Genomic DNA, 72,089 nt, shown 5'->3' with positions numbered 1-72,089 from the left:
CTAAAAACCCGTTTGGACCAATTCATGGTGGAGGGAGCCTCTAACCAGCCCAGTTTGGGCAAATTCATGGTGGAGGGAGCCTCTAAACAGCCCAGTTTGGGCAAATTCATGGTGGAGGGAGCCTCTAACCAGCCCAGTTTGGACCAATTAATGGTGGAGGGAGCCTCTAACCAGCCCAGTTTGGACCAATTAATGGTGGAGGGAGCCTCTAACCACCCCAGTTTGGACCAATTCATGGTGGAGGGAGCCTCTAAACAGCCAAGTTTGGACCAATTCATGGTGGAGGGAGCCTCTAAAAACCCCAGTTTGGACCAATTCATGGTGGAGGGAGCCTCTAACCAGCCCAGTTTGGACCAATTAATGGTGGAGGGAGCCTCTAAACAGCCAAGTTTTGGGAAATTCATGGTGGAGGGAGCCTCTAACCAGCCCAGTTTGGACCAATTCATGGTGGAGGGAGCCTCTAAACAGCCCAGTTTGGGCAAATTCATGGTGGAGGGAGCCTCTAAAAAACCCAGTTTGGACCAATTCATGGTGGAGGGAGCCTCTAACCAGCCCAGTTTGGACCAATTAATGGTGGAGGGAGCCTCTAACCAGCCCAGTTTGGACCAATTAATGGTGGAGGGAGCCTCTAACCACCCCAGTTTGGACCAATTCATGGTGGAGGGAGCCTCTAAACAGCCAAGTTTGGACCAATTCATGGTGGAGGGAGCCTCTAAAAACCCCAGTTTGGACCAATTCATGGTGGAGGGAGCCTCTAACCAGCCCAGTTTGGGCAAATTCATGGTGGAGGGAGCCTCTAAACAGCCCAGTTTGGGCAAATTCATGGTGGAGGGAGCCTCTAAAAAACCCAGTTTGGACCAATTCATGGTGGAGGGAGCCTCTAACCAGCCCAGTTTGGACCAATTAATGGTGGAGGGAGCCTCTAAACAGCCAAGTTTGGACCAATTCATGGTGGAGGGAGCCTCTAAAAACCCCAGTTTGGACCAATTCATGGTGGAGGGAGCCTCTAACCAGCCCAGTTTGGACCAATTAATGGTGGAGGGAGCCTCTAACCAGCCCAGTTTGGACCAATTAATGGTGGAGGGAGCCTCTAACCACCCCAGTTTGGACCAATTCATGGTGGAGGGAGCCTCTAAACAGCCAAGTTTGGACCAATTCATGGTGAAGGGAGCCTCTAAAAACCCGTTTGGACCAATTCATGGTGGAGGGAGCCTCTAACCAGCCCAGTTTGGGCAAATTCATGGTGGAGGGAGCCTCTAAACAGCCCAGTTTGGGCAAATTCATGGTGGAGGGAGCCTCTAACCAGCCCAGTTTGGACCAATTAATGGTGGAGGGAGCCTCTAACCAGCCCAGTTTGGACCAATTAATGGTGGAGGGAGCCTCTAACCACCCCAGTTTGGACCAATTCATGGTGGAGGGAGCCTCTAAACAGCCAAGTTTGGACCAATTCATGGTGGAGGGAGCCTCTAAAAACCCCAGTTTGGACCAATTCATGGTGGAGGGAGCCTCTAACCAGCCCAGTTTGGACCAATTAATGGTGGAGGGAGCCTCTAAACAGCCAAGTTTTGGGAAATTCATGGTGGAGGGAGCCTCTAACCAGCCCAGTTTGGACCAATTCATGGTGGAGGGAGCCTCTAAACAGCCCAGTTTGGGCAAATTCATGGTGGAGGGAGCCTCTAAAAAACCCAGTTTGGACCAATTCATGGTGGAGGGAGCCTCTAACCAGCCCAGTTTGGACCAATTAATGGTGGAGGGAGCCTCTAACCAGCCCAGTTTGGACCAATTAATGGTGGAGGGAGCCTCTAACCACCCCAGTTTGGACCAATTCATGGTGGAGGGAGCCTCTAAACAGCCAAGTTTGGACCAATTCATGGTGGAGGGAGCCTCTAAAAACCCCAGTTTGGACCAATTCATGGTGGAGGGAGCCTCTAACCAGCCCAGTTTGGGCAAATTCATGGTGGAGGGAGCCTCTAAACAGCCCAGTTTGGGCAAATTCATGGTGGAGGGAGCCTCTAACCAGCAGAGTTGGTGGAAATCAGGGTGGAGGGAGCCTCTAACCAGCAGAGTTGGGGGAAATCAGGGTGGAGGGAGCCTAGTATTAGCAGAATTGTGCAACGCTTATGGTGGATGAGTATGAGGATGCGGAGGAATTGGAGAGGTTGAGTACAGACATGGAGTTTCATGTTGGGGTGCTTTACACAGGTGGGCACAAAAATGACGGCTCTACCCAGTGGTGGTTCATTTTTATCAAAGTGAGCCGGTCGGCACTCTCAGCTGACAGACGGGTGCGCTTGTCAGTGATGATGCCACCGGCTGCACTGAACACCCTCTCAGATAGGACGCTGGCGGCAGGACAGGACAGCACCTCCAAGGCATATAGGGCAAGTTCAAGCCACAGGTCCAACTTCGACACCCAATACGTGTAGGGCGCAGAGGGGTCGGAGAGGACAGGGCTGTGGTCGGAAAGGTATTCCCGCAACATGCGCCTATACTTCTCACGCCTGGTGACACTAGGACCCTCCGTGGCGGCACTTTGGCGAGGGGGTGCCATCAAGGTGTCCCAGACCTTAGACAGTGTGCCCCTCGTTTGTGTGGACCGGTGAGAACTTGGTTGCCTACTGGAGGAACTGCCCTCCCTGCCGCCAACGTCACATGCTGGAAACATCTCCATCATATTCTGCACCAATTGCCTGTGGCAAGCATTGATGCGATTGGCCCTCCCCTCTACCGGAATAAAAGACGAGATGTTGTTTTTATACCGGGGGTCAAGGATAGCAAAGATCCAGTACTGGTTGTCCTCCATGATTTTGACAATACGCTTGTCGGTTGTAAAGCACCCCAACATGAACTCAGCCATGTCTGCCACAGTATTAGTTGGCATGACTCCTCTGGCCCCACCGGAAAGTTCAATCTCCATTTCCTCCTCATCCTCCATGTCTACCCATCTGCGCTGCAACAATGGGACGATTCGAAGTTGCCCGGAAGCCTCCTGTATCACCATCACATCATCGGACAACTCTTCTTCCTCCTCCTCCTCCTCCTCCATTAAACGCAGTGAAGCGGACAGATGTGTGGACCTACTCTCCAGCTGTGACGGATCGGATGCTATCCCTAACTCCTCTGTGTGATCTGAGTTATCCCTGATGTCAATCAGGGATTCTCTCAGAACACACAAGAGCGGGATTGTAAGGCTCACCATCGCATCCTCAGAGCTCACCCTCCTTGTGGACTCCTCAAAGACCCGTAGGATGTCACAAAGGTCTCTCATCCATGGCCACTCATGGATGTGAAACTGAGGCAGCTGACTTTGTGGCACCCTAGGGTTTTGTAGCTGGTATTCCATCAAAGGTCTCTGCTGCTCAACCACTCTATTCAACATCTGAAACGTTGAGTTCCAGCGTGTGGGGACGTCGCACAAAAGCCGGTGTTGTGGCACATGCAGGCGTTGCTGGAGAGATTTTAAGCTAGCAGCGGCTACTGTCGACTTGCGAAAGTGGGCGCACATGCGCCGCACTTTCACCAGTAGCTCTGGAACATTGGGGTAGCTCTTTAGGAAACGTTGCACCACTAGGTTGAAGACGTGGGCCAGGCATGGAACATGTTGGAGTCCGGCAAGCTCCAGAGCTGCTACCAGGTTCCGGCCGTTATCACAAACGACCATGCCTGGGCCCAGGTGCAGCGGCTCAAACCATATTGCCGTCTCATCGAGGAGGGCATCCCTCACCTCGGAGGCAGTGTGCTGTCTGTCCCCCAAGCTGATCAGCTTCAGCACAGCCTGCTGACGTCTACCAACGCCAGTGCTGCAACGTTTCCAACTCGTAGCTGGGGTCAATCTAACAGCGGAGGAGGAGGCGGTGGCGGAGGAGGAGGCGGTGGCGGAGGAGGAGGCGGTAGAGGAGGAGGAGGAGGGGGGTGTTCTTCTCGTGTCCCTGCCAGGAATGTTAGGCGGGGAGACGAGGTACACCGGGCCAGTTTGGGAAGCAGTCCCAGCCTCAACTACATTCACCCAGTGTGCCGTCAGTGAAATGTAGCGTCCCTGTCCGCATGCACTTGTCCACGCGTCGGTGGTCAAGTGGACCTTTGTGCAAAGCGCGGAACTAAGGGCCCGCCTGATGTTGAGTGACACGTGCTGGTGCAAGGCGGGGACGGCACACCGGGAGAAGTAGTGACGGCTAGGGACGGCATAGCGAGGTGCCGCAGTTGCCATCAGGTCCAGGAAGGCGGGAGTTTCAACAAGCCGGAACGCCAACATCTCCTGGGCCAGCAGTTTAGCGATGTTGGCGTTCAAGGCTTGCGCGTGTGGGTGGTTAGCAGTGTATTTCTGCCGCCGCTCCAATGTCTGAGAGATGGTGGGTTGTTGTAAAGAAACGCCTGATGGTGCCTTTGATGGTGCAGGAGAAGGAGATAAGACAGGACCAGGGGAGGATGAGGTAGAAGTCAACAAAGTGGCGGAGGCAGATGAAGTGGTGTCCTGGCTCGTCCTCTGGAGTGCATCGCCAGCACAGTCAGCAGTGGCAGTGGCAGAGGCAGAGGCAGTGGCAGAGGCAGTGGCAGTGGCGTGAACGGCAGGCGGCCTTTGTCCTGCCGTTGCTGCCTGCCACTGATTCCAGTGCTTGGATTCCAAATGACGGCGCATTGAAGTGGTGGACAGGTTGCTCTTCTCAGAGCCCCTAATCAATTTCGAGAGGCAAATTGTGCAGACAACACTATATCTGTCCTCGGCGCATTCCTTGAAAAAACTCCACACCTTCGAGAAACGTGCCCTCGAGGTGGGAGTTTTTCGGGGCTGGGTACGAACTGGAACATCTTGGGAGATTCCGGGTGTGGCCTGGCTTCGCCTAAGCTGCTGACCTCTGCCTCTGCCTCTAGCTACCCTTTTTGGTGCTGCACCTGCCTCAACATCCACACTACTTTCCCCGCTTGACATCCCCCCTGTCCAGGTCGGGTCAGTGTCCTCATCATCCACCACTTCCTCTTCCAACTCCTGTCTCATCTCCTCCTCCCGCACAATGCGCCGGTCAACTGGATGCCCTGACGGCAACTGCGTCACATCATCGTCGATGAGGGTGGGTTGCTGGTCATCCACCACCAAATCGAACGGAGATGGAGGAGACTCTAGTGTTTGAGCATCTGGACACAGATGCTCCTCTGTTAGGTTCGTGGAATCGTGACGTGGAGAGGCAGGTTGAGGGACAATGAAAGGAGAGGAGAACAGCTCTGGGGAGCAGGGACAGTTTGGGTTATTGTTCTGTAAAGCTTCGGAATTTTGGGAGGAAGGAAGACAAGACTGTTGGGTAATAGGAGGAGAGGAGGCAGAGTCTGACTGGCTGCTGGACAATGTGCTGTAAGCGTTCTCTGACAGCCATTGCAAGACCTGTTCCTGGTTCTCGGGCCTACTAAGGTTTGTACCCTGCAGTTTAGTTAATGTGGCAAGCAACCCTGGCACTGTGGAGTGGCGCAATGCTTGCTGCCCCACAGGAGTAGGCACGGGACGCCCTGTGGCTTCACTGCTACCTTGCTCCCCAGAACCATTCCCCCGACCTCGCCCACGGCCTCGTCCACGTCCCTTTCCGGGAGCCTTGCGCATTTTGAATTCCTAGTTAGAAATTGGCACTGTATACCAGTAGTAAAAATTGTGGGTGCACGTAACCCCAATATATTCTTTGAATTCCCAGTCAGACACTGGCACTATATGGCAGTAGCAAGAAATGAGGGTATTTGTATTCCCAATATACTCTTTGAATTCCCAGTCAGACAATGGCACTGTATACCAGTAGTAAAAATTGTGGGTGCACGTAACCCCAATATATTCTTTGAATTACCAGTCAGAAACTGGCACTATATGGCAGTAGCAAGAAATGAGGGTATTTGTATTCCCAATATACTCTTTGAATTCCCAGTCAGACAATGGCACTGTATACCAGTAGTAAAAATTGTGGGTGCACGTAACCCCAATATATTCTTTGAATTACCAGTCAGAAACTGGCACTATATGGCAGTAGCAAGAAATGAGGGTATTTATAACCCCAATATATTCTTTGAATTCCCAGTCAGACAATGGCACTGTATACCAGTAGTAAAAATTGTGGGTGCACGTAACCCCAATATATTCTTTGAATTCCCAGTCAGAAACTGGCACTATATGGCAGTAGCAAGAAATGAGGGTATTTGTATTCCCAATATACTCTTTGAATTCCCAGTCAGACAATGGCACTGTATACCAGTAGTAAAAATTGTGGGTGCACGTAACCCCAATATATTCTTTGAATTACCAGTCAGAAACTGGCACTATATGGCAGTAGCAAGAAATGAGGGTATTTATAACCCCAATATATTCTTTGAATTCCCAGTCAGACAATGGCACTGTATACCAGTAGTAAAAATTGTGGGTGCACGTAACCCCAATATATTCTTTGAATTCCCAGTCAGAAACTGGCACTATATGGCAGTAGCAAGAAATGAGGGTATTTGTATTCCCAATATACTCTTTGAATTCCCAGTCAGACAATGGCACTGTATACCAGTAGTAAAAATTGTGGGTGCACGTAACCCCAATATATTCTTTGAATTACCAGTCAGAAACTGGCACTATATGGCAGTAGCAAGAAATGAGGGTATTTATAACCCCAATATATTCTTTGAATTCCCAGTCAGACAATGGCACTGTATACCAGTAGTAAAAATTGTGGGTGCACGTAACCCCAATATATTCTTTGAATTCCCAGTCAGAAACTGGCACTATATGGCAGTAGCAAGAAATGAGGGTATTTGTATTCCCAATATACTCTTTGAATTCCCAGTCAGACAATGGCACTGTATACCAGTAGTAAAAATTGTGGGTGCACGTAACCCCAATATATTCTTTGAATTACCAGTCAGAAACTGGCACTATATGGCAGTAGCAAGAAATGAGGGTATTTATAACCCCAATATATTCTTTGAATTCCCAGTCAGACAATGGCACTGTATACGAGTAGTAAAAATTGTGGGTGCACGTAACCCCAATATATTCTTTGAATTCCCAGTCAGAAACTGGCACTATATGGCAGTAGCAAGAAATGAGGGTATTTGTATTCCCAATATACTCTTTGAATTCCCAGTCAGACAATGGCACTGTATACCAGTAGTAAAAATTGTGGGTGCACGTAACCCCAATATATTCTTTGAATTACCAGTCAGAAACTGGCACTATATGGCAGTAGCAAGAAATGAGGGTATTTATAACCCCAATATATTCTTTGAATTCCCAGTCAGACAATGGCACTGTATACCAGTAGTAAAAATTGTGGGTGCACGTAACCCCAATATATTCTTTGAATTCCCAGTCAGAAACTGGCACTATATGGCAGTAGCAAGAAATGAGGGTATTTGTATTCCCAATATACTCTTTGAATTCCCAGTCAGACAATGGCACTGTATACCAGTAGTAAAAATTGTGGGTGCACGTAACCCCAATATATTCTTTGAATTACCAGTCAGAAACTGGCACTATATGGCAGTAGCAAGAAATGAGGGTATTTATAACCCCAATATATTCTTTGAATTCCCAGTCAGACAATGGCACTGTATACCAGTAGTAAAAATTGTGGGTGCACGTAACCCCAATATATTCTTTGAATTCCCAGTCAGAAACTGGCACTATATGGCAGTAGCAAGAAATGAGGGTATTTGTATTCCCAATATACTCTTTGAATTCCCAGTCAGACAATGGCACTGTATACCAGTAGTAAAAATTGTGGGTGCACGTAACCCCAATATATTCTTTGAATTACCAGTCAGAAACTGGCACTATATGGCAGTAGCAAGAAATGAGGGTATTTATAACCCCAATATATTCTTTGAATTCCCAGTCAGACAATGGCACTGTATACCAGTAGTAAAAATTGTGGGTGCACGTAACCCCAATATATTCTTTGAATTCCCAGTCAGAAACTGGCACTATATGGCAGTAGCAAGAAATGAGGGTATTTGTATTCCCAATATACTCTTTGAATTCCCAGTCAGACAATGGCACTGTATACCAGTAGTAAAAATTGTGGGTGCACGTAACCCCAATATATTCTTTGAATTACCAGTCAGAAACTGGCACTATATGGCAGTAGCAAGAAATGAGGGTATTTATAACCCCAATATATTCTTTGAATTCCCAGTCAGACAATGGCACTGTATACCAGTAGTAAAAATTGTGGGTGCACGTAACCCCAATATATTCTTTGAATTCCCAGTCAGAAACTGGCACTATATGGCAGTAGCAAGAAATGAGGGTATTTGTATTCCCAATATACTCTTTGAATTCCCAGTCAGACAATGGCACTGTATACCAGTAGTAAAAATTGTGGGTGCACGTAACCCCAATATATTCTTTGAATTACCAGTCAGAAACTGGCACTATATGGCAGTAGCAAGAAATGAGGGTATTTATAACCCCAATATATTCTTTGAATTCCCAGTCAGACAATGGCACTGTATACCAGTAGTAAAAATTGTGGGTGCACGTAACCCCAATATATTCTTTGAATTACCAGTCAGAAACTGGCACTATATGGCAGTAGCAAGAAATGAGGGTATTTGTATTCCCAATATACTCTTTGAATTCCCAGTCAGACAATGGCACTGTATACCAGTAGTAAAAATTGTGGGTGCACGTAACCCCAATATATTCTTTGAATTACCAGTCAGAAACTGGCACTATATGGCAGTAGCAAGAAATGAGGGTATTTATAACCCCAATATATTCTTTGAATTCCCAGTCAGACAATGGCACTGTATACCAGTAGTAAAAATTGTGGGTGCACGTAACCCCAATATATTCTTTGAATTCCCAGTCAGAAACTGGCACTATATGGCAGTAGCAAGAAATGAGGGTATTTGTATTCCCAATATACTCTTTGAATTCCTAGTCAGACAATGGCACTGTATACCAGTAGTAAAAATTGTGGGTGCACGTAACCCCAATATATTCTTTGAATTACCAGTCAGAAACTGGCACTATATGGCAGTAGCAAGAAATGAGGGTATTTATAACCCCAATATATTCTTTGAATTCCCAGTCAGACAATGGCACTGTATACCAGTAGTAAAAATTGTGGGTGCACGTAACCCCAATATATTCTTTGAATTCCCAGTCAGAAACTGGCACTATATGGCAGTAGCAAGAAATGAGGGTATTTGTATTCCCAATATACTCTTTGAATTCCCAGTCAGACAATGGCACTGTATACCAGTAGTAAAAATTGTGGGTGCACGTAACCCCAATATATTCTTTGAATTACCAGTCAGAAACTGGCACTATATGGCAGTAGCAAGAAATGAGGGTATTTATAACCCCAATATATTCTTTGAATTCCCAGTCAGACAATGGCACTGTATACCAGTAGTAAAAATTGTGGGTGCACGTAACCCCAATATATTCTTTGAATTCCCAGTCAGAAACTGGCACTATATGGCAGTAGCAAGAAATGAGGGTATTTGTATTCCCAATATACTCTTTGAATTCCTAGTCAGACAATGGCACTGTATACCAGTAGTAAAAATTGTGGGTGCACGTAACCCCAATATATTCTTTGAATTACCAGTCAGAAACTGGCACTATATGGCAGTAGCAAGAAATGAGGGTATTTATAACCCCAATATATTCTTTGAATTCCCAGTCAGACAATGGCACTGTATACCAGTAGTAAAAATTGTGGGTGCACGTAACCCCAATATATTCTTTGAATTCCCAGTCAGAAACTGGCACTATATGGCAGTAGCAAGAAATGAGGGTATTTGTATTCCCAATATACTCTTTGAATTCCCAGTCAGACAATGGCACTGTATACCAGTAGTAAAAATTGTGGGTGCACGTAACCCCAATATATTCTTTGAATTACCAGTCAGAAACTGGCACTATATGGCAGTAGCAAGAAATGAGGGTATTTATAACCCCAATATATTCTTTGAATTCCCAGTCAGACAATGGCACTGTATACCAGTAGTAAAAATTGTGGGTGCACGTAACCCCAATATATTCTTTGAATTCCCAGTCAGAAACTGGCACTATATGGCAGTAGCAAGAAATGAGGGTATTTGTATTCCCAATATACTCTTTGAATTCCCAGTCAAACAATGGCACTGTATACCAGTAGTAAAAATTGTGGGTGCACGTAACCCCAATATATTCTTTGAATTACCAGTCAGAAACTGGCACTATATGGCAGTAGCAAGAAATGAGGGTATTTATAACCCCAATATATTCTTTGAATTCCCAGTCAGACAATGGCACTGTATACCAGTAGTAAAAATTGTGGGTGCACGTAACCCCAATATATTCTTTGAATTACCAGTCAGAAACTGGCACTATATGGCAGTAGCAAGAAATGAGGGTATTTGTATTCCCAATATACTCTTTGAATTCCCAGTCAGACAATGGCACTGTATACCAGTAGTAAAAATTGTGGGTGCACGTAACCCCAATATATTCTTTGAATTACCAGTCAGAAACTGGCACTATATGGCAGTAGCAAGAAATGAGGGTATTTATAACCCCAATATATTCTTTGAATTCCCAGTCAGACAATGGCACTGTATACCAGTAGTAAAAATTGTGGGTGCACGTAACCCCAATATATTCTTTGAATTCCCAGTCAGACACTGGCACTATATGGCAGTAGCAAGAAATGAGGGTATTTGTATTCCCAATATATTCTTTGAATTCCCAGTCAGACAATGGCACTGTATACCAGTAGTAAAAATTGTGGGTGCACGTAACCCCAATATATTCTTTGAATTCCCAGTCAGACACTGGCACTATATGGCAGTAGCAAGAAATGAGGGTATTTGTATTCCCAATATATTCTTTGAATTCCCAGTCAGACAATGGCACTGTATACCAGTAGTAAAAATTGTGGGTGCACGTAACCCCAATATATTCTTTGAATTACCAGTCAGAAACTGGCACTATATGGCAGTAGCAAGAAATGAGGGTATTTGTATTCCCAATATATTCTTTGAATTCCCAGTCAGACAATGGCACTGTATACCAGTAGTAAAAATTGTGGGTGCACGTAACCCCAATATATTCTTTGAATTCCCAGTCAGACACTGGCACTATATGGCAGTAGCAAGAAATGAGGGTATTTGTATTCCCAATATATTCTTTGAATTCCCAGTCAGACAATGGCACTGTATACCAGTAGTAAAAATTGTAGGTGTATATAGCCCCAATTCTATTGCTAGGGGACTTGCAGGGTATTTCTGGGGTGAAGGTGGGGGGGCACACCGTTGGAACGGGTATCGGGGTATATATCGGGTATACGGGAATACACTGACAGTGTATTCCATTCAGGATCCTGGGAAAGCTGGGTTGCGGCGATTGAGCCCGTCAGTGCCACGTTACACTGACAAGCTTCTCCCTGGAATTTAGCTCTTACAAGAGCTGTTGGTTGTCTTCTCCTTCCTATCCTAGCCTGTCCCTGCCTACCCAGAATCTAAGCCCTAGCTAGCTGGACGGAAACCTCCGTCCTCGGTGAATTGCAAGCTCAGAATGACGCGAACCTGGGCGTCGCTGTTCTTTTAAATTAGAGGTCACATGTTTTCGGCAGCCAATGGGTTTTGCCTACTTTTTTCAACGTCACCGGTGTCGTAGTTCCTGTCCCACCTACCCTGCGCTGTTATTGGAGCAAAAAAGGCGCCAGGGAAGGTGGGAGGGGAATCGAGTAATGGCGCACTTTACCACGCGGTGTTCGATTCGAACATGCCGAACAGCCTAATATCCGATCGAACATGAGTTCGATAGAACACTGTTCGCTCATCTCTAGTCTTTTGGACTGAACCCTTTTAGATTCTAGAAATCTCTCTACCCTAGTTATAAGGGGTGCAGAGGTGGCAATCTATAAGATAACAAGACACCGGTATTATACATAGTATATAGTAAGTGGGAGCCCAGGAGACATTTTTACATGTTACGCCTCTGCCTGCAGCCACCACCAGAGGGCGCTTGCTGCATATAAATTTATTCAGCTCTATGGCGTTCAAGGGGCCCATGACAGTAATTACCGGGGGCCCCTTCCTGAAATCATTGATCGGTAACATGTGAAGAACACGAGCAACCAATAACTTATACTGATGGTTAATGTCCAGAAGACGTTCAGATACTTGCCATTCCCAACCACAGTGATAACAACCTGTGTAATGCCACCCTGGCCATTATTAACATTGGCAGTGAGCGCCCATCCTGCTGAGTATCTGCCTGGTTCCAGCCAACAATGGTGTTGGGCGGGAGTGAGGTTACCTGGCACTAATCCGATAAGAGCCTCGTATTGCGCGTGCAAAGCTTGTTGTACAATTCTTATAGAAGTTGTGAAGTTCAGGGAATTACAGATAATTACACGTCTTACATCAGACCATTGCTGTATATACGGCACACACACATCATCTATTTATATCCCTAGTGCCCATGGGCAGAATAGATGATTTACTTAACCCTTCATACCCAGGTTAACCTTTTTGGCTGAGAGAGCCATGGACACCATATATATTATAATGTAATTCCGAGAGAGTCATAATAATCCCCCGCATTCCTGCACACAGTATCATGCCCCTTAGTGGCCCCTGCACACAGTATTATGCCCCATAGTGGCCCCTGCACACAGTATTATGTCCCATAGTGGCCCCTGCACACAGTATAATGTCCCATAGTGGCCCCAGTACACAGTATTATGTTCTATAGTGGCCCCTGCACACAGTATTATGCCCCATAGTGGCCCCTGTACACAGTATTATGTCCCACTAGCTGGTACCCGCGACTTCGTCTGCGGTGATTGTAGAAGTGGGTATATACAGGCGCGGGTAAGGTTTTCGTAGTGTGTATAAGGTATAGGATATGAAATGTAAGTTTGTATCTTGTTTTTGCTGTAATTCAGAGAATACGTGAGACTTTTGTGTTGAAGGTAATTTGTATTTGAGCTGCTATACGGTGTTGTGAGAAACTGTACATAGTGACTTTGGGACAGAAGTATTTGAAGTTAACCCTTTCCCGCCGATGGCATTTTTTGATTTTCGTTTTTGACTCCCCTCCCTCTAAACCCCATAACTTTTTTATTTCTCCGCTCCCAGAGCCATATGAGGTCTTAATTTTTCCTGGGGCAAATTTTTCTTCATGATGCCACCATTATTTATTCTATATAATGTACTGGGAAGCAGGGAAAAAATTCTGAATGGGGTGGATTTGAAGAAAAAATGCATTTCTGCGACTTTCTTACGGGCTTTGGTTTTACGGTGTTCACTGTGCAACCAAAATGACATGTCCCCTGTATTCTGTGTTTCCTTACGATTCTGGGGATACCAAATTTATATGGTTTTATTTACATTTTGACCCCTTAAAAAAAATCCAAAACTGTGTTTAAAATTTTTTTTTGAAAAGTCGCCATATTCCGACAGCCGTAACTTTTTTATACGTGCGTGTACGGGGATGTATAGGGCGTCTTTTTTTGCAGGACCGGGTGTACTTTGTAGTTCTACCATTTTCAGGAAATATTATTGCTTTGATCACTTTTTATTCAAATTTTTATCAGAATCAAAACAGTGAAAAAACAGCGGTTTGGCACTTTTGACCATTTTTCCCGCTACAGCGTTTACCAAACAGGAAAAATATTTGTATAGCTTTGTAGAGCGGGCAATTTTGGACGTGGGGATACCTAATATGTATGTGATTCACAGTTTTTAAGTACTTTTATATGTGTTCTAGGGAAAAGGGGGTGATTTGAATTTTTAATCCTTTTTATTTTTTTTTTATATTTTTTTTACAAAAAATTTTTTGCATTTTTTAGACTGCCTAGGGGTATTGACATGTGTGGGCGGTGTCGCGGATTGTCAGAGCGGTGGGGGTCGGCAAACATGGCTGCTCCGGAGCGTTAAAGAGAGCCTCCTGGAGTATCGTTAAGGTGAGGGGCAAAGTGGTAAAGTATATGTATATGAGATTGTGTGGGGTTAGGGGCGAGGCTGTAGAGGGCAATATGAATTTTGTGGCTTGCTATGGTCCAAAGTGTGTGAGATTGCAGAGATGGTGATGTGAGTTTGGGTTTTGTGGGGGTCCTGGCACAAACGTATGTGCGCTATTGTGACGAAAAGTAGCCTATTGTTTAATCGGGTGTAATGACTATGTTTGTGGAAAATTTCAGCCGAATCGGTCGAGCGGTTTTTCCATGATTGAGGAACAAACATCCAAACACACAAACTTTCACATTTATAATATTAATAGGATAGTGGCCCCTGCACACAGTATAATGTCCCATAGTGGCCCCAGTACACAGTATTATGTTCCTTAGTAACCCCTGCACACAGTAGTATGTCCCATAGTGGCCCCTGCACACAGTATTATGTCTCATAGTGGCCCCTGCACATACTATCATGTCCCATAGTGGCCCCTGCACACAGTATTATGTCCCGTAGTGGCCCCTGCACATACTATTATGTCCCATACTGGCCCCTGCACACACTATTATGTCCCATAGTGGCCCCTGCACACACTATTATGTCCCATAGTGGCCCCTGCGCACACTATTATGTCCCATAGTGGCCCCTGCGCACAGTATTATTCCCCATAGTGGCCCCTGCACACAATATTATGTCTCTTATATGCTCCATAGTGGCCCCTGCACACAGTATTATTCCCCATAGTGGCCCCTGCACACAGTATTATTCCCCATAGTGGCCCCTGCACACAGTATTATTCCCCATAGTGGCCCCTGCACACAGTATTATGCTCCATTGTGGACACCAATGAACAATTCTGGGGTCTTTTCAGACCTCAGAGAAAATCGGAGACCCAGGGGGTTGATAAAAATATTTAAAAAACACTGTTACTTACCTCTCCCTGGCTCCGCTGCACTCTCTGCCGCTGTCGGCCATCTTCAATGATGTCCGGGATGTCATGTGACCGGGAATCCTGCATCACAACACATATGGACGCAGTCCCCAGTCATGTGACATCTGGGACCTCACGCAAGTAGGCCCCAAGCCTGCCTGGAGAGGTAAGTAACGCTGTTTTTTATGTTCCCTTACCTCTCCTGGGCCTCCGATCATTATACTCGGGGGTCCGTAAAGACACCCCCTCCCCCCCCGAGTATAATAGTGCTTGTGGGGCCCGCAGCCCGGTAGTTAGGCCCCTGTCTGCAAGCCACATCTGCCTCACGAGCCATAGGTCCCCGACCCCTGTTATAAAGCATTGCACAGTCACTACTGACTCCATACATTGTGCAGATATCAGCTTCAGGTGTCAGACCCTAACCATACTGATGATGACTTATCCTAAGGACAATATCTATTATCTGGTATCTACGCTTTTCTGCTGCATTTCGGAAATTTGTGGCCTCAGCCTCATGTGGATCCATACTGAACCAGATCCATAGAAACCTGTCCCTGGATTTTATTCTGCACTCTGAGGTCACATGTGTAATATCACACAAGGTCGATCTAGCTGTGAACATCTGTGAACATCCCAGACTGCAGTCCATATACAATATATACAAGGAGGCCTTGACAAACCCTATTGAATCTCATGAGACTGTTGGGTAAAGTGGGTGGAATCTGTTCAGTTTCTTACAAATGCTAATGTCGCGCTGCACAACAAATGACAACTCGTTTCCTAAAAACAATGATCACCTTAAGTGGAGGAACAGGAATATTCCTCGTGAATAGTGACCCTCTAAATATCCAGGGACATGCAGAGTAACATATGCATTTCTAAGACTGCCATGAGGTTAAAAAACATCCCATATTGTAATGTAAATCTGAGCTGTTTGCAAATGTAAACTGCTTTTTACTTGCAAAATTGCACCAAGGTGTGTTAAATCCATGTGCGGGCTCCTAAAGTGAGGGCCGCAGGGGATGGGAACTTTTCTGTTTACATTTACACCAAAATTTATAGTGCATGGCATTTATGAAGCGCGCGCACCAGAACAGAACGACACGAATGGTAAAAAAACCGTCCTTGTCGTCTCGTTGGTGAGACGCACCAGAGGGGACTAACCATGGCCAAGTTTTTGCCACATTGGTGTACCAACCACGTCCATGAATGGGGCTCACTGTAGTTCCCTGTATGGCCAGGTGGTTGGGAGGGGCACTGTGCAGGAAAATCTTAGAGGGGGCAAAGTCGCCCCCCCAGTTACAAGGTCAAACTATCCAGCAGTGAGACAGTTAATCCGGCAGCCTTGCCTGCATCGCGCAGTCACAGCGATCATGTGATCAGTCTTGTGATCACAGAGATTAATACATGCAGCACAAGGTGTGTATAGAGTGGCAAAGAAGAGGTTAAAAAACATAAATTCGGTTCATATTGCTCTCCATGTCAGTCTTAATTTTAGATGGGTATAGACCCCGCTGCCTCATCCAAAACCCAATGGGTCCAACAAAATGTGAGATATTAATACAATGTGGAATCTGCGGGTGGCTATTTATCGGATCTGAACTCTCCCTGAACCTCTGGAATTTGGGTCATGGGAGGGGGCGACATCTGGGAGCCGCCAGGAAATTCTCCACATTCTGCAGCGCTTAATTAGAAATCTCTGCTCAGGCACAGACCTGAACGCGAAGAAGGACGTGAACACTCAGCTCTACCGGAAACAGTCCCCGAACACTGTCAAAAACACTGAAGCTTTATTGCAGCACCAAAGCAGACACACGGAAAAGCATGAAGTGCACATGTACCAAGAGCTTTGTAAGAAGAGACTAGAGATGAGTTTGTAGCAAGTCAAGTTAGCTATGAATATCCCAAAAATCTTGAGCCGAAGCTGAGATTTTTGGGGTTTGTTACTCACGAATCATTATACTCCAAGATCTCTCCAGACCCCATAGTATAATAAGTGAAGGTCCAGGGGAGGTGCAGTCAAATAAACACTGGTACTCACCTCTCCTGGGCCAATGATGGTGTAAACACTGGTACTCACCTCTCCTGGGCCCCCGGTGATGTAAACACTGGTACTCACCTCTCCTGGGACCCCGATGGTGTAAACACTGGTACTCACCTCTCCTGGGACCCCGATGGTGTAAACACTGGTACTCACCTCTCCTGGGCCCCCGATGGTGTAAATAATGGTAATCACCTCTCCTGGGCCCCTGGTGGTGTAAACACTGGTACTCACCTCTCCTGGGCCCCCGATGGTGTAAACACTGGTACTCACCTCTCCTGGGCCCCTGCTGGTGTCTGTTGCCAGATACAACTAAATCTCTCTCCTCTGTGTTTACAGCTGGTTGTCTAGGTTACAATTCAGTTCAATGGGTTCGGTCTTACGCGTGCTACCCATTGAACTCAATGGGAGGCTTTTTTTTCCTATTGCTTTCAATGTGATACGCACATATCACGCGCATCCCAGTACCGTAGCTCTTCACAGTCAGAAGGGTGTTTCTGACACTGTCAGGAACGTACATCTGCACAATAGCACCTATAGCGCTGTGCTGTGTGAGCGGGGAGGAACGCCCCCTCCCCTCCTGATAATACTCGTCTATGGACGAGCACTGAGAGCAGAGGGAGGAGGCGTTTTTCCCCGCTCACACAGTACAGAGCTATAGGCGCTGCTGTGCAGATGTACATTCCTGACTGTCAGAAACGCCCTTCTGACTGTAAAGCGCTACGATACCGGGAGCAATAGCTCTTCACCCGGGGCACAGATCGGGAAAGCCGATAGTGTGCTGAATTCAGCGCACTGTTGGCTTTCCAGCGGTATATAACACTGCCTGTGCCAAAATCCATGAAAGATCCTCCTTAACCAATTTAAAGGTAAGGTAGAGGTATCACACTACCATTATTAGTCTGTTGCAGTCATAGGATGAGAACAACGGACATTAAGGCCCCCTGCACATGGCCCAGTGTACAACTGACACGAGGCCGAGTTTACACATTCTGTGATTTACTGACCTCTATGGGGCTTACAATATGTTCTGTTCTGATGACCCGAATCAGGTAGGACCTGCTATATTTCCATTACAACGGAACGAACCATTGGACACCCACTCAGAGGAGTATTGGATGGCACACTTGGTCGTGTGTATGGGGCCTAGCAGTAGTGGAGTAACAGACGTCCATCTACATTTGGTACCATTGACTATAATGAATGTAAAAATCAAAAATAAAATAAGTAAAAATAAGAATGGTGGAGAAACCGCGGTACAACACTTCTGGCTCCGTACAGGTGTCAATGTAAGTACTAGGGTGCCAGGTTTAGGGATCCTTTTAAACATGTCCTAATTTCTATCCTTTTCTTCTTAGTCTGATATTCACTGTGATATCTCTGATGTGATAAGACCATAGAAGTCTATGGAGATGGGAACGGGAGGAAGGACAGAGCAAGAAAGGAGCAAAGACTGAGGCAAAGAAAAGGGTGAGAACAAGATGCCACACCTCCGTTGGGAGATGGCTGGCTCTCTGCAGAAGACAAACACTGAAGTCTTATATTTGGCGTTTCCATGCCGTCTTCTAGCGGCGTATACCTTGCAGTTATATTTCCTGCATAATCTATGTGTCTGATTTATACCAGCCTTCCTATGATGAGGTCATTTTTATCCTTCTTATTGACCCTGACCCTTGACCCCGCCACTGTCTTTTATTCTATTGTTTAGAGGAGTTGTCCAGGATAAACTGAGAATTAAACCCTAAACTAAATTCCCTCCCCCCACCTAACTTCTAATTAGGCTACGTGAGGCCTTATCTTAAAGGGTCCATTTACATGGAGGAAAATGGTGCTGAATTTGGTGTGGAATTTCAGCACTGAAAAAAAAAAAGTCTCCCATTGACTTCAATGAAAGGCTTTTTTTTTCAGCACTGAAATTCCACACCAAAATTCAGCACCATTTTCCTTGTGTGAATGCACTCTAAGGCTCCGTTCCCACAGAGTAATGCGCCGCTCATTTAGACACGTAAACACGTGTCAGAGCGAGGCGCTTCAAAACAGATCCCATTGACTTCAACGCGCGCGCTACACGTTGAAATCAATGGAAGGCTTTTTAACCCAATGATTTCAATGTGTAGCGCGCATAAGCCGACACCCATTGAAGTCAATGGGATCTGTTTTGAAGCGCCTCGCTCTGACACGTGTTTACGTGTCAGAATGAGCTGCGCGTTACTCCGTGGGAATGGAGCCTAAGAGTCAGACTCCATGTACAAGGGGTATATCTAGGACACTTGGAATTGTACAAAGCGCTTATATTAGTCCTGACACACCGTTCAACCATGACAATGTAACGATAAAGACACGTAGAATATATCACCGTTATTAAACTATTACTTGTGCCAATCTAAAAATCTGTTTATTTGTTTTAGGTGTGTGATATGTCAGACCTGACAAAAGAGACGGTTTGCCAATGCACGCCCGGTAGAGGTGTCTGTGACCTGAGCTGATGGCTGTATCAAGGTCTGCTGCTTCCATAATCACATATCAGTATGCAAAGACCATCAAGGTGTATGTAGACAGAACCAGCTGTGGTAAAAAGTCAAAGCTTGACAAAAAAAAAGCACTGTTTCCTTGTAACCACCAATCAGTATAATCTAGTCCCTCCAATTACTGCAGGGTTTTATTGCAAGTATAAGGACCTCAGTATCAGTGAAAACAATTAAACATGTGCTGCACAAAGCTGATATTTATAGTGGTGCTATAACAGTCCACCTAAAATCCAGCTTCAACTTTCGACCACAGCTGCTCCTGCCTGCAGATATTTTTCCAGTTTTTATATACTGAGAAAGGATCACAGGACCAACAGAGGGCCACAGACATCCCTACCAAGCAAACACAGATTCTGTTCCCTTAAGGTTGAGTTCACACGGGGTATTTTGGTCAGGATTTTGAGGCCGTATCTGCCTCAAAATCCTGACCAAAAAGTCGGCTTCCATTGATTCAATGGGAGCCAGTCCTTTCTTTGTCCGGGAGCCGTTTGTTCCGGCTCCCGGAAAAAAGAATGGACATGCTGATTCTTCAGGCGGACTGTGCATCACAAATCCGCCTGAAGACACTCTCTCCTCCCGACTAGGCCCATTCATTTGGGCCTAATCTGGATCGCAGTGCCACGACTGGATGCTGCTACACTGCACTGACATCCAGTCGCGGCTGCCCCATATTTTGACTGGAATCTGCGGCAGCCTCCGCGTCAAATTCTGATCCAAAATACTCCGTCTGAACTCAGCCTAAGCCTGTTAGGTCAGACATAGCAAACCCCTAAAACAAATAAGCAGATTTTTAGAACAGTGAACGTAATAAAGTTTATCAACAAAGATGTAAGCTACATGACAGAGATAAAACAGGTGGCTTGCCTGGTGTCAGGAAAAATAAATTTTGGCTATATAAAAGTAGAGATATTCTAGTTATTTTATCCAACCTCTACATGCAATTGCAAGTGCAGTAAAAGCACACGGACCCCATAGACTATAATGGGGTCTGTGTGCTTGCCACCAGATCTCCGCAGGGATCATGCGGACAGGAAAGTAGTTTCCTGTCCGCATGACTTTCCTGTCTGCATGTTCTGTGCGGAGATCTCGCGGCAAGCACACGGACCTCATTATAGTCTATGGGGTCCGTGTGCTTTTACTGCACAGCACTTGAAATTGCATTTGGTATTCCGTTCGGGGGGTCCCCATGCAGGTTCCCCCGGACGGAATACCAACGCAGATGTGAACGAGGGGTAACTGTGGTTCCTCAGACCTTAGATCACAACCAAGTGGAGACTTATGATGATGTGACTTCCCGAACTACGGTGACTCTCATGACCCCTATTCAAAGCATCTACAGATTGACGACGATAAAACTAGGTTACCAAGTATTATTATAACTAGATAGGCGGTTTCCATAACATATGAATAACGGATTGTCCGATCCTTCAAATCAATATTTTTTAGTTGTATTTTTGTTTTTTTTTAGCACCCGTACAATAAAACTGTACCATTTACAATAGAAAGAAAAAAAAAAATCTCAGTTCAAAAGAAGTTAAAGTGCCGCATGTTTCATGGCGCGACACGCGGCCTGCGCCCCACAACACGGGAGGAGCTTTTGTGATTTCATTCTCACTTTTTGTTGACTTTTTCCTTCCCAGGAAGCGAACAGTCACACACTTTTTTGAATTTTCTTTTTTTTTTTTTGCTTTTTTTAAATTTTTCACTCCAAATTGTTTGTTTTCTTTTTAAAATTAGCATTTACTATAAAAAGTAAGAAGCATTGGATGAAGCGGGAAGAGGAGCCCTGAGGACAATCACACACATTTCCTCCTTCCCCGGTCTCTAGCCATGCTGTCTATGGTATCGCCACATACTGAAGCATCTTAGTGGTGTAAGGTGTGACCCGAACATCACACCCCGCGGTTGTATCCGTCAGTACTCAGAGCTGTTCGACGTGTCCTGGGTAAATTCCCTACAGCCTCCCCGTGTTACGTGTTATCAGTAGGCGCGCACAATGCTTGGAGCCAGTAGAAGACCACGTTCCTGCAGGTTTAGTGGCTCTTGCCTGGTCACCCCTGCTCCCATGATCCTCCTTGTCATCCACAACGATTTTAAAGTATTTATTTATTTTTTTATAAATGGACTGGTCTGAAAGAAAGAAAAAAAAAAAAAAAAAATCTGGAAATTTTTCCTTGGCTGTGGCTGCAAGTCTCTTCTGACAGCGGAACCATGATTGTCTATCCCGAGTCGGGTCAGTTCATCCATAATGTCTATGGATAAACCAGTGCATTACTCAATTGAACACAAATTTAATTTCATAGATGTTCGAACGTAAAGAGTCTGAACGAGACAAACATGGTGGATGTATGAAGGATCCTTCAGTGGGGTGGTGACGGTCTAGAGGAGTTTCCCCATCACCCTCTGATGCTGTGCGTATAATCTCGTAGAAGCAGAGAACGGATGAGCAATGGCAGGTAGACTGGAAACAAAGGGTGCGACCAAGAGCTGCGTTCACCGCTTTGGGTGATGCCGGAGCTGTCTTCTCTCCCCCTGTTTTATTGCCTCTAACGCAGCTGAAGGGTCTGGCCTGGGAGCTGAGGTTGTTTGTCAGCTGTTCACGCACTGGAATTCCACAGCGGAGCCCAGGAGCCGGATCAGTTCGGGTTCGTATTTCACTAGCTCTACCATTTCTCCACTGTCCTGCGGCCACAGGTCCATTCCCTCGGCGGGCGTGAGGATCTGGCTGCTAAACACCTGTCTGGTGAACTCCTTCTTTTGCATGCTGGCAATTTCAAAGTTGGGATATCGAGCTTGGAATATCCGGGAGGAGAGCTTCAGCTTCTTCAGGACGTCAGACACAAGGAACCAGTTACTTGGCCTGTTGATAGAAAAAATAAAGAATATTCAATGAACGAATCGTGAATGTCACATAATGGCTTCAGTACGGGTATCACGTGTTTCCTGACCGACTCTCCTTTCAGCATAGGCCTGCCGTTTTAACCCCTTAATGCACCATGATGTAAATGAGCTGCCACTATGGCATACAGTTGATATCACAATGATCTTATGGGCAAAGATGATAAACCGGACAAACTGAAGGGGTTACGAAATACACGTTAGGCGAGTCATTTACATTTTATCAAGATCTGCGCAATCCTGAGGTTTAGCTCAACCTCACCTGCACAAATGCACAGCAACTGGGCTACATGCAATTGCTGTCTCTTCCCATTTGCAAAGGGAATGTTCTAATCCTTGCGATGATTTACAACTGTAAAGGCCGGACAATTTGTTTTCTACATAATATTGTGGGAGGTATGCAAAAAAAAAAAAAAAAAAAATGCAATTGCACCATTTTTTTTAAGCAACTGGTCACAAGTGCACGACCTCCTCCACTATGTGAACCTGTTGTGAAATCGCAGCCGCACGTCGTCTTCTCTTCATAGCAGCGGTGCAATGGGAAAAGGCTGGAAATACAATGCACAGGCCGCTAGGAAATAAAGTTTTGCAATGTAAACAGTAAAGGGGTCAACAGTGTGAGGGCAACTAACCTGCTGGAAATACTGCCCATGTGAGAATGGCCAGAACCAATAGTTAACACTTATCCACAGGATCGATTGCGAGTGAACAAAAGGGTTAATGCTAACAGAGTTTTTTGGTGCTGATTTTGACGCTGAATCCACCTCCATATCAGCTTCCTAATAGAACTCCAGTATGAATCCCCCTAAGGGATTCATACTGCACTCCGGCATCTGTCAGCTCCTCAGGTTGTAAATGGAGCTGCCCACAGGCTTGACCGACGACGCTCCATTCTACTTTATTTTTCTACGATCCTTAAACAAGTCAAAAAACCCCTTTAATGACTTGATTGGACTTATTTCCTTTGTACCTGGAGTTGCCATAAACAACCACAGTTACATCCTTGACAAGTGGCAATACTCACACTCAGGGCTGGGCCTAGTAGCCTGGACATTGCACAAACAGAAGGCACATAGTAAAAGCACAATACTTTGTTTCACTGCGTACTATTGTAGTCTATTGTACTGAAACATCCATTTTGGATTAGCAATGTTCTCCTGATGAGGCAAACGTGTTAGGTCTATGCCTGGCACTGAGCAAACACTCACCCGCTGGTTAGTGAGACGTGCAGGTTGTAGCAGGAAATGAGTGGTGTGTCCGAAAACTCAAACAAAAAGTTGTCTTCCTCTTGCTTCTCCCCTTCCTCCTCCTCCTCCTTAGAAGTCTCAGAAGTGTCCAGAAGGATGTCATGGCCAATCTCATCTTTAGGATCTAAAAGACAGATCAAGTCAAAGTGTGATCAGGACACGAGTGATCTGCAACCTGTGATTCTCCTCCAGGCCCAGCACAGGGCCGCAGGGTGTTGTCCATGCTGGAACTTGTAGCTGCAGAGGTGGCAGAAAGCCACAGGTTGTAGGCCAGGGATATGTCAAATACGTTATATTTTCTGCACAGTCAAGACTTGAAAGAAAATCTGATATGCTGACTATTTTCCGTAAGGATGTGATGTGTAAGTTGCCGCCGCGTTTTTTCCCGCAGTACTTTTTGGCTGGGGATGTCCCATGGGGCCTTAGCCTAATAATTGATGACCTATCCTTAGGAAATCCCACAGTTCAGCTTTTAGGTGCGCACTGCGGCCTCTTCACTATTTACCCAGCACAGCGCCACACACTGTATAGTGGCTGTGCTTTGTACTGCACCTCATCCCATTCTCCTGAATGACTGACCTACAAACAGGCCATGTGACCCCTAAACGTGACATGACGTTGCCTCACTTAGCACCGTGGTCATATCAAACAACTGATGAATTAGTCCTGAAAAACCCCTTCAATGACAAAAATCCAGGAAAAAATATCACACTCCGTCTCAGTAGGTCATTACTCTGTATCTGCTATACATACTAAAGGGGGTGCATGGGATATGTCATTGATAAGAAATAAGTGGGGGACCCTCGGGTGTTGGACATTTGACTGGGCTGTGACCTCTTCACTGTTCCCATAGCGCGCCGTCTGTTTCATAGAATCTAATGCGATTACCACCACCTTCCATTCACTTGTATAGGATTGTAATTACATCATACGGCTGCTATGAAACAGATGGACTGCGGTGTAAACAATGACATGTTCATCATTGCTTATGCAAGTGCTTCAACCCCTTCAAACAGCTGATCAGCGGGGGTCCCAGGTGTCAGACCCCCCCACTGATCTCTTAATGATAACCTGATATGGGCTGATTGCCAGGAAACAACGATTGTAGTTCACCTGATCATTAGCCAGTGCAAACATGGCCACCATCTTGCTGACAAACAAGTAAGTGGGAATAAAAATACTTGCACGTCAGTACTACACTTTCCTGTGTGAACAGGGCATATATTGCCAACATGTTGCAGAGTGCACGGGCTTGTGTAATGTCTTCCTGCTCTGCCTCATATAGATATAATGCAGAACGGAGGTGGAGATCAATCCAGACTGAGAATGCAAAATAATGTCTGAAAGTCAAGTTACAGCACAAGAAAGAAAAGGGGTCCTTAAAGGGATTTGTCCAACTGCAAACCTATGAAGGCGCTTACCTAATACAGAGCTGCTATAGAAGTCCCAGGATGCTCGAGGGTCTCCATCAGAACGTCCTCGCAGATCGGAGAGGTAATCTAAAAGAATGACGAGGATATATCCGTGTCAAATTCCATAAAATGTATTAGCCATTAGTGAGAGGTTATCCCATGAATCTTATTCACGCCAAAAGACCTGAAATGATGTTACTGGCTGCGATTCTAGCAATGTTCTGCTTCCATGTGCAGCCTCCTCCCCCCTTCTCCTTGTTACTACACTCTGGGATTTATCAGTCTCCTTCCCCCTCTGGCAGCTGACAATAAATCCTGTCTTATCCCTCCTGCATTAGGCGTCTTCTTAGCTGTACGCTAATCTGCACCTCATGTCAAACTACTAACGGATGGCCAATCTTAAGGATAAAAGTTGGATAACACCTTACACTGGTGATAACTTATACAAAGAAGGTCAGATAATGGTGGAAAAAGTCCTTTAAGGAAATGTTCAAATGCCCAAATTCAGGAAGAATTTGAGTTGGTCAAAATCTACTCCAAAAACCTGAAGAGTCTCCTGCAGAAAGCAGCGGCTCATTGCACATGGCTCTCCTATGCCGGCCATGCACAACTTGTAATACTAAGGGTGCATTCACACTGAGTAAACGCTAGCTTATTTTGTAGAGTAAAATTACACTTGTAAATTTTGCTATCCCATTGACTTCAATGATATTTTTTTACAAGTGTAAAAATACGCCTGTAAAAAATACGCCTGTAAAATGTCATTGAAGTCAATGGGATAGCAAAATTTACAAGTGTAATTTTACTCTACAAAATAAGCTAGCGTTTACTCAGTGTGAATGCACCCTAAACCTGCAGGAAGGCAGAACAAAGGAAGATAAGAAGACAAAACCTAACAATGTCAACTTTTCTTTTTTTTTTTTTTTTTTTTAAATCGAACAAAGGAATTTCCTAATTGTACAGACATCTCAAAAGTCAGCGGCCTGGAAGGATTCTGCTAATTTTAGTTTGGGGTGAAGCTTATTTCTGGCTGCTGTCTATAAACAGCGGATATTGTCAGGCCCATTATAAAGCAGGCGGCTCCGGCTGTGACAGAGCCCGATAGAAACTGCAGCAGCTATATACTGGTCTGCACTACAGTCACAGACATCTATATACTGGTCTCCGCTACAGTCACAGACATCTATATACTGGTCTGTGCTATAGTCACAGACATCTATATACTGGTCTACGCTACAGTCACAGACATCTATATACTGGTCTTCGCTACAGTCACAGACATCTATATACTGGTCTGCGCTATAGTCACAGACATCTATATACTGGTCTGTGCTATAGTCACAGACATCTATATACTGGTCTGTGCTATAGTCACAGACATCTATATACTGGTCTACGCTACAGTCACAGACATCTATATACTGGTCTTCGCTACAGTCACAGACATCTATATACTGGTCTGCGCTATAGTCACAGACATCTATATACTGGTCTGTGCTATAGTCACAGACATCTATATACTGGTCTGCGCTACAGTCACAGACATCTATATACTGGTCTTCGCTACAGTCACAGACATCTATATACTGGTCTGTGCTACAGTCACAGACATCTATATACTGGTCTGTGCTATAGTCACAGACATCTATACACTGGTCTGTGCTACAGTCACAGACATCTATATACTGGTCTGCGCTATAGTCACAGACATCTATATACTGGTCTGCGCTATAGTCACAGACATCTATATACTGGTCTGTGCTACAGTCACAGACATCTATATACTGGTCTGCACTACAGTCACAGACATCTATATACTGGTCTGTGCTACAGTCACAGACATCTATATACTGGTCTGCGCTATAGTCACAGACATCTATATACTGGTCTGCGCTACAGTCACAGACATCTATATACTGGTCTGCGCTATAGTCACAGACATCTATATACTGGTCTGCGCTACAGTCACAGACATCTATATACTGGTCTGCGCTATAGTCACAGACATCTATATACTGGTCTGCGCTACAGTCACAGACATCTATATACTGGTCTGCGCTATAGTCACAGACATCTATATACTGGTCTCCGCTACCTTTCATGCGTTTCACAAAAAAAAAAAGAATTATAATAAACGCTCAGGAACTTTCTTCTATAATCTTTCTTTTGATTTCTTGCTATTTTTGAGCTTGTGGCTTTCCGTCAGTGACTACAAATCTTCTCCTGCCCCTCCAGACAGTCGCCGCAGCCGGGGCCCTGCTTTTCCCTTAATACATCCGCAGCACAAATCTTACTGCAGCCCTGACAGTCTGTTCTACGTACCGGCCTGGTGTCCAGATGGTTAGGCTAAGTTGACGTGGCGGATTTTTGCGACAGGACCAGATTTCCTGCGAGTTTTGGACTGAATCTGTTCGAAGATGAGGGAAGACATACCTGCCTATTTCCACAGGCTGATTTTTTTCAGCTAGCAGAAAATGAAGCGTCTGCCTCCCATTGAAATGAAATAACAGCAGAATTTTTGCAATGGATTCCACCGCGTCAACCAGCGCTTAACTGGTTTTGAATTGTTCATTCCCCCGAGGGATTTTATGGGTTAAACGTCAGTATTTCTGGATGATGTGACCATAACGAGCTCTCAGCAGACAATCCGCCTCCTCCCTCACAGGTATTTACTTGTATTATGGGGGCTGGCTTTCCTATAACAATGATCTATTCAGCCAGTCCTCATCGTACAAGTAACATGGCGGAGGAGGGAGGAGGCGACCTGCGTGACCCAGAATCACTGGAAAAGCTGGTTTGACCCAGAGGAAGTAACAGAACCTGGCTAACAAAACTCGATTGGCTAGAACTTTATTCACCTCTCTCAGTTTGTAACTCCTGGATGTAAAAAAAAAAAAAAGAAAAAAAAAAAAGCAGAGATCCTAAAAAAAGTTTTAAAAAAATTAAAACAAACATGTAAAAATTGCAAGTAAGTATAAGACTTGGCTAACCCTTACCACTTAGAAACGTCCTCATGGCTTCGCTACTGGCCAGCTTCATAGGCGTCTGTCCGGAGTACGTAGCAAGCGTTGGGTCCGCACCATAGGAGAGCAGAAGCCATACGGTTTCCAGGTTGTCATTGACCACAGCGTCGTGGATGGGCCTGTCACAAATTTGAACATGTGTTAGCACCAAATGATTTTTGCAAATGAAAAAGCATCTTGCTACGTGAGAGCAAAGTGCAAAGCGGTACAGAGCTCTGGGCAAGGCGGGGTTGATCTATGTCAGAAAATAGGATTTCATTATCCTGCAGGACGCCGGTAAATTGACACTGACAAATAGAGGCTACATCAGGAGATGGGATGAAAGTATCCTTCATCAATCCTCATTAATTATGTAGATCCAATTAGGCCAGACCTTTCTATGTGAGCTAGGATATGTGAAGGAGTAAGCCCAGCCTTTAGACGTGACATACTCCGCAACCTCCCAATCTCCCTTTGTCCTCCAGAGGGCAATAAATTAGCAGCTCCTACTTTCTATGTCGCATCCTGTATGTATAATCTCTATGGAAACCGGGCAAGCGGCCATGACAGAGGCCCAGGAATAGAAGACGGCTTAGGCCTGACTCCAATGGAGACGACAGTGAGGTCTAAGGCTGTGCTGCTGCTTAACCCGCTGCATCCATTCATTCCTATGGTTGCGTGCCGCTTCGAATAGTACTCGCTCATCTCTACTCGTTACACTTCAAGAGAATGGGGCTGAGCTGCAATACCAAGCACAGCCACTAGAGAACGTATGGTGTGCCTGATATTCAATGCAGAGACCACAGCGCTCATCCAAATTGCTTCCACCTATCTGGTACTGACAACCCAGAGATACTTGGAAAACCCTTTGTTTTATGCAGATAGTGAACCCCATATAGGGATCACAATGTACATTTTTCCCTATCAGTATGTCTTTGTAGAATGGGAGGAAATCCATGCAAACATGGAGAGAACATACAAACTCTTTGCAGATGGTTTGTCCTTGGCAAGATTTGAACCCCGGACTCCAGAACTGCAAGGCTGCAGTGCTAACCACTGAGCCAGCATGTGGCCCCCTTTGGAAAATCCTTTTCTACAACCCTTTTATAAGTCAGAAAGGATTGTTACGGCAACAAGTGCTTGCTCTGGAAGACACCATATCTCCATGCAAGCCAATAATAGCCTCACTACCAGTATGTGCAAAAGTTTTAGGCAAGTGTAAAAAAAAAAAAAAAACCTACATAGTAATGATTTCAGAAATAAAAGGGTTAATAGTTTATTTTGGTCAATAAAGAGAAATGTAAATCCCATCAATATTTGGGGTGACCTTTTCCCTTTGGAGGAGGAGTCCTGGAAGGGATGATATGGCCCCCAAAGATATAGCCCTGATCTCATCCAGTCTGTCTGGGATGACAGAAGGATTGGAGCAAGCCGACATCTACAGAAGATCTGTGCTTAGTGCTCCAGGATGGCGGCGGGAACAACCTCCCTGCAGAGTCCTGCCAGGATCTGTCTGCAAGTACTGAGAAGAATTGATGAAGCATAAATGACAAACGTTACACCAAATATTGATTTACGTTTCTCATTGACTTTTTTTTGGAAATTGATAAAAATAAACTATTAACCCTTCTAACTCTGCAGCACTTTTTCCACCCCTGCCTACAACCTTTGCACAGTTCTGTAGGTGGACGAGCGTGATGCCGGTGTCTACTAATAACCGGCTTTATTAAATGACAGAAATGTCTGTGGACTGTTGAGCAGATTCGCCGTCATCCACTTACCTGGTCCCATCCTGTGCGCTGCAGTTCACATTTGCTCCGTTCTCCAGCAGAATCTGTAAGATGGACGTCCAGCCGCGTGCACAAGCTTCATGTAGGGCTGTGTACCCTGCGTTATCCCTGTGGTTGATGTCACCCTGATCTCGCTGCAGGCAATACAACACAACGTCCTGGGGGGAGAGAATTACATTTTTAAAAGCTTTTACCTTTATATACAGTGAAAGGATTTTTTCCTATGACAGATTTTCTGCTTCTCTATCACCAGACCGACCTCCATCCTGACCACAGATCACCTTTTTGAGCAAATGAGTCTGCGGGAACCTCTTTGAAAAGACTCTACGTTAGACTTCTAGGGACCAGAAATAAGACGGGGTTATGTTTGGGGACAGAATGAAAGGGGAAGAATGGTGGTGATAGGAAATGTGGGGGGTACGACTTAGCTTATGAATTTGCAGCTGTGAGCCAGTGCAAAATGAACATGTCAAGTGGGGACTATGATGGAAGACCTCGCTATTATTGGTCAGGACTTGCAGATAGTTGCTGACCACAGGAAGCATCGCCTCCTCCAAACCATCATGGCAAAAACAAGAACAAAGACACCGAGAGCTCTAAGTGTAGTATCACTTATAAAAGAAGCTTGAGTTTTATGCTATAGGAAAGAAGAAACGACCAATAAAGCCTCTCACCTGAAAGGGTTGTGATAGAGTCACAACACCTATGTCAGTAATTGTAAGATAGGCCAGGTTAGAGTGGCAGCGGTTCCGTCTGGAGACACCGGAGAACCGGGAAAAGTACAGGGAGATGGATGGGATCAGGGATCCGCGCTCAGAGGTCGTATGAGGAAATGATGGGTCCAGAGTTGACTTAGTTGAACAGGAGGTTTTTAATCAAGATAAAAACAGTAGGCATCTTGATTAAAAACCTTCCGTTCAACTAAGTCAACTCCGGACCCATCATTTCCTCATACGACCTCTGAGCGCGGATCCCTGATCCCATCCATCTCCCTAAACCATCATGGCAGACGTACATACCGATACACGTAGATAAGAATAGAGTCATACTGCAGACCAAGAATGATGGAGACGACCGCCTATGTCTATGTATGTGTGTCGGGGTGACTTGTGTCCAGTACTCTGTTTGATTAGTCCTAATCCAGACCTGGTTTTGTGTGGTCTCCTGATATGGGGTGGGGTATCAAATACAAAAGTTGGAGCTCTTTCATCATTATTTGTACTTTTTTGGGACTGTATATCATTGGATGCTGTCACCTACGTTCTGTATACATTCTGCGCCTGTTGCACTGTATACATACGCAGTGGACATAAGTAATGCTTTTCTGTGTGCGTTGTATATAGTAACTAGTGCTAAAGTGATACCCAGCCCTCGCTCACATGACTTTCACAAATTTTGGTAGCCTTTAGCGTTCTCCTAAGCATCTTTCCCGGTCACCTAGTAACACGGTCCCTCCTTTTACGTCAAGTATTTCTATGTTACGTTTCCCTTCCAGTTACTTAGCAACAGTTTCTTGATACTGGACCTGATACAGATTTAGGATACTACTTCCGCTCCATATTTGTCTCGGTCACTTCAGCAGATAAGATCTGACAGGATGATATAGTCACGTGACCTGGCTCGATACAGAGGTTACGGTATTATTTACAGAATTATTGTAACGATCGCTTATTTACTTGGGGGGGGGGGGGGGGTTACTGATAAAATTTGGATGGGTCATCAACATGGGGGCGCTGGACGTCAAACCACCGATCTCATACTGGTGACCTATCCTAATAAAAAAAAAAAAAAAAACTGGAAATTTGATGACCTTCCTAATATATAAATCCTGGAGACCCTCTTAATCTTCCATCAGCTTTTTGAGGTGTCTTATAGTGACATGCTGGGTTTAGCACGGTTCCTGCCCTTCGTGTCTAGTTTTAGGATACCTACCTTTTAGGACAAAATGAATAAATCTGATTCAGTGAATCGGTTTTTCCTGAAGTGTTCCTTTAAGTTTGCTGCGTATTATTCAAGAAACATCAGTCCTTTCCATGACTAGGTCTCCTGACATCTCAATGCTTCTTCAGTCTGTAATCTAACAGATTGCTTGACCCCCCGAGGATTGTCAATGGGACTGCTGCTAAATATACCACATCATCCTTCACTCTAATGGATCCTCCTCTCCAAAATCTCTGACCCTTCTATTTGTCTCTATGTTTAATAATTTAGTAGTGGCAAAAATTCATCATCGCCAAACTTATCTGAAAATAACTGAACCCAGCCATAAAGCCCTGGTGTGAAATCGCCTTAAAATTATTTCCTGTCAAATCAATAAATCCTCTTATCGTAAAATGGAACCTCCTGCGACGTGCAAATAATCTACTTTGTGTTCCAGTTCGCCGTTCTTATGTCCACACTCTGGGAACTTTTTTCTCCTATATATATATAGTGTATATACTCGAGTATAAGCCGAGGCCACTAATTTTACCACAAAAAAACCTGGGAAAACTTATTGACTCGAGTATAACTCTGGGGGGAAGGGGGGGGGGAATGCAGCAGCTACTGGAAAATTTCAAAAATTAAAATAGTTGGAGTTTTTGGGTGCAGTAGATGCTGGGGAAGGGGAGGGGGTGTTTTGGTTGTCTGTCTGCCCCTTCCCTGAGCTCAAGGACTGGGTTTTTTCTTCCCGCACTTGGAATTCAGCCTGGCTGAATATAGGGTATCTGCAATGCTCCTATTAACCCCTTCCCGACGGAAGAGGAGCACTGCAGATACCCTATATTCAGTAGACACAGTTTATGTGTTTCACAGTCATTTTCTACTTTTATATGTATTCTAGGGAAAGGAGGGATTTAGAACTTTTCTTTATTTTTTTATTATATTTTGCTTAAAGCTTTTTCTCCCCCCCCCCACTATTTTATGGGAGATTCTATACATTACTATTGCGGCTGGTCATAGACCCCCCCCTCCCAAAAAAAAAAAAAAAAAGCTGTATCCTGGACAACCCCTTTAATGTTGGCCTCCAGTGTGTCACCCTGCCCCTGATTAGATATTGAACACATTATATACCTACATATTATACACCCATCTGTTGTTCGGTTGTATCGCTTCCTTTCATTGCTTTCCTTTTATTTTTGTATTTTATGCTGCCATCAATAAAGGTTGTGAGGTTTTCTAGATTATAAATGGGTCTAGCACTTATTTCTAGGTCAGCGATATGTGGTTTTCATGTTGATTGAGGAAGCTCCAATGACAAGTGTCCCTACATGTAGTCAGTTACATCACTGGAGTCTCAGCTTACGTGACATAACTGTCTATATGTGGACACTCGCGTCATCTAAGATTCCCAGGGACAGCTAAAAGCGGCACCGGCAAAGGGGGAAACCCTGGCGACAGAATCTCTACCCGGTTTGGACAAGAGTGTCGCAGTTGGTGTGCCGCCTGTACCTGCGCCAGCAAAGGTGCAAACACCTTCCAGCTCCTCTCACCTTGTATCCCAGTCGTGCTGCCCTTTGTAGCAGGGTCTCCCCAGCGTTTTTATTCACGATTAGTCTCCTGGCTTCTGGAGGCATATTCTGGTCACACGAGCCAAAGCTATTGGTACGACGAGACCGGCAGGGGGTTCCTGGTTCATAGTTCTTCCTCGGAGATTTGGTGGGGGTGCTTTTGGGAGACAAGCTGCTCCGTCTGCCTCTTCCCTATAAAATTACAATTGGATGAGGTCAAGTACTGTAGTGCTGTATTGTGGAAAGTCATCAGAATCTTTACAGTAAGTTTGCAGGACATTCATAGACCAAACTCTGCCATCACTCATCAGCAGAGTGCAGACTGCCAGTGCTGTCTATGGATTGTCAGACACAAGGAGCCATAAAATACGCTGGGCAAGCTGCGCGCGGGTTCACACCTGCGCCCCGCTCTCCGCTTTGCAGGTTTCAGTCTTCTGCCCGAGAAACTGGACAGGAGACGGAAATCGGCAGGCAGTTTGCAAACCCATTCACTTGAATGGGTTTGCAAAGTGTCCGCCCGTGAGCGTCTTCTGGTCTCCACGGCAAAACCAGGTTTTTGGTTTTTTTTTAACCGGACACAAAGTCGGACATGCAGGACTTTGTGTCCGGTTTTTAAAAAAAAAAAAAAAAAAAAACGGTTTTGCAGCGGAGACCAGAAGACGCTCACGGGCGGACACTGACTGACGGGTTTCCGTCTCCTGTCAGGGTTTCTCGGGCAGAAGACGAAAGACCAAAAAGTGGAGACGGGGTGCAGGTGTGAACCCGCCCTAACAGGGTATCTCGGAGGGAGCTCAGATGTCATGCAGTCTTTCTATACTAATATTAAGGGACATCCAACGTCTAACAAGAGGCTTTTTGTGAGCTAACAAGGGTTTAACCCCCGGGACCCCAAACAAAAAACTGTTATCAGCAGCCAGAATCGGAAGCAGATCGCTCTCTTCTCCATATAGCAGACATACTGAGCTACCATAGGAATGAAGATTTACCAAAGATTCCTTAAACTTGTAGGTATTGTTTGGTGAGGTCTAATTCCCTACCTTGGCCTCCTCATCTGTGCTGCCTCCTAGATGTTTGGTCTTGCACTTGCGCTTTCCAGAAGGTTTCTCTAGGATCTGTAAGGAGTCCTCGAGGCTCCCTCTGAAGGAGCTGTTTCGGAGATCGGTCTGTCGCTGGTTACTCCTCAGGATCTCGCCGGCTTGGTCTGGTGATAATTTCCTTTTCCGGAAATCTGAATAGAACAAGAAAAGAGTGAAATAAAGCAAAACTGAAAAAAAAGAAGGCTCATCCAAAATAAAAGCCGACAAAATCATGGGTTTGTTATTTCCTAAGAAAGTTTCCTTCAAATGTTAAATGTCTTTTGTCGCCGGCTGTATACCGGGTTTTCATCGCTCTTTGGTAGACGCTGCGCGGCCCCCAGCTACAATATCTAATTAGGGCAACACATCGATCACACAAATGCAATGAGTCGGGGAAAAAAGCATGAAGCCAAAGCAGCAGGCCTGACTCTAACCAGCGAGAAGAAGCAACAGTGTTACTTTCACTCCTGATACAGGGAATACCGTCACTTCAATTAACCCCTTAATGACTGCCTTAAAGCCTCTTCACGGCATCATTTAGGGGCCTTCTACTATTATCTTGATAGACAATAAGTCCTACACAGGTGTCTTGTGCTCAGATGTTGGCAGAGCCCCTATCCTACAGCTGAGACCACAGAAACCTCATACATCAGGCCATGAAGGTCGTGTGTGTGCACTAAGATTTTAATCCTGATTTTCTTGTTTTTGGTTAAATGATATGGCTTCCTCGTCCTACCACCCAAGTATCTGACTACAGTGAATACGACCCCACACATCGCATACTAAGGACTTATCCTTCTGACAGCTCATCAGTATGACAACTCGCTTTTGGGCCAGAAACAACTGCAGTTGTGTAACTTTTCTACAGGCTTTGTTTTTACAACGTTCACCGGGCAGCCAAAATGACAAGACACCTATATTCTACAGGCTGGTACGATTCCGGTGAAAAAAAAATTCTTGGAGTCGCCATATTCTGACACCAGTAACTTTTTTATATTTGCATGTATGAGAATGCATAAGGTGTCTTTATTTTGCAAGGCCACATGTAGTTTTTGGTTATATTTACATATATTTGGGGGAATGTCTGATTTTTTTTTATCACTTTTTATTCAAATTTTTATGGGAGGTGAAACTGTGAAAAAAATTACAAGTTAGCTCTTCTTTGATTTCATGGACAGGGCATTTCTGGACATGGGGATGTATAATATGTTTATTTTTGTTCACACGGGTTGTTTTGGTCCAGAACCTGAGGCGGAGGACTCCTCAGGTTCCGGTCCAAAATACGGGTAGCTGCGACTGGATGCTGGTGCAGTGCACTCCGCTCCAGATTAGGCCCAAATGAATGGGCCTAGTCGGAGCAGGGAGCGTCTTCTGGCGGACTCGCAAGGCGACTCCGCCCGAAGAATGAGCATGCCGTTCTTTTTTCCGGAAGTCGGAACAAACGGCTCCCAGAGAAAAGAACTAACCCATTGAAATCAAAGGGAGCCATCTTTTTGGTCAAGGATTTTGAGGCGGATACGGCCTCAAAATCCTGACCAAAATAGCCCGTGTGAACTTAGTCTATGGGAGTTTTGCTATATAACTAGACAAGCCTGAATAGCTATATAGTTATGACAGGTCTGGTAGACTTTATTAGGCTCCCGGCTGTCATAGGAACACTGCGGGGGGAGCCACCCTTGCACCAAAAAAGGTACGGGGCCAGTGGGGACAGACCTCGGGGGCTTAAATTAAACTTTGGGCGTTATCAGAGAGTAATACCAGTAATTACAGTTCACCTAAAATGTGCCAAACAAGGAATGATGGGAGACTCAGGAGAAACAGTCTAAGGCTAAGACCCCACGGGCCGTAAACGCAGTGATAAAGTGCTGCAGGAAGAACCGCTGCCGGATTGCATTGCGGTTCTTTCCGCAGCGCTTTTAAGAGAAAGTTCACAGAGTTTTCCTCCGCGGACTTTCTCTTCCTATTATATCTACGGGAAAGCCGCCGGCGTTTCCGTAGATATAATTTACATGCTGCGATTTGCAAAGCCGCAACGGCTTTGCAAATCGCAGCGTGTCCGCGCTGCATTTTTTTTCCGCAAAGTGGGCATGGGATTCGCATGAATCCCATCCCCTTTGCTTACACTGTAAAACGCCATGACTTTTCTCACAGCGTCTCCGCTGCGGGCAAATCGCGGTGTTTACGTCCCCGGCCTAACATCTCAGGAAAGTTTTTTTTTTTTTTTTGTAGTTTTCCTATAAATAACGGGGGGGTCAGACTATTGAACATGCACTGATCACAACAAGGAAGTCCCCAGATCTCCTGTGGATCATGGAAAATGTCTCCGCTTTCTCCGTCAGTCCCACAGAATTGCGGTCACGCGTGTGCACAACGGCTCCATTTACACGGCAGACACAGGGATCCTCTTTCTCATGCTTTGTGGGGGTCTCAGATTTAGCCCCTATCCTTAAACTACGTAAGGAATTATTAATAGAGAAGCCTTTAACTTCACATCTTAAAGAGGACCTTTCACCACTTTTGGGCACATGCAGTGTTATATACTGCTGGAAAGCTGACAGTGCGCTGAATTCAGCGCACTGTCGGCTTTCCCGATCTGTGCCCGGTGTAAAGAGCTTACGGTGCCGGTACTGTAGTGCTCTATGGTCAGAAGGGCGTTTCTGAGAGTTAGCCAGAGACGTCCTTCTGCCTCGCGGCGCCTATCGCGCTGTGCTGTGGAGCGGGGAGGAACTCCCCCCTCCCGCTCCTGATAATGCTTGTCTATGGACGAGCTGTCTGAGCAGAGGGAGGGGGCGTTCCTCTCCGCTCCACAGTACAGTGCAATAGGCGCCGCGAGGCAGAAGGACGTCTCTGGCTAACTGTCAGAAACGCCCTTCTGACCATAGAGCACTACGGTACCGGCACCGTAAGCTCTTTACACCGGGCACAGATCGGGAAAGCCGACAGTGCGCTGAATTCAGCGCACTGTCAGCTTTCCAGCAGTATATAACACTGCATGTGCCCAAAAGTGGTGAAAGGTCCTCTTTAACCTAAAGAAAAAAATAATTTGTGCCACGCCATCTTACAGTGTCATAGGTCAGGTCTAATGTATGTGAGAAGAGCCTGAATGTCTCCCACCGTATGGAAACAATGGATGAGATGCCAGCTGGTCTTTTCACCAAAATAAGATCCGCGCTTGGTCACGGACACATACATTGTTTTGTGTACATGGATTGTGCATTGACCCACCTGTCCTGGCCCTTCTCCTACAGTAGTACTGAGAAACCTCCTCTTCCTCTTTTTCCGTTAGATATTCCCCATTTTGGTATTTACTGTTCTTCTTCCTCCGCCTTTTTCTCCGCCGTAATGTGCCATCCTCTTCCCCATTGTCGTCCTGCTCCAAGATGGCCGCTTTCCCAGTGTCTAGACCTCTGCTGGAGAGTTCCCAGGAGTCCTGTATTACGGGGCTGATAAATTCGGGCTCTGGTTCCTGTTTGATGACTGTGAATTTGCGTGGCCGGCCTGGTCTGCAGTTCTTCCTCAGCTTCCTTCTCTTATAAGGGGCACACGCTTCGTCTAACGCTTCCTCCTCCTCTTCCTCAGTTCGCAAAGTGTCCACAAGTGGGGAGGCGATGTCTTGAAATCCATAAATCCCTGTAAAGGAACAGAAGTGAATGGGTCAGTGAGGTCTTTACTAAAAATCTGGTTAACGGTGCTGTCATTAAACCCCCCCCCCCCAAAAAAAACAAAATAAAACTGTAAATTTTCGTGAGTTGCCTCTTTTGATAGGTTGATAAAAATTCTATTCAGATATTTCTAGGGAAAACCATGACAGCTCCCAAGCGGTTCTCACACTTGTACAGAATCCTGAGAGGAAATCTTGACTTGTTCTGCAGTGATATAAGAGTGGGGAATGTATCACTGTGTAGCCGAGCATATGTACCTTTCAGGAACCTGGAAAAGCTGCATCAGAACTCCTGGGAAAGCTTTAGGCTGGAATCATATCTTAGATAGTTATGGCATATTCGAAACACATGCCGTATATGTCTTACAAATGCAGGTCTTACCTCTGGGACCTGCACCTATCTTAAAAACAGGGCCCACATCCTGTTCTGAAAGGACGCATGGCTCGCTTCACGCGTTTCTAGGGGGAACAACAGAGCGTGGCTTTGCTCATATCTTCCGCTGGAAACTCCGTCGCATTGTCTGCAGAAAATCAGCGGAGGAAAATCCTACACCGAGGACATTTACCCCTTCCAGTTTCAGTACAAAAATGACAGATACCCGATGGATCCTTTATAGACAACAATGGAGCCGGTCAGTTCTTTTTTCCGGGAAAAAGAATGGACATGCTCATTCTTCAGGTGGAGTCGCCTCACAACATCTGCCTGAAGACGCTCCCTCCTGCCGACTAGGCCCATTCATTTGGGCCTAATGTGGAACGGAGTGCACCAACATCCAGTCGCAGATACCTGTATTTTGGACCGGAACCTAAGGCGGCCTCAGCCTCAGGTTCCGGACCAAAAAAACCATGTGAGAGGAAGGGCTGAAGTCACTGACTGCTAAAATGGTCTGAGGATGGAAAGAAAGATCAGTCGGGACCACCAGAGCATTGGTGGTGGATCAATGGAGGAATTATGATGTCAGTAATGTATGTTTTTGTATGATTGTTTTTTTTATATATAGATTATACCATCAAATACAATCAGCCAGAGATTAAAATATCTAAAGCATGACTTTTCCCAAAAATACAACCAAATTTAGATTTGTAAACAATCGTTAAACATGGCAGTCAGAGCCCTCTCTTTGGGCACCCATCCGTGGAACAGATTATACTGTGTGGGGGCCACCATGGAGCAAATTGTACTGTGTGGGGACCACTGTGCAGCAGATTATACTGTGTGGGGGCCACTGTGGAGCAGATTATACTGTGTGGGGGCCACTGTGCAGCAGATTATACTGTGTGGGGGCCACTGTGCAGCAGATTATACTGTGTGGGGGCCACTGTGCAGCAGATTATACTGTGTGGGGACCACTGTGCAGCAGATTGTACTGTGTGGGGGCCACTGTGGAGCTTATTGTACTGCGTGGGGGACACTATGGAGCAGATTGTACTGTGTGTGGGTCACAGTGGAGCAGATTGTACTGTGTGGGCCACTGTGGAGCAGATTGGACTGTGTTAGGGGCCACTGTGGGGCAGATTGGACTGTGTGAGGGTCACAGTGGAGCAGAAAGCTCTATAAAGTCCCGTTCTTATGACCATATTTTGCAGGTCTGTAATTGTGTGCAATTGTGGAACCGCACATTATTACTTTGTGATAAATTAATGGGATTTGGGTTGCAGTTTGGGCACTTGGTCTCTAGTTTCGCCATCACTGCCATAGACTATAATGGGGTCCGTGTGGTTTCCACACAAAAAATACAGAGTGAAAAGTGCTGCTTGCAAGACTTTTTTCTTCGCATATTTCATGTGGATAAGGGAACGCAATGGCCCCAACGCAGATGTGAATCCGAGCCTAACCATCTTCGTGCCGACAGTCTGTAGTCGTGATCAGTTGTCGATATTTGCAAAAATGTTTGTCTACAAACCTATAAATAATTATTATTATCCATGTCTTATAGTTGGAAGTCCCACATAGTACCAGAAAGTCCCATAGGGGAGAGCAGCGCCATGAGACAGGGATCCAGTCCTAGGGGTGGGACTCGCACCGATGGGACATTTATGGTATATCCTGTGAAGATGCCATAAATTTCCCAAACTTTCTTGGCAACACTGAATTGCACCTAACTAAACAGACTCCGCAATGACTATGAGGATTTTAGGTTGGCAATGAAGGTCAGGAAAGGAATGAAATATTTCTACTCCTATGATCCCTTTCGGTAACTGATCATTTACAAACAGGAACAAACACTTGTCTATCCTGTAAAAGATGGGCTCAGTTTGGATAGAGGTCCTGGTTATGCCAACGGGAGAAAGAAAAGTTTGTGCTGCCTGCAATGGAACAGAACAAAAGACTCCATTTTGCCCGTCCCCCACACAGCAAACCCTACACCAGGTTATACCAGCCTGACTATCTCCATCTCCCTCACTGCTTCCCCTTTCTTCCTGGGGCCACACGAACCTTTGTAGGGTTCCTTCCAAGCAAGTCACCTGTTTAACAATGGCCGTGCCCATCCCCCACTGCTGCATTTCAAAGTAAATCCCCTTTTACCTGTCTGACTGCGAGTTCGGCTCTTTAAGACGACTGGGATGAAGTCTTTGAAGCTGTTTTTGGATTTTCTCTCTGGCGTGGCTGTCGGGAAGGGAGAGCACAATGAGAGAAGTGAAGCTAGAAAGGCACAAGGCTTTATATAAAAGGCAGCAGAGAGGGAGAGGCAGGCATGCCAACAGAGCCCGACCCCAAAAGAATGGCTATTATTCTTAGCAGTTAAAGGGATATTCCATTGTCCTCCTGATACATCGCGGGATACAACTGTGGAGGGTCCAGGAGCCAAATGCCCAAATCCTCACAGATAACATATCAAAAATGCAACTATTTATGAAGCTAGTATGGGGGGAGGTCCAGCCGTTGGGACCTAAACTGATCACGGTCAGGACCTTTTCTGTCAAAATGCTCACTCAGACCATAGCAGAGTACAAGGCAGGACGTCTCAATGCTCGGCCGTGCAGGACAGACATCAGAGATAGATGGCTGCACTGCAATCTATTACCTACAGGAGGCAGCACAATAATGGATCACGCAGGACAAGGTAGACCCACACTTACCACCTAACACGACAAGCAACAGCCCTATTAAAATACAGCAAATATCTTATGATGTAGAAAACCAGAACAAAATGTCCCAACCTGCTGCTGTAGAAACAGCGAACATTACACCGCACACAAGACAACGCAGAGCTATTACGGTACGTCTGGGTCTAGTGGCTCCTTTATGGGGATGTGCAGGGTTAACAACCTTCATTGGAGCTATAGTGGTGATATATCCTTCTGATAGACATGTCTTCAATAAGTGATCTGAGAGGGTCCAACGTAACGGCGCTCACAAGTGTCGCATCTTCTTGCCTGTACCAATGATGTCGTGTTCATCGGTCACATGTTACAGCTGCGGTTCAGACACATTCAAGCGAATGGGGCTGAGCTGCAATACCAAGAACAACCACTATGATACGTACGGCGTCGTGTTTAGAATTCACCCAAACTCTGCGGACTCTCCAACGTGCTGATCTGTGAGGGTTGTAGATGACGCACTTCCCTCTGACTGCACGTCACCAAATCCTTTATGAAGGAGATGTGAAATCCTCCATATCATGGAGCGACGCTGTGACTGCACCGTAGATTTTAGGTTAATAAACCTGGGGAGGGCTCTGCAGACTGTAATAGGAAATATGCCTGGGGACACAGGAAGTGTCAGTAACTGCCAGACACTGACTACCGACTTATGTAATATCCGTCACTGACTAAATACAACTTCCTATTCCCTAGACTAACAGCACATTGTCACAGGCCCATGGATTTACTTTTATATGAGGGGAGAAGAGCAGGGTGCTGGGTACAAGCCTGGATGACTTCACAGATTTGATGTCTCTAAATTAAAGCGGTTTTTCAGCAACACTGAAGGGGCCAGAGTGGGGTAAAATAAAAATGAAAGTGATGCTCAGCTACACCCAGTACTCAGTTTGGGCACAGAATCCGGTGCAGGCATGGGCTGGGCCGGAACAGCAGAGTCTTAAATGAGCGCAATGACAAATAATTGGCCTCAGCGGTCACCTGAGGGGGCCGGTGTCGTGTCAGTGGTTATAACCTCAAGTGAACGCTAAGGTTTTTCTCTTTTGGCCTGGACAGTGCTAGTATGGAATAGGGGACATGATGATCAAACAGAGGAGAATACTCTGACCCCTCCTGGTTTTCCGGTTATCCTGGAAAACCCTTTTAGGCTAAAGCCCCCCCCGTTGTGGAAACGCAGCTTTTTTTTTGTTGCAGATTTTTTGAGTCAAAGCCAGGAGTGGATTCAGCAGAAGCTAGAAATATAACAATTTCATATACAGTCCCCATTTCTTCTGTAGCCATTCTTGGCTTTGGCTCAAAAAACTGCAACAAAAAAAACCCCTGCATTTCTGCAGGGCCTCAACGTTAAATACATCTTTAGGCTGAGGCCCCACGTAGCAAAAACATAGTTTTTCTTGTTGCAGATTTTGTTGCGTTTTTTTGAGCCAAAGCCAGGAGTGGATTAGAAGGGAGAGACATAAACTTTTTATAGAGTTACCATTCCTCTTGTAGCCATTCTTGGCTTTGGCTCAAAAAACTGCAACAAAATCTGCAACAAAAAAAAGCTGCGCTTCCGAAACATGAGGCCTCAGCCTTAGGCAACGCAGAAACGCAGCTTTTGTTGTTGCAAATTTTGCTGCAGTTTTTTGGAACCAAAGCCAAGAATGACTACAAATAGTAATGGGGAGTATATAGGAAGTTCTTATCTTCTACCTCCTTCTCAATCCACTTCTGGCTTTGGCACAAAAAATAAAACCACAGCAAAATCTGCAACAAAAATAAGCTGTGTTTCTGGAACATGGGCTCTCAGCCAAGGTGTCTTTTTTTTTTTTTTTTCATCATTCCATTGGGCAGAATCATTATTCTTGTTGCCTACATAATACTCCGCCATATTATGGCAAATAGAAAGAGGGGGTTCCCCCCATTGAAGACCCCTCCTCTATGGACCAAAGTGGAAAGTTTCTAACAATAAGCAGTTCTAGTCTCCAGGAATCACAGCTCGTCGCGAGGTGTTTCAGGAGCCTTATTGTCTGCTCATGGGATGTACGTTTTTAGACACTTCCTTCTATCACAATTATAATATTAGCAATCGGCAGAAAGAAAATAATCCCATCCCAATAGTTAACCTTTACATGAAAAAAAAAAAAACAGAAATGAAACCTTTCCCATTGACAGTGCGCTGGAGAGGAAGTGACAACCTCATGAGACACCACAAGATGGCGCTGAGAACAGATTTGGCTCTCTTGTGCGGAGCGCTACCCATGGCAGTACGGCTCTGTTTACATGTAGGAGCTTCCATCAGACATACGCGGCAGAAGAATGGCTTGACGTAAACCTTTGATGTTACCACCAATTTCAGGATCTCTGCTTACTGTCAGCGAACAGAAATATTCTTGTTTATATTGTGAGGCAGAAAAACGATCTGATCTGATCCACTGTCAAGGGCTGGACGGGATGTAGAAACAAAGGCATCTTTCTATTCACCGACAGCAAGTCTGAGCAGTGTAAGTGCAGAAAATGAAGAGGAATTAAGGAGGACTTCCACCTCAGATTCCTTTGCATTTTTCGCCCCAGAGCTTCTGCTGTTCTCACTGATGAATGGGGTTAGCTGAGGGTCTAGTGCCGCGGGTTTTGTGAATGATCAGCCATGAAATTCGCAGCAAGAGTGACCAGGACGCTTATTTTTTTCCAGCTCGGGGAGAAACAAGGCAAAATTTGGTGATGATTTTGAGAAGGAATCCAACTCAAAATCAGCTCCAAACATACTTAAAGACTTGAGTTCCCAGCCATGGCGGCTACCTCTCAAGGTGTAGGACACATGGGGAGAACTGCAGTCATGCGTGGCCACCACTACGTGGATGCAGTGGCCGGTTTGACCCCTGTTCGGTGGGAATACCCCTTTAAACAAAGTATTGGAAAAATACACAGAACAAGACTGAACGACCAGTTCTTGTCACTGTCTATTTTTTTTTTTTTATGAATTTTATCTTTATTTTAATGCATTGTGAATTCATCTTCAGCTCTGTCTGCATACCTGGGTCTAATTCTGGATCCAAAGGCTCACTCTTTATGGCTCTTCTCCTCTGCCTCCTGACTTTGGTGCCTGCTGGCTCTTTCTGGGATTTCGGGCTTGTATGTTCTTTCTTCTCAAGGCTGGTGACAGACTGTTGTTTCTTGCCCTGAAACATAACCAAGGAGATAAAGTGACCCTATGGAAAGGTCATCAGGCATCGGCTGCGAACTGAAAATGCATTGACAGCCGAATCTGCAGAGATATTAAAAAGGAGCACCTCTGTTTTAGTCTGTGAAGTCTCTCTGCACTATGTGCACTATGGGGGCTAGCGGTGTAGATCATTGGAACAGCAAAGCCAGGCCCTATAGTACAGGCAATAAAGGAGGGAGGAGGGGGTGGCATGGACAGAACCTCTGCCAGAAATAAGCAACATTTAGCCCCCTTTAAGATAAAACATGGCCGCCAAACAAAGCCTTTGACAGTATGGTTATGTGTACGTGGCAGAAAATTCTCACACTGAAGATCCATTCCACACCCGGGCACTTCTGTGGGCCCCATTCACATGAATGAGACAGTCACCAACAAATCTAATGAGTGTCAATTCACCCCAAGGCCGGGTCCACGCAGTCACAGCTAACCCGCTATGATGTACAACTGAATATCTTATCACTGTACTGCAAAAAAAAATAATTGAAATTTTGCAGCACAAATTTACCTGTCGTTACCCGACACATATTTTGTGTAGTTTTTGCAAAGACAGCATTCAGACAAACCCACTGATGGAGTTTCCCCTGTAAACAGACCCTAAATGTTACACCACATAAAAACTTAAAACCGACAGATCTGCATTACGATCCCCACAATAAAGTAAAACACAATAAATACACTTCTCATTCATTTAGCTAAAAGGGAACTTGTCAGGGCTATTTGGGACATCATGGCCCCGTTCATACGGGACAAGAGGGGGCTGATTTTGGCACTGAATCCACGTCATAATCCGCCCCCTCACAATGGAGGTCTATGTAGAAACGAGCTGTCCTTTGTTGGGGGACTCCGCGGCTGATATAGGGTGGCAGCACCCTTCGGACTAGGCCCATTCATTTGAGCTACTCTGGAGGAGGAAGCCGCGACTGTCTGCTCCTGCCTGAGACCACCTACTTGACAGTACAGAGCCTAAATAGCACAAAAACCGCTCACCAACCTAAATAGCATAAAACGCTCACCGGCGCTGACGGCCGGACTTGACATGACAGGTTTCAGTCTTCTGCATGCACGGAAACCCGAGAACAGAGTCCGGGCGCTAGTGTGAATCCAGCGTAAGGGCGGGTTCACACTTGCGCCCCGTCTCCGCTTTCAGGTTTCCGTCTTCTACCCGAGAAACTGGACAGGAGACGGAAACCGGCAGGCAGTTTCACTCAAATGGGTTTGCAAAGTGACCACCTGTGAGCGTCTTCTGGTCTCTGTGGCGAAACTGTTTTTTTTTTAACCGGACACAAAGTCGGACATGCAGGACTTTGTGTTCATTTAAAAAGAAAAGAGTTTTGCCGCGGAGACCAGAAGACGCTCACAGGTGGACACTGACTGCCCGGTTTCCATCTCCTGTCGGCAGAAGACAGAAACCCACAAAGCGGAGACGGGGGCGCAGGTGTGAACCCGCCCTAACACACTGAGAATGCACAAGGTCATGTGTATGGAGCCTTAAAAGCATACTAGTAAAATACTCTGTGCTGCTGTGAGAGTTCCGATATTGGAGGTCGGAGTGTAAGTCTTGATCACAATGTTATAGAGCACATCACCAAACACATCAATGTTTCCAGAGGTGATGGCAGGAAAGGTCAAATCCATCAAGTCATAGTGATATGAAAGCAAAAGATCTATTATATTTACAAACTCAGACCAAACGACAGAGTCTTATATAGCGGTCATCGTCCTTCTAGACATCCCTAGCTCAGTCGCAGTTGTGTCGTCTTCGTTCACACTGTTATTTACGGCCTATATAATATAGGCGTCTTACAGCCATGTGAATCCATTCTGCTCTGGGAGAATCTACTTGTATTGAGGATGGGCAAATGGTATGAAAAAAATGGGAATTAATTCTTTCAATTTTGATACTCAGATGACAACTTTCTGTACGCAGGGGCTAACTTTTTGTCGTACTTTCTACCGACTAATCCATAATGAATTTTAGCTGCGACATAGAACAGTAGAAATGTTTCGTGTGGCTCGGGAGCGGAGGATCAGTGAAGTCACAAGACAGACGCCCACCATTTACACTTAAAGGGATCCTATCATTAAAATGCAATTTTTTCTGAGTAACACGTAGGAATAGCCTTAAGAAAGACTCTTCTTCTCCTACCTTTCAATGTCTTCTCCACGCCGCCATTCGGTAGAAATCCTGTTTTTCGTTGGTATGCCAATGAGTTCTCTCGCAGCACTTCTAGGCCTCGAGCAGCCGACCGCGCGTGCCTGCCGGCCACAAGAAAATGGCCGCTTACAATACTATGTAAGCGGCCATTTTTTTGTGGCCCAGCATGCGCAGTCTGCTTTGCCCCTAGGCCTAGAAGTTTGAAGCCAACGCCAGAAAAAGACAGGCAGAGAGGCCATTCCAGAAGATGGAGGCGGCACTGGAGAGTTCTCTCGCAGCATTGGGGACGCCCCCAGTGCTGCGAGAGAACTCATTTGCATACCGACGAAAAAACGGGATTTATAACGAACGGCGGCGCGGTGAAGACATCTAAAGGTAGGAGAAGAATGGCCTTTCTTAAGGCTATTCCTATGTGGTACCCAGAAAAAAAATTGCATTTTAATGATAGGATCCCTTTAAGACATATCTAATAGTTAAGCTGTAAAGTCTACCAATAAGATAATAACACCCCCACATCCATTACTGGTGACACTCACCTTTTTCTTCGGAGGTTCCTGTAAACTTTTCTCCAGGTTTTCTTCTTTTTCTTTTACTTTACACTTAGACTTCTGTGGTGCTGGCTTGGTTGGTGTGACCTCCTCCAGACGCTTCCCCCGACCTCGTAAACCTGGTTCTTTCTTAACCTTAGCCTTAACTTTGGTGATGGGTGGAATTTCCACAGGCGACCATGATGCACTGTTAAAGGATGGCAAACAGCCAAAGTTCTCATCATCGTCCACCCTCTCGATTTTGACTTTGCTCAAGTCTACCTCCTGCACACAAGGCTGAGTGTCCACGGGGGCATGTGCTTTTTTGTGGCCGCGCTTGCGATGCCCAGGCTGATCCTGTGAGACATCGCTCTTTGCGTCCTTTTTGTTACTCTCCTGACTCAATAAAGGGAAGATGTGACCGCTGTCCTTTCTCTGAGCCACGGCCAGCGGGTCATTAGTCATATAGGAGGCCAGAACTTTGTTTTTCGGCTTTGTGTCCCCAAACGCCTTTCGACTGCAACTCAGCTTTGGTGGTCGGATCTTGTCCTCTTTGCAATTCTGCTTTTCAGGAAGCTTATTTAAAGCGGCGCTCCCTTCAGTCCCCTGCCGACCCTCCGCATTGCCGTCCGCTTTGTCAGGCAGGCCTGGCTGAAGGTATAAAGCAGCGTTTCCTGCGGCAGGTTTTGGTGCAAGTAAAGTTTTGTTTACGTGAGATTTCCGAGGCTTAGAAACAGAGTCACATGTCCTTGCTTTGGCCAGCAGGTCAGGTTCGTGGGCTGCCGCTGGCGTTGTCGTACTTTTCTGCTGAGTACTAGTATCTCCTAGACTTTTTGGAGGTGCCACCTTGGATTCTGCTGGAAGAATGCTGGAATAGAGAGTGAACTCACCCATGGGAAGTCTCTGATGAGATCCTTGGTTAGGATGGAGTGTGCCTGTGGCTGGGATGCCTATGGAGAGCACTGACGTCTGATGGTATGGAGACCAAGTAACTGGCAGAACCTGAGAATTGCTGGGCTTCCCATTTAAGGGACACTTTGGGTGCACCGTCCCGTGTCCAGGTAACGTCCAGTCCTTTGAAGAACACAGAGAGTTTACTGCGGTAGGACGTGCGTGAAGATGTCGCTTCTCCGTGGACTGCTGGCCATCTACACCGGTCTGGCTATTTTTCTTGCCGCATGACCCTGAGTTCTTTGGCTCTCCCTGGTCAATGATCGAGATCGGCTCCTGCTTTGCCAAATGTCTGGAGTCTGTGCTAAGGCTCAAGCTAGAGTCTTTGTTCAACAACAGAGAGGCAGGCACTGGGTTCGCCACCCCTACGTAAGTACCGGGTATAGTACTAATAAGAGTAGAATTCTTAATCCAGGACCCCGAGGCTCCAACTAATTGTGATGACACTGGATCCCCATTTCTCAAAAATTCTGGGAACATTACCAGTGGAGGTACCCCTCGAAGATTCTGGCTAACACTGCTGCTGGTGAAACTGATGGGGGCAGGATTCTGAGTGCTACAGTCAGACCTGGACAAAACGGTGGATAGCGGGGGTCTCCCGCTGGTATGCACTGGGGTTAACACTGGCATGGGTGGAGTTTTACGTTGGTTAGGTGGAGCATGTTTATGGCGGTGAGACTTAGAGGACAAATCCAAAGGCATTTCATAAGAGTCTTGGGGAGAGATCATCTCCCTTTCGAGCTGTGGAGGGGACTTTAATGGAGAGACAGAAGACGATGAAGAGGAGGAGGAATCGTTCTGCGGTTCTAGGTTAGGAGTTCTGGAATAGGAAGCGAGAGAGACAGGGTTCACACTGACAACTGGAAGGGTGGGGTGTGCAGAGAGAGTCTGTACGGCCGACAGGGTGGAGGGGGATGTATCAGTGCAGATGGAAGAACTGTCCGCTGTAGAAGTCATACTATTGCTGTTGGTGAGTGAGACAGTAGGAGCCGCCGTCGTCGCTGGTTTATTCAACTCTGCAGGGACCACTTTGGGGTCAGTGGTCAACGGCCTTCCCAGAGTTGAAGCAAAAGCGTGTGACTGCAGATCTGTCAAGCAGGTGGGCATGATGGGAAGGGTTAGAGTTGACGTCACTCCAAATGTGGTCGGTAAGGTAGTTACACTGAGGGGCTGTCCACAGCTGGGGGGTGGGATGTAAACTAGGGGTTGGCTTGGTGTCAAAACGGCACCAGAGGTGAAGGACAGAGGAAGCTTCTGCACATTAGGGACCTGAGTGGTGGAAAAGCAGATTCTGCTCATAGTGAAGGGAAACCCAGAGGAAACAACAGCATGTGAGGTGTCTACAGGTTGACCTGCGATTTGTAATCCAGGGCCCAGGATAGTCTTTTGCTTTCCAGAAGAGTCTGCATCGGTAGTCTGGGCAGCGGGGTGTTCCGGCCCTGCGGCCTTCTCTTGCACTGCAGTCCTTGCAGGTTCTGCTTTTTTACTGTGTCTGCTTGAAGCTGCTTGGATAGAGTTCTCAGACACGTTGGTGGCTGCTTTGCCCTCAGGTGGTGATACATTATTACACACTTTAGACGATGGGATAGCGCCTGCCGGCTCTGGCTCGCTGCGGTCTGGCGGTTTGTCCTCCGGTTTTTGCCCAGTTTCCACCTGTGTAGCACCAACGTCCTGCAGCATCAGGGCATCACTTTGGTTGGTTGCAGGTAATAAATCCACCTAGAAACGCAAAAAAAAAAAAAAAATATCACCATCAGAGTAAACTCGAGTCTAACACCCTCACGCCGCCATGGGCTATCAGACTTGTCCGTGTCCTCCTGTAACATTTTACTTTTAATACTTTTAGGTTTTCTATCAACCTGCAAAGAGTTAAAACCAGTTATTACTTTAATGAATAAAGACATTGAACCGGCACTGGGGCTGAACTTCCTGCAGATGGCGATATGCGCTGTCAACTGGCATAAAGTCAGCCTTTTGTTAAAAAAAAATAATAAAATAGAATCAATGAAGGTCAAAACCCCTAATGGTAACCCTTAGGGCTCGTTCACACAGGGGGCAGTGGGGCGGATTTTGGCACCGGGCAGCTGCGCCACTCTCGGGTCAAAACACGGCTGCCATGACCGTCACGGTCGCGGCTTCCCACTCCGGAGTCGGCTCAAATGAATGTGCCGACTCCAGAGGTTGCTGCTGCCTGAAGAAAGGGAAGCTCGCTTCTTTTTTCCGCTAGCGGCATGTTGAACACTAGTGGTCTCCATAGACCTCCATTGTATGGAGGTGGATTTTGAAGCGAAATCCACTGTCAAAATCCGCCTCCTTGCCCCCGTGTGAACTAGCCCTTAGAATACACACGCAGTTTGGTAATACATTTTCTAGAGACCCTTTTCCATTGCTCTGTTTGTCAGTCTTCACTGCAGTTCAGGAATTGTATTCAGAAAATAAAACAGTCAGGCTATAGGCACACATAGAATCGTACACGGCGTACTCATGCACTAGATCTGTGGATTTTGAAAGGTAGGAAAAAAAAAAAGCTGCATTGTGTACAAGAGATTAAGAAAATCTCATTGACATAAATTCTGCTGAATTACACTGCAGATTTTCCACATGGAAATTAGCGTGGAAAATCCATGCGTAATCTGCAACGTGTGCATGAGGCCTCGGGGGAACAGAGCCCTCCTCCTCGGCTACGGCTCCACCTGTTGGTCAGTCCTCGCTACCCACTAGTCACAAACCAAACAAGAAGCTTACAATGAAGAAAGCGGCGCACAGCAACATTTACTCAACAAGTGAGGCTGCCGGAGTGCAAGGAAATGTGAGAGGGCAGATGAAAAGACACCAACAAGAGAGAGAGTGTAAGAGTAAAATATCTGAATATCTGAGAACAAAGTGGAAAAAAATAAATAAAACCCATGTTCATGAATGCAGGTGTGAGCTCACCTTGGAGAGGACACTGCTCACACAACGCTCTTCAGACCCCAGGTGCTGGGCACTGCTAGACTTTGACTCCTCATCAGACAGTGTAGTCCTCCTGTCAAAAACCAAAGCAGTAATAATGGTGAAGTATAGATGAGATATAAATATAGCTCCAAGATTCGTCATCTGTTTCATGGAAAGCTGAGTGATATAGGTCAGCCCTGGCATTGCAGTTCCTTAGGGTTCCCTAGAAGGCGGCAACAGTGAGAGACGAGGAACGGGGAATTTGTAGGGGGCTGTGTCTGATATTACAGATCTTCCACATTCACTTGAATGGGACTGAGCCGCTGCTGGTCAATGAACGTGATGTGATCGACAAAGGAAAGAGGCTGCAGCACTTGTGAGCATCATAGCCTCTTCACACAGCTGATCAGCAGGGGTCCTGGGTGTCAGACCCCACTGATAACATGACCTAAGAATAGGTCATCAATATACAAATCTAGGAAATCCCATTTCTTTAAAGGTGGATTACTGAAGCAGAGCCTGCAAAAAAGGTCTTGCAACTCTACGGCTCATTCCAATAGGAGTCAGGGCCTGTTCACACGGAGTAAACGCACGTGTATTTTGGCAAAATACACGCGTAAAAATAAGACTACCATTGACTTCAATGACATTTTACACATGTATTTTGACGTGTTTTTTTACATGTGTAGAATAATGTCATTGAAGTCAATGGGACTCTTATCTTTACAAGTGAATTTTGCCAAAATACACGCGCGTTTACTCTGTGTGAACAGGCCCTCAGTCATGCTCTATTTTCAGACGGATTCCACCACTAGTTTTTCCATCTTCCATTCATTTCAATGGGCTCTTGGAATCCACATGAAGATATGTCCGGAAATTTTTTCCTCTAGCTGATAATCAGGCAGATGAGAAAAATTGGGTACACGAATTTCCGTCATTCGGGTCTGCCAGGGAAAATGAATAGGAGGCCTTAGGGGATTAGGCCGGGTTCACATGGGGATTTTTGGTCCGGAACCTGAGGAGGAGGCGGCCTCAGGATCCGGACCAAAATATGGGTAGCTGCGACTGGATGCCAATGCAGTACACCGGCTTCCAGCCGCGCACTCCGCTCCAGATTAGGCCTAGTCGGGAGCGTTTTCAGGCGGATGTCGCGAGGCAAAGAATAAGCATGTCGCTTCTTTCTCCCGGGAGCCAGTTTGATTTCAATGGGAGCCGTCTTTTTGGTCAGGATTTTGAGACGGCTACGGCCTCAAAATCCAGACCAAAATACCCCGTGTGAACTTACCCTTACTCTTCAAAATCCGCCTGACAAAAAACTCTGTGTGAACTTACTCTATGGAATAAATATTGGAAGTGACGTCTTACCTGTCCTCGTTGATGCCGCACATACGCACACGGTCGGCGCTGGTCCAGTTGTGCACACCACCATAGAGCGGGGCAGCCGATATCATGGCAGGTGATGGCACCCCTGGAGCTGCTGATCGAGTCTGCAGTTCCCCTGCCTCCCTCCCCTTCACCCTACGCAGATTCCACCTGCAAAACAGAAACATTCACATTAGACGGGTGTGAAGAAACAAGGCCACAGAGCAATAAAACAGGGGAATTTTCATTGGACCCCCAGCAATTTTAAGACAGGTGATAATAGTCGGTCATGACACCAGAATCCGGCATTTAGAAATAATGACAAGTTTGGTGCTAATATAATCTATAACGTTGACCGTTTTAGTTGTCATCCAGCTTTTCCAGGCTCCTGAATCCACCACATTACAGTGAGCACGCATGAATTATGCATCCAGAGCCTAAAACTTGGGTGCCGACGCTCTTTGTCGTCGCCCCCCCCCCCCTCCCACACACTTTCGAGGTCCCAGTGTAATGGCGCACTGTCTCTGCTTATAGCGGGATGAATAAATAATGAGTTACGCTGCTTTATGTAAATTATTATTAATCGTGAGATTCCAAGGAGCAAAATTCAGCACATATGGATGCCCGGAGCAAACCGCATCGGAAATGTGTATGGGAAAGCATAACGTGCAACATCACAAAGCGGCCGACGGAAGCAAATTTATGTCATAAAAGCACTGAGGTGTCTCACGTGAGCCTTAAACTGGACACACACAGGGAAACGCGTATCCCTAGCCTGACACAATATGGGGGCTCGTCCTTAAAGAAGCAGACATACAATTTCTGCAATGGTAGGAATGATGTTCCTAGAACTGTTATAATTTATAGGAATCAAACTCAACTGAACTCTAACGATAGAAAAATAGACGTATATTATTTTTGCCTCGAGTAGCAGCATACCCACCCCCATCATCCCTGCTGTCCATAATGGCCCTGGCCCCCCGCCCATGGAGAAAATATAGAGCGTGTTATGGTCACCCCACATCGCTACTGATTGCACATAACACAGGGCAAAGGACACATTTAGCTGCTGCCCCCCGGAGTGACCAGGTCAAGAGCAAGTCCTGCAAAAGGTGTTTTATATTCATGTATATAATCTATATCATCATCTACTCAGAGATGTAAGTGCAGGGAACATACAGGAAGGAACGGGGAACGTCTATGTATACAGGAAGATTGTTTACAAGTATTGACGCCTGCAATGTGGAAAAGAAAGTGGCAATTCCAGATACTAGAAAAAATAGGAGAGGACCATGGAAGACGCAGTAACAATGTGCAGAGGACTACAGTGTAAACACCGGCCGACACCAGAGCGAGGAAACACACAGGACACCAATACTTACAGCTCTAAACCAGCCAGGAGCCACTGAAACGCTAAATATGTATTATACTCCAGAGCTGCGCTCACTATTCTGCTGGTACAGTCACTGTGTACATACATTACATTACTTATCCTGTATTATACTCCAGAGCTGCACTCACTATTCTGCTGGTGCAGTCACTGTGTACATACATTACATTACTTATCCTGTATTATACTCCAGAGCTGCACTCACTATTCTGCTGGTGCAGTCACTGTGTACATACATTACATTACTTATCCTGTACTGATCCTGAGTTACATCCTGTATTATACTCCAGAGCTGCACTCACTATTCTGCTGGTGCAGTCACTGTGTACATACATTACATTACTTATCCTGTACTGATCCTGAGTTACATCCTGTATTATACTCCAGAGCTGCGCTCATTATTCTGCTGGTGCAGTCACTGTGTACATACATTACATTACTTATCCTGTACTGATCCTGAGTTACATCCTGTATTATACTCCAGAGCTGCACTCACTATTCTGCTGGTGCAGTCACTGTGTACATACATTACATTACTTATCCTGTACTGATCCTGAGTTACATCCTGTATTATACTCCAGAGCTGCACTCACTATTCTGCTGGTACAGTCACTGTGTACATACATTACATTACTTATCCTGTACTGATCCTGAGTTACATCCTGTATTATACTCCAGAGCTGCACTCACTATTCTGCTGGTACAGTCACTGTGTACATACATTACATTACTTATCCTGTACTGATCCTGAGTTACATCCTGTATTATACTCCAGAGCTGCGCTCACTATTCTGCTGGTACAGTCACTGTGTACATACATTACATTACTTATTCTGTCCTGATCCTGAGTTACATCCTGTATTATACTCCAGAGCTGCACTCACTATTCTGCTGGTGCAGTCACTGTGTACATACATTACATTACTTATCCTGTACTGATCCTGAGTTACATCCTGTATTATACTCCAGAGCTGCACTCACTATTCTGCTGGTACAGTCACTGTGTACATACATTACATTACTTATCCTGTACAAAATCCGCCTCAGCGACATGCAATTTACAAAATCCCCTATCCCACTGTAATATACTGTCCTGATCATGTGATCAGGGCTTAGTGCTATAATATCTGTAAAAACATGAAGTTTTCATTAATGTTATTTTTTACTGACATTGATGCTGCATCGGTAATGAAGTCTATTCTAGACTGTGTAGCCTGTGTCTGCCAGTGTCAGTCTTTTCCGTCATCCTAGAATTACATTCACAGACAAAGCAACATCAAGATAAACAACCTGATATGACCTAAGGAGAGGTAATACAGCAGTGTATGAAATTATAGGGGAAAAATAAGGAGCTTATGATTACCATAAGTAAGCAATTCCACATATAGGGCACATACAGGGCACATATAGGGGACTACTGAAACAGGAACCTGTGAGTGGGCGATGTGTGTTACGTAGGAATCCTATAATATCTGTTAATGTATTGGATCGATACTGTTCAGTCCCCTGACATGATGGAGCATTGTGCTGCTAGTGAACACTGTGGATGGGGAACGTTCTAAGGCCTGGAGGGGGCCCCTTAGTGAATAGCACCCCCCCCCCCACCCCACCCCCCGCTGGAGGCTCCCCCTCACTCAACACTTTCGGTACAGCTGCAGAGTAAGCAGTGAATGTCAGTGTCACACCCAGCAGGAGGGAACGTGACCCCTGCTCCACAGTGACTGTCACTGACCCTGGGTGACAGTCCACACACCATCGGCCTGCTCTGACAATAACACAGGTACGCTCAGAGATTTTCCTGTGGGTGCGGGAGTTTTCTGGTGAACTACAAAAAATACTACTGTAGGACAAATTCGCACAAGCTTTGTAAGGGTGGAGATTTCTCCATGAATATTATGGCCGGAAATCCCAGCCATGTGCAGGCCTGACAACCTGAACTAACAGGATTGCACGTCCTCGTGTCATCCCCTTGGGTGGTCAGACCTGGATTTAGGCACCAAGATACGCCTAGATTATGCTTATGTGAAACTGGAATTCAAAAGGGTTCACCGTGACATCTATATGGATGCGCTCCGACACCCAGCACCACCACCGATAAACTGGTTGAAAAGGTTGCAGAGTTCAGCTCATCTTCACTGATGACCAAGAACAGCGCCATACGTATTATAGTGGCTGATTTTGGTATTGCACCTCAGCCCCATTCACTCAAATGGGACTGAGCTGTGGTTGTACCATGTCATTGATGGCTTCTTAAGCAGCTGATTGGCAGGTGTCTGGAGTGTCAGATCCCCACCAAATACATATTGATGACCTATCCTAAGGATAGTTCTATACTATATACGTCTTAGAAACCCCTTTACGAGGGTGCCTCATGTTCCCCTTGCTATGTGTGTTATTAGGACGTCATCGAGATCAGCACTGGCACTACAAGTGTAATGGTAAGGGTCTGTGATGAAATCCATGGCTAGAAGAAGCCCGGGTTTATTAGGATTTTAATAGGGAAAGGCGTAATAAAACTAATCTTACGTTATTATCAGCTCGCCTCCCAATAATAAAGGAGGGCGGCCCCAGTGATTTGTATTCAGCGCCGCTACCCTGCGAGCCGCCCGCGGTTACAGCCTGGCTTACATCTATTAGTAAGCGCGCCGAGTATCTCACGTGCCATGAGGTGTTCAGTGCAAGGGTGAACTTAGCCCTGAGTGACAGTCATGGCTGCCCTACAGAAACCGTCCTATCTGCAGCTGCCGGCAGAATGTACGGCACAGTCATAGCTACTGTTTTGTTGCATAAAGTGTTAACTTTTGTTTGCTATTTTGTTGGGTCAGCGCCTTTCCATATGTCCATCCAGCATAATGTTATGGAAGGGGGTCCGCCACTACCGGTCACAGTACCGGAGCTCATGATGGCGGATGGCGCTATCCGGATACATTTATATTTTTCTGAGAATTGCATCCTGTGTCATTATGTAATCGGTCGTTGTCCGACATCTGAGACCCATCGGCAGGGTGAGGAGGACATGGCACCTCCTCGTGCCAATGACGTCACATGACTTGGTACAGCCACAGCTCAGTCCTATTCATGTAAATGAGGCTGAGCTGAAATACCAAGCACAGCCACTACAATATGGAAAGCAATGTGCTTAGTATTCATCAAAGAGACTGCGCCACTTCAGTCAGCTCAGTCCTATTCATGTAAATGAGGCTGAGAGACTGCACCACTTCAGCCGGCTGATCTGTGCAGGTTCTGGGTGTCCAGCGGTTGGAGGAGTTAGAGTTGGTGCTCTGGCCTACCGACTCCACAGCCCTGAGATATACAAGAACAAGGACACACTATCCTGTGAGCGGTCAGCTATAGAGAAGTTAAACATACATGCTAGAACTGTGCAAGCGTAAAATGTGGTGCACAACCAGCGTGCACAAGGCCTAACATGCAAAGAATTGTCTATACCGAATACAATTGTAACAAACCAATGAAAAGCATTAGGCCTGTCACTTGGAGTGTCTGTGAACATTCCCATTCAATGATGGCAAGCGGAGATCTTGAAAACAATAAGTCACTAGCAAGAAGAAATAATCCTTATTACTGGAGAATTAAAACAAGCGACCGAGTGAGGGGAAAAAAAAACCCAGCAGGGGGATCGGCGTCTGCACGGTTCCCCTTACAGCGCACCTTGAACCTCGCCGTCTCTCTAGAGTCAATGGGTCACGCTCCAGGGAACGGTTCAATACACCAAGAGCTCCAATGAGCCGATGAGTGCTACGAGTGACTAGTGGATCCCGTGAGAGCCGTGCCCTGCACGACACACAATGTGCCTGCTGTACGAGTACGGCTTCCCCTTCTGTCACCTCCTCTCCCGCCGCTCTGCCTATCTCACACACACACAACGCTCTGCCCGACGCCCGCCCTGGCTCACAAACTGAAAGCAGATTTCATCATTAGCAAGCAAATAAAAGAGACAAACCTTTGCAGTCCATGTATTCCTCCAAGACCCCGACGTTATCGCGAGTCACATGGCCGTCCGTACCATACAATGTCAGGGTAGACACAGTTAAGCTCTCAAGGAGTTTACAAGGAAAATGGCATCTTATACGGAGGACCTACTACGTACAAACACCAGAGGGAGAGGCTGGCCGATCATCAGGAGGCTTAGTGAGTCTCCATCTGATATTAATGAATATTGCTGGCCTAGGATGCACGGCGTATCGCTGACATTTTTATGGTGTGAAACACTTATTGTTCATTCCAGCTTGGCTGTGACCTTTACCCTTAGCTTTACATCTGGAAAAGGGGTTAGTGCAATGTGACCTCATCACTGCTGATCCGTGATGATGTCACGTTCATCAGTCTCATGGTATAGCAACAGATCAGTCCCATTCAAGTAAATTAGATTGAGCCGCAATACCAAGCACAGCCCCTATAAAATGTGTGGTGCAGTGTTTGATATCCAGCGAAGAGGCCGCAGGGCTCACCCGAATGGTGTGGCCTCTTTTCAACCAGTTAAAATATTAGGGTCCTGGTTGTCAGACCCCAACAATCCCATATTGATGACCTATCCTAAGAACTGGTCATCAATATGGATGTCCCAGAAAACCTATTTAAGGGGTTGTCCATTAACAACAGGCAAAGGTCATCGAGGTGCCTGGTACTCTGGAGGGGTTGTAGCTCCCCATGATGTGGACCCAGTAGGTGGACTTGCCTCGGCTCTAGGCCTTTTAGCTTTGTGGCTTGGTGGGCTCCACCCGTTAGCCCATCACGGCTAGTACGCCGTCTGCTTCGGTCCAGGGCATAATAAGTAAATATACCTCTCCTAAATCCAACCCCTCCTGTCTGGTTTGATTAAAGCACAGGGGTTTCCCACTTACATGAAGTCAGAAGGCTCTAGGATTTAGCCGCTACCACTCTTACAAACTCGACAACCTATTTTTACAAGGCTATTTAAAGGCAGTCTGTCTGATGCTTTCTTCCCATCAAACCAATAACAGCAATGGTTATGGGACATAAAGGGGATGTACAAATTAATAGGAAAGGGGATCGCTTCATGACCAACAGTTGTCAGACTGATCTGGAGAATGGGGGTCCTGATGGAGCAGTAAGAAGAATGGGGGTCCTGATGGAGTAGTAGGAAAAATGGGCGTCCTGACAGAGCAGTAGGAAAAATGGGGGTCGTGACAGAGCAGTAAGAAGAATGGCGGTCCTGAAGGAGCAGTAGGAAAAATGGGGGTCCTTATTAAACAGTAGGAAAAATTGGGGGTCCTGATGGAGCAGTAACAAAAATGGGGGTGCTGATGGAGCAGTAGGAAAAATGGGGGTCCTGATGGAGCAGTAAGAAGAATGGGGGTCCTGATGGAGCAGTAAGAAGAATGGGGGTCCTGATGGAGCAGTAAGAAGAATGGGGGTCCTGACAGAGCAGTAAGAAGAATGGGGGTCCTGACGGAGCAGTAAGAAGAATGGGGGTCCTGACGGAGCAGTAAGAAGAATGGGGGTCCTGATGGAAGCGCCGAGATCTGAACCAACCAGCTCTCAAGCCCTGAGTATAGTGAATTCAATACCTTGGCATCAGTACAAGCTAAGTAATGTATGTACAAAGTGTAAACTTTATAAAAGTTTCCACAACCAAAAAAACTAAACAAGTGTATAGTGTGTAAGAAAGGTCCGAGATGAGAACTAGTTTATCCTGGAAGCCCGTCCTAAACCTCCTTCAATAAAATATGGGAAAACCAGAGCACTAGGAGTTCGTATGTACAAAATTGCTATAAAGGGCCTGCACCAAATCACTGTCAAGACCAATCCACTGGCTTTTATATTCTATTTCTATTCTTATTCTGACACTCTGGACCCCGATTATCAGCAGTTTGATCATTCATGAGCTTCTTCCTTCAGTCAATGTCACACTCACATGGTACAACAGCAGCTCAGTCCCATTCATGTGAATGGGTTTGACCTGGAATACCAAGCACAGCCCTTCTATGTGCACCGTATGGTGACCGGTATGAGGTCACAGTGCTCACCCCAACATTGCAGCCTCTTCAATCAGCTGATCTATGGGGCTCATGGGTGTAAGAACCTCACTAATCACATGACAATGGCCTATCCTAAGCAAAGGTGATCAATATACAAGTTCTGGAAAGCCCCTTCAAATAAAGTCCTTTAGTCATCCTCAGCTGTTTAGCAGTAATGATTCTGAGAAAGCTGGGTGACGGTCTTATGACCAGTATGTTGTAAGTGCTCACACACAGGCGTCGTAGCAGACATCTTCCCGAACAAGGACAATCTATCACAACATACTATCACTAGGCTGATCTTCCATTCAGTAGTCTAGAAAAGGTGGGTAGCAGCAGAGGATGCCTCAGCCCTTGACAGTACAGATGACTCAAGGACGTATAATTACTTGAAAGGTTACTTTATCATCTGAGGAGGGGGTCTCCGTAAGATTCTGATAGCAGAAAACGTGAAATGAACGCAGTGCTACGATAAGACCAGATTACAAGCTGTACGCCGCACCATGAATCAATATCCACAACAGAAATGGACGGCCAGAGCCCTCACAGACGACGTTCCCAGTCACCTCCTGACATCTCCAGCTGCCTCCAGTCCATGACAAGGGGGCATTACTCCTGTCACTCCAGAGACGTCAAAGACAACGTGGTCTTATTTGTGAACAAGGAGCCTTGAGGAGAATCTTGGAAACATTAGAAATAGGGCAGTGAACGCAGCTTACAATATATCAAGCCCTGAAACCTGAGGCCATCACTCTTAAAGGGCCAGTCCCAGATCAACAATCCATTTCCATCTGCACTATTAGGACATGGGGTGGGAAGGTCACTGGATCGACCCCACAGCCCCCTCCCCTATTATTCCTTGCACAGAGGTTCCTAGTAAAGGTGCCGTGTACTGCTACAGGCCAAATTCCTCTGTAGTCACAGCTGAGTCACCGACTACCCTGCTATCGGAGCACTCCGAGACCAAGCAGTCCAGGACGCAAAACTAAAGGAGGCAACTGTGGTCGGCACACAATGGCGTTATAGTGACGGTAAGACGACTGCATTAGGAAGTGCAAGAACAGCATCTCCATAAACAAACCTGTTATGGCCACTGTATCCTTTATAAAATGGCATCTGTGTTGTCCCTGCGTACAGGAACAGGTGGATGGTAATGGCCGCTTAAGTTTTATTTCCCCTTAAAAAGGCCATGGCGAGACAAATAGAAAAACGTGAGGTAGGTAGAGCTAGAGAGAGTTATCAGATACAGAGACAGACAAATATATAAATATAGGAGACAGATATGAAATAGCTATAAAAGAGACGTAGATAGATGGATAGATATGAAGAAGACTGATGGAAAATAGATATAAAACAGATAGATAGATAGATAGATAGATAGATAGATAGATAGATAGGAGATAGATAGATAGATAGATAGGAGATAGATAGATGATAAATAAATAAATAAATAGATAGGAGATAGATAAATAGATAGATAGAGATAGATAGATAGATAGATAGATAGATAGATAGATAGGAGATAGATAGATAGATAGATAGATAGATAGATAGATAGATAGATAGATAGATAGACTTGTATTATTATTATTTTTATTATTATTAGTGGCGTAAATAAAGCAATAATCCAGCACTTTGTGACTTGTGTAAGTGGCTGAGCCCTTTCTACAGAAGATATGCATTATGGGATTGATATTATACGATTAGTCTACATTTACATATTGGATAAAATACCGCTTCTTCTATGTAAAGATGAAAAAAATAAAGGCAAGGATCAGAGAGAACAACCGTGGACCCCACTGTAGCCACACACACAATGTTTCAGTACTTGGGAATATTCCAGCTGTTCCTCACTACACAGAAATAAAACCTCGGCCATTGCTGCGGTGCCCCCGGGGGTGCTGAGAAGTTCAAGCACTGACCTTACACAGTCTAGGCTTCCTGACCACAAGGATCAAATTCTTGTGTTATTTCACACAAGCTCTCTTAAAAACCTCCCCTCATATCATCCTGTATATTATGATCTACATAGCGCCCCCCTATACTGTATCATGACACCAATAACTGGCAATGAAATCTTGCGCGCAGCTCTTTGGAGTTTCCCTCACTGCTCCCCATCCTCGCTCCTTCCCCTTCTATTCTTCAGGCTGCCCGGGAGGATGGGACGGAGCCTCCAGTTTTATGTCCAGAGGTCACTGGGTCATAGTGCTTAGCGGGAGAAGCCAAGGCCGGCGCCCTGAATGGACAGGGTTAATCTGCGATTACACACGATTTTTTCCTACAATCCTGGCAGGTAGCGTTAATTGTACCGACATGGCGGACATGTCGGCTGGGAATGAAGTGTCGCACTTTCATGGTTTTGCTGCATTTTGTGCTTTACTGCAGCGGCCAGATGTGACTGGCAATATTTTATGTGAGATGTTACCATGCATCGTCTCCATTGGTTATAATGGAGAAAATCTGGAGTTTAAGGCCTCATGCACACAGCCCCGCACCACAAAGATGTTTGTAGCCATAATGCAATAGTAATGGAGTCATACTGTAGAGAGGACCTTCACAATATGGGGCCAGAAGTATGGGATTCTTATATTCACACAGGGCAGATTTGTTGCAGAAATGTGAGACTGTCCCATTCACATGCATGTGCATACTAGAGAATAGACCCATGACTTTCAGACTCAACAAATCTGCAGTGTGTGACATCATGTCATAGGGCTGTTCACACAGCAGAGAGTGAAGAGGAATCGGAGGCGGTCTTGGGTCTCTAATTCCTCTCCACGTTCCGGCCCTGTGGAGCAGATGTTCGTCTTTCTGCTGTGGGTGCTGAGCAGCCCCATGACAATGGAGTCAGTCAGCAATAGTCTCACCCCGCGGGTTCTGTGGCTGAATTAGCCATGAAATAAGCAGTAAGATCGAGGCAGATTCAGTCTGGAATTTGGAGCAGATTTTGAGGCAGAATCCATCTCGAAATCAGCTCCAAAATCATGTGTGAACTTCCCCTTCAGACCGGAAATGCCGCAATTTGCCCGCAGCGGAGACGCTGCGGGAACAATCGCGGCATTGTACAGTGCAGGCAGAGTGGATGCGATTCATGCTAATCCCAAGCCCACTTTGCGGAAAAGATTGCAGCGCGGACACGCTGCGATTTGCAAAGCCATTGTGGCTTTGCAAATCGCAGCATATGGATTATATCTATGGAAACGGCGGCGGCTTTCCCGTAGATATAATGGTAAGAGAAAATCTGCGGATGAAAACTCTGAACTTTCTCTTAAAAGCGCTGCGGAAAGAACCGAAATGCGATCACGCCGCGGTTCTTCCCGCAGCGCTTTAGTGCTGTGGATACAGCCAATGGGGCCTTAGCCTGAGTTCAAACAGAGTTTTTTGGCAAGGAATTTGGTCAGGAATTCGCCTCAAAGTCGGCCTCCAAAAAAGGCCTCCCAATAGAACTTTAGCAGATAAAGGACCCATTGAAGTCAATGGGAGGCTTTTTTTTCAGCGCTGAAATTCCTCACCATTTTCCTCCGTGTGAATGGACCCTAGGGGTGCATTCACACAGGGAATTTTGGACTGGATTTTGACGCGGAGGCCGCCTCACAATCTGAGACAAAAAAAACGGATGCACTCCACCGGCATCCAGTCATGGCACTCCGCTCTGGATTAGGCCCAAATGAATGAGCCTAGTCGGGAGGGGAGTGTCGCACCACGGCGGATTCAGCTGCGGAATCTGCGGCAAGAATGGTCATGTCGCTTCTTTTTTCCGCTACTAGGGCAAATCCCATTGAAGTCAATGAGAGATGGTTTTGGCAGAGGATTTTGAGGCGGATTCCGCGCCAAAAAACCTCATGTGAACTTACCCTTAGGGTAAGTCTCCATGGGACGGTCCCCTGATGACTTACCACTGCTGGATTTTCCTGAATTCTGCCCAAAATGAGGTAGGTTTCGAGATGGAATTCACACCTTAAAGGCCTCCCAATAGAACTCTAGCAGATAAAGGACCCATTGAAGTCAATGGGAGGCTTTTTTTTCAGCGCTGAAATTCCTCACCATTTTCCTCCGTGTGAATGGACCCTAGGGGTGCATTCACACAGGGAATTTTGGACTGGATTTTGACGCGGAGGCCGCCTCACAATCTGAGACAAAAAAACGGATGCACTCCACCGGCATCCAGTCATGTGGATAAGACGTAGGAATAGCCTTTAGGAAGGCTATTCATCTCTTACCTTTAGACGTGGTCTCCGCTGCGCCATTCCTTAGAAATACCGTTTTTTACCGGTATGCAAATGAGTTCTATCGCAATGATGGGGGCGGGCCCCAGCGCTCAAACAGCGATGGGGCCGTCCCCACCGTTGTTAGAGAAGTGTCTCCAGCGCCACCTCCTTCTTCGTCCTCGGCGTCATCTTCAATGTCTTCTTCCGGCGCAGGCTCGTAACTTCTAGCAAAGCAGACTGCGCAGGCACACAGGCCACGGGAAAATGGCCGCTAACAATACATTTTCCCGTGACCTGTGTGCCTGCGCAGTCTGCTCTGCCCAAGGCCTAGAGGATACGAGCCTGCGCCGGAAGAAGACATTGAAGATGATGCTGTGGACATAGAAGGAGGCGGCGCTTGGAGACCCATCGCTGTTTCAGCGCCGAGGCCCGCCCCCATCGCTGCGAGATAACTCATTTGCATACCGGTAAAAACCGGTATTTCTAAGGAACGGCGCAGCGGAGACCATGTCTAAAGTTAAGAGACAAATAGCCTTTCTAAAGGCTATTCCGACGTCTTATACACACAAAAAAAGGTTTTAATGGTAAAATCCCCTTAAAAGCTACTGCGAAAACCCGAAGTATAATTCATAGATATGGATATTTATCCCATAGGAGACAAATTGTTGACTGGTGAGGATCCAACCATCATGGGGGACACTTTACTGCTACTGTACATTGATGTGGATAAGCTGCTGACAAGCTTGTGCAGACACATCCGCTTGGGATGAAATTTGCAACCGAGATCTGCCAAGGAAACTGTGATGCAATGTGCAGCATCATCTACGTCATGTATCTGGTTGTAGATTGCATGTATGGACTGAAAAGGGTGAAATCCGTGATAAAACTCTGCAATATACGCAGATCCTAAATCTGCAGCACAAGTTAAATTTTCTCACGGATTCCAGGTGGATTTCTGACGCAGCATTTGGATGAGATTTCCTAAAATATCATTCGATTAGCTAATGGATTTTTGTCCAGACAACCCACGTTGTACCCGTACTGTATGGACTTTACCTTGCAGTTGACACATGCATTATTTTCTCTGTTGAAATCAATGGAGCGAATTGATGGATGAGACCTGGTGTGAATGGTGCTGTGCATACTAAAAATGCAAAAATCAGAGTTTACTCTTCTATTTTACTTATTAACATAATAAATAAACACATCTGAGACATAACCAGGAATAAATAACACCTAGGATTACAAACGGACATTGTACGACCAATGTAACCAGATCCATTATGACTGCAGAACTAGTAAGGGCTCATTCACACAGCGCATGTGTTGGCCACATCATGAGGACCGACTGTGGCTCAGGTCAGGAAATGCAGTCATCCCATGGGCTGAGCATTGCCATCTGAACGGGCTCTTAACGGGGTTTCTGGGACTTCTATACTAATGAACTATCCTTAAGATAAGTCATTGATATGTGATTGCTGGGGATCTGACACCCAGGACGACCTAGAGGCCTCTCCGAGCACTGCAGCCTCTTCCCTGTGCCATTGACGTTACATTCACCTGGCGCAGGAGCAGTTCAGTCCCATTAAAGTTAATGGGGCTGAAATGTAATACCAAGCACAACCACTATGATATGTAAAATGCACCGCTCACCCGAATACTGCAGTCTACTCAATCCGTTAAGAAATCTAAATCCCATCAATATTTGGTATGAACGCCCCATCGGAGGAGGAGGAGTCCTGGAAGTGATGATATAGGGCCCCACAGATATAGCCATGATCTCATCATGATCCAGTCTGTGTGAGATGACATGAAGAGACAGAAGGATTGGAGCAAGAAACATCCACAGAAGATCTGTGCTTGGTTCTCCAAGATGGCAGCGGGAACAACCTCCCTGCTACCAAAAACTGTCTGCAAGTTCCAAGAACTGATGGAAGGCAAAGGGGAAAGGTCACACCGAATATTGATGGGATTTACATTTCCCTTCTTCATTCACTTCATTTTAAATGGAAAAAAAAATTATTAAGAATTCTTCTGAAAGAATTCTTACTTCCCAGCATGTCGCCCGCCTAAAACTTCTGCACTGCACTGTAGATTGTAAGCTCTTGTGAGTGGGGTCCTCCCTCCTCATGTCTCCCCTATCCCCTTATGGATTGTAAGCTCTTGTAAGTGGGTTCCCCCTCCTCGTGTCTCCCCATCTATTCAGAGATTACGAGTGCTTATGAGTGGGGTCCTCACTAGTCTTGTGTCTCCTCTACCTCCTTATAGATTGTAAGCTCTTGTGAGTGGGGTCTTCACTCTTTTTTTTTCTATAAATGTAGATTGTGAGCCTTGTATAGGGACCACAACGTACTTTTTTTCCCCTCTCCCCCCGCCATCGGTCTGCCTTTCTTTGTAGTATGGGAGGAAATCGACGCAAACACGGGGAAAACATACAAACTCCTTGTGGATGTTGTTCCTGGTAGGATTTCAATCCAGGACTCCCATGCTCCAAGACTGCAGTGCTAACCACTGAACCACCATGTTCACTCCTTTTGTGTGTTACCTATCTCCTTATAGATTGTAAGCTCTTGTGCGTGGGGTCCTCATTCTTCTTGTTCCTCCCCTATCCCCTTATAGATTGTAAGCTCTTGTGCGTGGGGTCCTCATTCTTCTTGTTCCTCCCCTATCCCCTTATAGATTGTAAGCTCTTGTGCGTGGGGTCCTCACTCCCCTTGTGTCTTCCTTATAGATTGTAAGCTCTTGTGGTTGGTGTCCTCACTAGTCTTGTGTCTTCCCTCGCTCCCATATTCTATACTCTTGTGAGTAGGACCTTTGTTCTTTTTGTTTCTATTGATTAGGTTGTTGCTCTGATTGGGTGTATATCCTGTATATCCTATACCCTGTATTATAGGCTGGCCCGATATAAGATTACTATACTGTATGAGTGATCCGCCGCTCTATGTGATCCAATACAAGTCACCTAAACGTGCGACTCTTCACCTACTTACACAGCACAGCGGCTCTATAGAGACGACAGGTAGATTGTAAACGTGGCCAGCGGCAGCGGGGAGACGGAAAAAAAATAATAAGGACTGTTGATTAAAGCATTAATTAAACTCAATAGAAAATAAATGGCAGAGCGAGGAGCAGAAGCAGCATCAGATCGACGTGACGCGCTCGCTCACCATACTCCGCTGCCACATTAGTCACACAGATAAAAACAGATACAAGGGAGGCCACGGTCAGAAGTTTATAATCTGCTGCGGAGCAGCAAGAAAATCTCAATAGAGACGCGTTTTCTTTCCTGCCTTTAAAATATTTAGGACTGGAACGGCACATTATGTTGTTTACAACGTCCTCCCACGAGCTGAGCGCGCTGCAACGTTACCAGAAACCAGCTGAGCTGCTCCTGAAGCCAGGCACAGAGTGACTACAGCCCGAGAGGCTGCACGCCACAGCACGGAGCGTACGCACCGGCGTGAGATCAATGAGGTCATCTATGCAGATTACCCTGAGTAATAACCAGAGAGCCATTGCCCGGGGAATACATTACAATAGGATGGAGGATAATGGAGTAAAAAAAAACAAAAAAAAAAACACATCATAGACTATAGAGAATACCGCACATTGTAGTGTTACACGATAGCAAAATAATACAAAATAAATTCAAAATATTAATAATAAAATGTCATTGTGATAATACAAAGTATCCAAAGCCTTAGCTCAGATCTACAAAGGTATAATAGGAAGGCTGGCCAATGACCTGCAGAGAATTAAAGGCGCCATCAGTCATACGACGCGTAAGGAACACGATTATACCCCGTATAACGCTGCTCTGTCTAGATCACCTCTAGGGACGCGCGGGATACGATGGATTTTTCACATCCATGTTAGGGCTGCAAATCTCCTCTAGGGTTAACAAGAGAAATTCTAGCACGGGGTGGGGGAAAGGAGCGCTGCAGGCCCCCATGGCTGCACCCCACCTACATCACCCAGTGACGTGTAAGAGACGAGGTGGGAGTCCCCTTTAAGTTCTCCTTGCATGTAGGATATAACAGCGCTCTTTGAATTGAACGTAATCCGTATTACAAGCTGCAAATGCGGAATTACCTGTCATTTCTGACACACGGTGACACAGTCCCTCACTAGTGCGGACTCACATAATCACTCCGCTCACCTATGTACACGCAGCATCATCATCATCGTCGTCGTACCTGCATCACCGTCAGTGCCGTGTCCTATTTATAACACAACGACTTTATTGCCCCCCAGTGGGAGAAGCTGCATCCTCCGACTATGCACCCTTTATATGCCCATAGTGTGCCCATCACAGGAGGGGTAAGGAGGAGGATGGAACTTACTGACCAAATGACCTACACACGGGCGACCACAGACACCACAATAATCCCTCCAATAACATTAAGCACGTCAGCACCCGAGAATGAAGGGGATAACCAAAGAGATTTGGCCATGTACTAGCACCCTACCAGGTGACCACCTCAAGACCCATGACAAACTCAGTATATGTGTCATAAATGTCTATTCTATCCACAGAGGTGAGGGTCTGGGGTCTCCTGTTTGAGGAAGGGATATGGTAGGATACGGTAAAGGTCAAGTGATAGCTGCCGACCTCTGATCTACACATTGAGGTTACAGATCCCCTCTTCAATATATTGTCAGGGCTGTGAACACGGGCGCCATGGTGTTACCCAGAATCCCTTACATTTAGGGTGAACAACTAGCCGTTATTGGTCCGTGCTATAACCCTACTATGGACATTACACAGGGAGTAGCCCAAATACAACCCCGGGACAAGAATTGAGCCCATCACCCCAGCAATGGCTCCGTGAGCAGATATTGGGACCATGGGAACTGGACTCTAAATGTAGATTTGCCATGTCCTGTACAAGGACGCCAACGATTCCAGGGATCCACAGTGTAATGTGTAATACCCAGCAACGCACTGAACATGTCTGAGGCGCTGCTGAGCAAAGAGTAGCTGGAACCAGCACATTTTACCAGGGTTCCCCTTTAAGGAAGACCTTATACCACCTCTAGCTCTTTATATCCTTTAATAGGCACCCTCCATTGGATTCTCTTCTCAAGCCCCCACCAATCCTGAGCAATCGGTGCTGTTAGTTTTGGTATCTGATAGATTATCTCTAATGTCAGACAAGGGGGCGTGACTCAGAGCTCTTATATTATGTAGTAGTAATTGGAGGGCCGAGTCACACCCCCTTGCCCATTCCTGTTTTATACCACCCACTTGACATTAGAGAGTCTATATAGCATCAAGAACCAAACTGAGAACTCGGAAACAGAGGGGGCGAGGGGAAAAACTCCAACTGTGCCGGAATCAGTGGGAGGGGCCAGATAAACTAAGTGGGTGGGGCTAATGGAATCCATTTGGACCAATCACCTGATCGACAGGAAGTAGTTGTTGCTACAAAAACTGGAGGAATAATCAGGACTCGCCAGGAGGTTCGGGAGCTTGGTGACACCTCTAATAACCAGATATAGAGGATAGAACGCGACATTAATAGACAAGAGATAATAACAATCCCCAATACACGTCCGAAAATATAAAACTGCATTCGCGCTGATGGAAACCTCCTGCCGGTGAGCGTCACTCCCAATACTTCCATTGACATAACAACCCAAAACACATCACAAATATCCCGTCCATATGTGGGTGTTCACCCCTCACCAATAACATGGGGGGTAATGTAACCACCGGGTGTGTGTGGGGGGGGACCTTCCGTATACAAAGGTCATATGTGTCCTAAATAAGAAGTTCTCCATTAGTCTAAAGGAGATCTCTACCGTAACGGCGCCTCGAGGGTACAACGTAAGCGATGGCGTTGCACCCTTTATACCTGTATGAGGATTATGTGAGTTATAAGGGTGACAACAGGCGACCGTTTACATCAGGCGCGACGGTATTGAGTGTCCCCGTTGATAACACGTTCACATTTGTGACCCCCTGTCGTCTGGCAGGATCGGACAATGGCCATCCCACCTCATTAGTGGGTGATTATGGGTAACATCAGGTGTACGGAGCACGCTATGATCCGCTCCAGACACCAGCTGTGGCCATATTATGTCCGTCTACAGGAGGACATCTCGGAGATATCGTGCATGAATCGTGCCGATGGTGCTGAATATCGCGACACCAATCGATCCTTTACCCCCCCCCCCCACACACACACACACACACACACACACGAGCGCTGAGGACAGAGTGTGCCCGCCGAGCAGCGGGAGGTGACGAGTGAGATGGCGGAGTGACACCAACTCCTGCCAAGTGCCCGCAACATCCGAGAGGTGACCTCGCAACACCCGCTGCGGGCGGCGGACGGCTCCGCGCAGGTAAACACGGAGTTGCGGGATGATGCACAGCCGGGACCCTCCGCTGCAGCACGCCCGGCTGTTACCATAGTGACCCGTCACCCGGGCGCCGCGGACATCCATACACCCGACGGTGACCCGATGTGTGCGCCGACTGTTACGGAGAGGTGAGCGGGCGGCGCAGGCATCACTCCGGCAGCTCTCCGCAGCCCGCGGGCTATTCCCATGTACAGAGTGTGCTAAGCAATGGGGTGAGCGGGGGCCGAGCTGCGGCTCGATGGGGGGTTTAAATGTCCGGAGCGTCGGGGACACCCGGGAGGAGGAGGAGGAGGAGAGGGGGGAGAGGTCGCTGCTAGACGCACCTGTTCTGGGACTCCACAATCCAGGATCCGGGGGCGGCGGGTGAGCCGGGGGTCCGCGGCGGGTTCTGCGCCCGGACGAAAACAAGAAGAAGAAGAAGAAGGTTTCGGCGGAGACACTGGCAGCAGCGAGCGAAAGCAGAGAGCCAGGCCGCGCAGGGCGTGACGGGAAGTGTAGTCCGGGCACCGCGCCGCCCACCACTACCGCCAATGGGGGCCAGGCCGGTCGGGAACTACCAGCCCCAGCGTGCACCACGGGCGGCCGGGGGAGCAAGAGAGGAGAGAAAAAAACCGAGCGCAGCGCACACATCCATCCCAGAGACACAGGGAGGAGGACAGCAGTGTGTGACACAAGTATACACAGCAGTGTGTGACACAACTATACACAGCAGTGTGTGACACAACTATACACAGCAGTGTGTGACACAACTATACACAGCAGTGTGTGACACAAGTATACACAGCAGTGTGTGACACAACTATACACAGCAGTGTGTGACACAACTATACACAGCAGTGTGTGACACAAGTATACACAGCAGTGTGTGACACAAGTATACACAGCAGTGTGTGACACAACTATACACAGCAGTGTGTGACACAACTATACACATCAGTGTGTGACACAAGTATACACAGCAGTGTGTGACAACTATACACAGCAGTGTGACACAACTATACACAGCAGTGTGTGACACAAGTATACACAGCAGTGTGTGACACAGGTATACACAACAGTGTGTGACACAAGTATATACAGCGGTGTGTGACACAACTATACACAGAGGGGACAGCAGTGTGTGACACAAGTATACACAGCAGTGTGACAAGTATACACAGCAGTGTGACACAAGTATACACAGCAGTGTGTGACACAACTATACACAGCAGTGTGTGACACAACTATACACAGCAGTGTGTGACACAACTATACACGGCAGTGTGTGACACAAGTATACACGGCAGTGTGTGACAAGTATACACAGCAATGTGTGACACAAGTATATACAGCAGTGTGTGACACAACTATACACGGCAGTGTGTGACACAAGTATACACAGCAGTGTGTGACAACTATAAACAGCAGTGTGTGACACAACTATACACAGCAGTGTATGACACAAGTATACACAGCAGTGTGTGTAACAACTATACGCAAGTGTACACAGGGGGACAGCAGTGTGTGATACAACTATACACAAGTGTACACAGGGGACAGCAGTGTGTGACAACTATACACAGGGAGGAGGATAGCAGTGTGTGACATAAGTATACACAACTGTATACAGGTTGGGAGCAGTGTCTGACACAACTATATACCAGTGTACACAGGGGACAGCAGTGTGTGTCACTACTATACACAAGTGTGCACAGGGGGACAGCAGTGTGTGATACAACTATACACAAGTGTACACGGGACAGCAGTGTGTGACACCTATACACAACCGCAAATAGGGAAGAGGACAGCTGTGTGACACAACAATACAAAGGAAGACTGTACTGTGCGATACAACTATACAAAGGAAAATAGCAGTGTGTAACACAACTATATCCAGCAGGCCAGCGCTGTGTGACACAACTG

General features: G+C 46.2%; 1 protein-coding gene across 2 annotated transcripts; it reads right to left on the bottom strand.

Moving 5' to 3' along the window:
* Positions 1 to 20,846: 20,846 nt before the first annotated feature.
* BCORL1 (BCL6 corepressor like 1) lies at positions 20,847 to 70,646 on the bottom strand. Of its 2 annotated transcripts, XM_075260106.1 has the most exons (14): positions 70,511 to 70,646; positions 52,225 to 52,392; positions 50,860 to 50,950; positions 46,984 to 49,644; positions 44,104 to 44,248; positions 40,516 to 40,596; positions 37,553 to 37,957; positions 34,289 to 34,479; positions 33,234 to 33,443; positions 29,755 to 29,921; positions 27,968 to 28,113; positions 24,981 to 25,058; positions 23,521 to 23,683; positions 20,847 to 22,274 (listed from the first exon to the last, which is right to left on the bottom strand). In XM_075260106.1, exons 2-14 carry the CDS (start codon positions 52,308 to 52,310, stop codon positions 22,004 to 22,006), a joined length of 4,695 nt encoding a protein of 1,564 aa, XP_075116207.1. In that variant the 5' UTR covers positions 52,311 to 52,392; positions 70,511 to 70,646; the 3' UTR covers positions 20,847 to 22,003. The 2 variants fall into 2 exon arrangements, with proteins under 2 accessions (XP_075116207.1, XP_075116206.1); XM_075260105.1 differs by lacking the exon at positions 40,516 to 40,596 and having other exon boundaries at positions 70,511 to 70,630.
* Positions 70,647 to 72,089: the final 1,443 nt, after the last annotated feature.

Source organism: Leptodactylus fuscus, chromosome 11, assembly GCF_031893055.1.
Source record: "Leptodactylus fuscus isolate aLepFus1 chromosome 11, aLepFus1.hap2, whole genome shotgun sequence".
NCBI lineage: Eukaryota > Metazoa > Chordata > Amphibia > Anura > Leptodactylidae > Leptodactylus > Leptodactylus fuscus.
Note: the sequence above shows the minus strand (reverse complement) of the source record. Positions and strands in the feature narration are given on the sequence as shown.

Bases quoted from the DNA above. Each gene is read 5' to 3' on its own strand.
- BCORL1 (XM_075260106.1), bottom strand. From the start codon at position 52,310: ATGATATCGGCTGCCCCGCTCTATGGTGGTGTGCACAACTGGACCAGC. The intron at 33,444-34,288 runs GTAGGGAATTAG...GTAATTTTATAG, and splicing joins GCACAGATGAGGAGGCCAAG to GGAAGAGGCAGACGGAGCAG. The intron at 29,922-33,233 runs GTGAGAGGAGCT...CTCTCCCCCCAG, and splicing joins CAGCACGACTGGGATACAAG to GACGTTGTGTTGTATTGCCT.